This window comes from Schistocerca cancellata, chromosome 2 (assembly GCF_023864275.1).
Source record: "Schistocerca cancellata isolate TAMUIC-IGC-003103 chromosome 2, iqSchCanc2.1, whole genome shotgun sequence".
NCBI lineage: Eukaryota > Metazoa > Arthropoda > Insecta > Orthoptera > Acrididae > Schistocerca > Schistocerca cancellata.
The window spans coordinates 902,922,862-902,994,950 of NC_064627.1; positions in this window are offsets into that span (position 1 = coordinate 902,922,862).

The window sequence follows — 72,089 nt, forward strand, 5'->3', positions numbered from 1 at the left end:
AAACAAGTTATATTCAGCAGTTAGTGTGTGACATGGATTCAAAATTTTTAACTAACTAATGGCTTGTTAGGATTATACTTGTGGCAAGAGTTACATAGGTGGTACGCGTTGTTGCGCTCCCTTGTGCAATTGCGAGAGATTAGTGCATCGGATACAGAAGTTCTTAATTGGTCCCATTTCCATCGTTTATACCAGCTATAGGTCTAATCAAAGGTGAAGCTCTCCTGCTTGTCACACAGGTAGCGAAGAATTGTGTAATATTTTTGCCTAGTGCTGTGGGACATTTCTGAGCCATATTTACAGTAATACTTACTTAATTTATTATATTACTTGATTAGAAACGGAATTATTTCAAAATAATCAAATGTCTGGCTACATAATTTAAGGTTTAATAGAATTTATTGTATAATGATAACCTGAGATGCTAAAATCGTATGTATATGAGTTATGATATGCCAGCGAGTTGTGACGAAGATTTCAGAAGTACCTCAGAGCAAAGATGTACTGGTCAGTCACAAAACAATACATCAAACTTGCGTATCACTCAACACTTCTCACTGCATCTTATACTTACGTTGGTACATTATTACTAAAAGTGAAAGTAAACCATATCAGCTTGTAACACCATAGCTCTAATGCTCTACTCATTTATTTTGTTTTTTTTTCCATTTAATATTACATCGTTAAGAACCTGTAAATGTTTTTGATTGAATAGATAATACAAAATTGTATACTCTTTTCTTTGTTAAAACTTTGATGTCATAGTTTGGTTCAATGCAAAGTAGTGTATCTGTACTGTAAATGCTTTGTCCCATTTGGAGGGAACAAAACTTACAATATATAATTGTAATTTCTGTGTGAATAATTTTTTGTAGAAATGTCAATATGTGCAAATGTTCTGTCTTATTTAATGTATTTGGTTGCTGTTATGTAAATTGCTGATCCTCACTTAGGACTCTTAGTTAGTTTGTATGTAAATGGTGTAGTGGTTCCCCTCGGGAACGGAACTGTGTAGCGCACGGAAATTGTGGTTGGCTTAGGTGGAAAAGGTGGAACTGATAGTCAGTCGGGGACGAGCCAGCAGTCGGAGACGAGCTACCAGTCGGGGACTGCCAAGTAACCGATGCGTATTGTGATGATTCCGAGGGAGGCTTTTTCTGCTACTTTCCAATGCCTCGGATGGGTGGATAAATAGCTGGAACTAATCATTGCCACGAAGATATGATAGAGTCCGGCAATTCTACCTGCAATTCCACCTAACAACATGCAGTTGCCACCACATTGCGCAATCATTACATCGGAATACTATAATGATGTACAGTGAAGGATCAGCTTAATGGATGTGCTAATGTGCTGAAATATAAGGTAATTCATATCTGAATTTATGTACCTACCTTGATTTTACTCCTCATCATAACACCTCTCAGGGTCCTCTCCGTTTGAAGTAAAGTGATTACCGAGTGTCCTTACTGAAAGTACATTGAAACCCAGTTTTCTAATTGATGCCCTTTGAACATAGTAAAGAGAAAGTTAAAGTTAATGATGCTTGCTGAAATAAATTTCCTAGTAAAACTGCTTATTAAAGTGTTATTGCCAACTTCAAATTAAAATTTCTCAAGACAGTGGCTTATAGAGTTTTGCTTAGTAAATAATCACACTACTGCCTGTTGTTAATATCAGAAAGTGGGTCAGTATCTTACATTAATGTTAATTTTATGTTTCACGGTAGTAAAAGTAGAAAACTGCATAGTAGGAAATTATAAGTGTTTATCTCTCTTGTGTGCATATTAACAGTATAAAGACCACTCAGTTTGTGTAAACCCTGAAAGTGATATTGTTTTTCTGTACGTGTTATAATTTTGCAAATAGTTTTTGTGCTGCTCCAGTTGTTAGCTTCAAACTTAAAACATATCTGTGTCGGCGTTCATTGCACTCGCTTGTGGCCAAGTCTAGGTTGTGTTTTGTCTGTTATAGTTACTTATACCTATTTTCTTGAACGAGAATGTTAATCATTCTCTTGCCTAGTTAGGCTGGCGACCGTTTTCTTTATTAATTAAACAGTGCAGATAAACAAAATTTCGTTTGTTACTGCTCAAATATTAACGTAATTCTGACTTTCATTTCCGATAAGCCACCTCCATTAGGAACAACACAGTCAACATAACAAAATTCCTCTCAGAGGGTAACACAGATCTGTTGCTTTATACCATAATTGCTATAGCAAAATAATTCTGTTTTGCAAATTGCCTCCAGTTTTGTGGTTATGGTATAGCAGTAGCAGACAGGGAGTGTTATAAGCTTACCTCTTCTCTTGATGGGAATTCCTGCCTGTATGATTTGTTGAAATACCAATAAAAATTAATAGAAAACGTCAGCATTCCAAGCATTCGTCATAATGTCTCACGGCGGTTACAGTAATGTTCCGATAATAATAATATGGAACTGCTTCTCCATCTCTTAGTACATCTAGGAGAAAATCGGTGTATAGTCGTCTCATCTAGTCAAGTTAATGTACAGATCACTAATTGCAAGAAGGTTAATAACCTCTAAATAAATGAATTTCAACATAGCATAAGCTCAAAAATATTTTTTAATGGAAAACACGGCAAATATATCGACATTCATTAGTTACATAGTCCTCTCCAATATCCACTACCACACAAATTTTCCTTCAATTGAACCATGAATCTTTTTACTATATTCTACGAAATATATCTCTTAACCTCTTCAGTTAACAAATAATTATACTTATTACAAAAATTACTCTCCTTGCTTACACATCTTACCCTGTAGAAAGCACTTAAAAGGAGGGAACTGCTTAAATGTACGATTTTATAAAACTCCTTTCACAGATATTGTTAAACACAAGCTAGCAATTGATTAATGGCTGATACTGATGGTACCTCTGAATCTTTTCTGTCCTTTTACACGACGCGTTAGAAAAGATACCGCGTGGTTTCTTGTGGCTCTTCCAGAAAGGGCCGTCGTCTGTTAGCTTATTAGACATAAGTGAAACAAAATACAACAGCATCAATATATGCTCCTAGCATTTCATCCCCTACTTTCAAGGTTTTTAACCTAACTCCAATAACAAATCACTCATGTTCATGTTTTTCACAATCAAACAGCACACGTAAAAGATCAAGCAGCAAGATGAGCAAGCTCAAGATGAGCAAGCAGTAAATGAAACAAAAGAAACATTCGGAGTAGGTATTAAAATCCATGGAGAAGAAATAAAAACCTTGAGGCTCGCCGATAACATTGTAATTGTGTCAGAGACAGCAAAGAACTTGGAAAAGCAGTTAAACGGAATGGACAGTGTCTTGAAGGGAGGATATAAGATGAACATCAACAAAAGCAAAACAAGGATAATGGAATGTAGTCGAATTAAGTCGGGTGATGCTGAGGGAATTAGATTAGAAAATGAAACACTTAAAATAGTAAAGGAGTTTTGCTATTTGGGGAGCAAAATAACTGATGATGGTCGAGGTAGAGAGGATATAAAATGTAGACTGGCAATGGCAAGGAAAGCGTTTCTGAAGAAGAGAAATTTGTTAACATCGAGTATAGATTTATATGTCAGGAAATCGTTTCTGAAAGTATTTGTATGGAGTGTAGCCACGTATAGAAGTGAAACATGGACGATAAATAGTTTGGACAAGAAGAGAATAGAGGCCTTTGAAATGTGGTGCTACAGGAGAAATGAAGAGTGCAGTACCAATCTGAGCAAACTGCAGTCTTACAATAAATCACTTCGAAACAGAATCATGTAAATTATGGCGATTCAAAATTCCTATTACAGGCTTCTTGGGGTTGTAGAGGAAACTTATGAAATGAAGTACTCGTAAGGAACAGATGTACGGAAATATACCGTTTGAATATGAAATAAGCTCCAAGGTACACATACAGCGGTCACAATTAGCTCTGACCTGTCTACTGTAGGAGCACACGCAGTACGCAGTGTTTCGCCTACCTGATCTCGGCTTCTCTTCTACTCTTCAGAGTCGCGAATATAGAGCGTCTGTGGAGCAGCAGAGCCAACCCACCTACATTCGAACGTACATTTCCTCGCAGCCGATGTTTTTGTTGGACGAAGGTGTTACGTGATGTTATAGTTACAACAAGGACTGACAAAGGCGCCCTCTGCCCAGATTGTGTGCTTAACGTGAAGTGGAGGATTTTAAAGTGATCCAATCTTCAATTTCATTTCACATCCAAGACGTACGTTTCCGTTCATGGGTTCCTTATCAAAACTATATGTACTAAGTCTGCTCTACACTTATAGGCCTGTAATAGGAATTTTGAATCAACCTGTATGGCTGTATCTCCTTGCTCATGATGGCATGTATCTGTAAATTACACAGCATTAGTAACGTGACTTTTGCAAATAAATGTAACATTGGAACTGTTTATGCAATAAAAAAAGATAAAATAAGATGTTATTAAATAACAAATCACATTTCATAATAATTCTGAAAATCAATTGTAAAGTGTCATTCTGCCTGCGTTTGATAAAGGGGATTTTTAATATCCTCTCATAGCAAAGAAGGAAGCAGAATCTTCATTTACATAATATTCTGACGTTTTTCGTAGCAAGTACTGAGAGAAAATGGATCCATTATCTGTATCTCCGTCACTTCATAACATTCAGTGCCGTGGTCCGCATATAGCTCACGTTGCTTTCGATTTTTCATACAAGAGAGGTATGATTTAGGTACAATGAGATACAAATATTGCAATCTAAATGGAGTTAATGACGTGTATTTATTACTTTCCATGGATGAAACGTAAACATTGAATCGACTGCCAATATAAATTCACGGTCTGCGACGATATTTGCTGGTTTACGTCGCAGCAGTAATTTCATTTCGCCGGTCCGTTGGGTTCGTCGTTCAGGCACGAACGTGGCAGCTATTTAACGTGCCGTAATAGGCAAAGCCGAAGCTCCGGTACACAGATTTTATTCACAGGCCGAAGCATGGAGCACCCGATACATTTAATTCCAACGGCATCGGCCGTGTACCTATTACCGGATATGACCATCTTTCGCTGTTACACTACGGGAAGTTTTTTGTAGGTTTTCTTATACAGCGGTGGTATGGTTACTTTCCATTTATTTACAATGTAAGGGAAAAAAATAATGATACGACCTCGTCAGAAATGGCAACGTTAACAGAAAATTTAATGTTGAACGAGGTCTTTCCTTACCAGTCAACTCAGAGTGTGCCCTACGGCTGAAATTTCAGGGGGGTATTCCTAACGCACTTGACCTGAACCGTTCCCTAAATCAAAGGCCAGTAACAATTAAATGACTGTTAAAATATACAGTGTCATTTTTACACCTTGTACAAACTCTAGGGATTGATCGACATGAGGATAAGGAACGAAAAAATTCTAAAGAATTTATGCCCGGAAATGCATGGTTTCCATACTTAAACGCTGCAGTTTTACTATTTGAACAGTATCTGAAGTGAGTGATCGTTCGACACGAAAATTAGTCTACTTTGCTTATTTTCATACACTTATGTCGTATGGTATTATATTTTGGGATAACTCTTCCCATTCTAAAAGATATTTTTGGCTCAGAAACTGGTGGTTCGGGCAGTAAGTGGTGTAAGTTCACAAACCTCTTGTCGACTCCTGTTCACGAGGCTGGGTATTTTGACATTGGCCTCTCAATATATATATATATATATATATTTCTTACTCTTATTTCTTGTTAACAATGTTAGATTATTGCCAAGAATAAGCAGCTTTCACTCAGTTAACACTTGGCAGAAATCAAACCTGTATTTGAATCGGACTTCCTTAAAACTCGTGCAGAAAGGTCTGCATCCGTTTTCAGTAAGCAACCATTCGAATAAAAAAGTCTTACAAGGGAACATCCCCATCGCACCCCCCTCAGATTTAGTTATAAGTTGGCACAATGGATAGGCCTTGAAAAAATGAACACAGATCAATCGAGAAAACAGGAAGAAGTTGTGTGGAACTATGAAAAAAAAATAAGCAAAATATACATACTGGGTCATCCATGTGAAAGATAAGCAATTTTAAGGGCAATGTGAGGCAAGGAGCGCCGTGGTCCCGTGGTTAGCGTGAACAGCTGCGGCACGAGAGGTCCTTGGTTCAAATCTGCCCTCCACTGAAAATTTTGCTTTCTTTATTTCCGCAAAGTTATGATCTGTCCGTTCGTTCATTGACGTCTCTGTTCACTGTAATAAGTTTAGTGTCTGTGTTTTGCGACCGCACCGCAAAACCGTGTGATTAGTTGACGAAAGGACGTGCCTCTCCAATGGGAACCGAAAACATTTGATCGCAAGGTCATAGGTCAACCGATTCCTCCACAGGAAAACACGTCTGATATTTTGTATACGACACTGGTGACAGCATGTGCGTCACATGACAGGAATATGTTGTCGACATAAAGTGTAAAGTTTCTTCTACCTTGCCCGATTTAGGTTTTCTTGTAGATGTAATAATCACTCCAAAAAAAAAAGTGATGAAAACCTAAGTGTTTTTCACATAAACTGAAAATAAAAAGTTAAAATTTTCGACCGAGGGAAGATTTGAACCAAGGACCTCTCGTTCCGCAGCTGTTGACGCTAACCACGGGACAACACAGCTCCTCTCCTTGCATTGCCCTTAATATTGCGTATCTTACACATGGACGACCCAGTTTGTATATTTTGCTTATTTTTTCATAGTTTCACACAACTTCTTCCTGTTTTCTCGATCGATCTGTGTTCAGTTTTTCAAGGCCTATCCACTGTGCCAACTTATAACTAAATCTGAGGGGGGTGCGATGGGGATGTTCCCTTGTTAGCAGTAATCCACGTGCTTTCAAATCGAAACTGAAGAGTTTTCTCATGGGTCACTCCTTCTATTCTGTCGAGAATTTCCTTGAAAAATTAAGCTGATTCTTGTATTGGTGACTGCGTTTACTTAAACTTATGAGTTGACTTTTTTTGGGTTTATAAACATTTTATTTTTACCTCTTTTTACTTTTATGTTGTAATGACATGCCCTTGCAGATTTGTTCCTCAATGTGGTCTTACGGAATTTGACGTCTAAATAAAAAAAAATAGAGACCATTTATTCAGTCATACATTGTTACAGAGACTGCGGCCTAATATGTGCCGTACCATGCAGCCATAATTACAGTATGTGATGAAAATGGTTTCCACGTGCCTCAACGCATGTGTGTACGCGCCGTAGTACGTTCTGTCTCCCACGTTCGGCCAGGCTGCATCCGAACACTGTCAGAGGCAGCATGAATACTCTGTTCCTGTATCTCCACATCTGGGATGGGTACACGATACTTTTGAGATGGACCCATAACCAGAAATCGCACTGGATGAGATCCGATGAACGAGCAGTTCATGTGATTGGACCCCCTCGTCCGATCAGGGAAGACACGATTGAGATGCGTCCGGACGTCAAAGCGAAGTAGGCTGGAGTACCATCAAGTGTCAGCCACATAACCTTTGGAATCATCAATGGCACTCCTTCCAGCAGGGGAAGCAAAGTCACCCGAACGGAAACGCCGATGGTTCCGGCTTGTTAGGTGACGTGGAAAGAAGACTGGTCCCAAAATACGGTCTCCAATTATCCCGACCCACTCATTCCGGCTGCACCGATGTTGATGATTCGCTGTCACCATAACATGGAGTTACAAAGTACCCCACAGATGACTGTTATGAACTCTGAAGATACCACTCCGCGTAAAGGTCGCCTCATCTGTGAATAGGTTGGATAACACAAACCCCGGAATCGTAATTGCCTAGTGAAGAATCCAGTGACAAAAGTGCTCCCGATATGGGAAGTTTGTCGCTAGAAAGCCTTGCACACGCTGTAAGTGATATCGGTAGTAACAACTGTCATGGACGATGTTCCACATGGTTGTCTGTCTTACCCTGTACTGCCAGCCGGTGTGGCCGTGCGGTTCTAGGCGCTTCAGTCTGGAACCGAGCGACCGCTACGGGCGCAGGTTCGAATCCTGCCTCGGGCATGGTTGTGTGTGATGTCCTTAGGTTAGTTAGGTTTAAGTAGTTCTAAGTTCTAGGGGACTGATGACCTCAGATGTTAAGTCCCATAGTGCTCAGAGCCATTTGAACCATTTACCCTGTACTGGCGGGCCAACTGCCTGTTACTGACAAGGCGGTCACCTTCCACAGTGTTAATCACATTTTCCTCCAAGTCTAGTGTCCGAACATTTCGGGTATCTCTTTCATGATTTCCTGCTTCCTTGAACGACACTGTCTCAGACAAACGGCGAAAGACTGTTGCAAACATTGAATGTTGTGTGTGTTGTCGGCGGGGATAGATCTTCTGATACAACCTCGCTGCCAGCCGCCCGTTGTCATTTGCCTTTCCGTATGTAACATCGTGTTGGCAAGCTCTCGATTCGAATACGGAACCATTGTGTACAACACTGTACCACCTCCACTAGAAGGTGTGCCAGCAAGAGAAATGAATCGAAGACAACATCACCAGTTACTACGACAGGATAGGACGCTAGGTTCAAAATGGTTGAAATGGCTCTAAGTACCATGGGACTTCACATCTGAGGTCATCGGGCCCCTAGACTTAGAACTACTTAAACCGAACTAACCTAAAGACATCACACACGTCCACGCCCGAGGCAGGATTCGAACCTGCGAACGCAGCAGCTGCGCGGTTCCGGAAAGAGGCACCTAGAACCGCTCGGCCACAGTGACCGGCTAGGACGCTAGGGCATTACGTATGAGCAAAGGTACCACCCTCTTGGAGGAAACCACGTATACTGTATCTGTGGCTGCGTGGTACAGCGCGTATTAGACAGCAGGCTCTGTAACAAAGTACGATTGAAGAAATGGTCTCTAGCATGGACACCATGCGTTTCCGGACAAAAATTCAGTAGACCCCTTTTGTTCCGTATCCCCTTATCGATCAACCCCTAGAGTTTGTACAAGGTGGAAAAAATCACCCCGTATTTACTCTTGCAGGTACGAACATAAACATTTGAACCTGTATTCATTAAATTCGTAATCCAAATATTCAAATAACTGATTTAGAAGAGCTAACGCCTTTCAGTCAATGTTAGTGCATTAGGTGCTTTGTAATGTGCAGTTATAACAATCTTGACCTACGCAAATACAGCATTTTGCACCACTTTCAGACCTCGCGTTCCATATTTTGGGCACAGTTTCGTAAGCTTAGTTCAAAATAGAGGGAACTCGGTGCTGTAGCTCTTTTTATTTATTTATTTATTTTTATTTTATTTTATTTTTATTTTTTTATTTTTATTTTTTTTTTTTTTTGTGATGCAGATTGCTCTATGAAGCTACGGGAGATCTAACCAACATCAGCTCAGAGTCTCTTGCTGATCTTCAAGTGTATTTGTACTGGTGAAAGTATTCTTTCTGAGCGGCTCTATTTAAGAACATACCGGAGTTACGCATCTTGCACGGTGGATACACTGCAACACTGCTGCACGTCTGGCTTGAAGTGGAACGAGTGATGGCGTCGACATTGTATTTTCGATGGCTTTTCGATGTCGTGAAGATCACCGTACGAGAGACAAAAGCGGTTGACTCTGAAGATGAATGCTCTCGCATATGCTGGTCGACAGGATAAAGGTGACGGTTCGCCGTATTGGCGGCTACGCTCTTTCGATTATGCTTGCACCAAAAAACTAGTGTAACCTGTTCGCACAAGAGATCTGCTCCACAGCGTTCACCTCATCATATGCCACTGACTGTCAAATGCCCTGCCTTGTCAACCTCGTGTTTTCGTAGCATACAGGCGTATCCATTTAATCACTTCAGTCTGTCAAATATTTCCCCAATAACTGTCGCAGAATGGCATGAAAAACGTGTGTGCGTTTTTCAGATGCACTATTCGATCCAGTTCTGCTGGCACTTATTTGAATAAATGTTTAGTGGATATTGTATGCTATGCTACAGTGGACTGTTGAACCATCGTTGAAAAATTGTAGTGCACACTGCAACAGATTCATGCGTGGGCAGTCTCGGTGCTATACCTAACAAAGAAATCAGTTCAACTTATCTTTAGTGGCGGTGTATCCACAAGCAAAGTTTTGGATGTTGTTCATTAACATTTTCTGAGTATTTTGCTATGAACCATGGTCGCTGGAAGGTCGCTATAGAGTAACCGCATTTTCAAAAATGGTTCAAATGGCTCTAAGCACTATGAGACTTAACACGTGAGGTCATCAGTCTCCTAGACTTAGAACTACTTAAACCTAACTACCCTAAAGACATCACACACATCCAAGACCAAGGCAGGATTCGAACCTGCGACCGTAGCAGCTGCGCGGTTTCATACTGAAGCGCCTAGAACCACTCGACCACAGCGGCCTGCGTAACCGCATTTTGTTTGAGTCCTTATCTCAACTTATATTTGTATTGGTACTGCACTCCAACGCAAACGTCGGTCTCTTATGTTGCGTGATCTTTGTCTTTTCTTTGCTGATCAACTGACACTTTCTGTAACAACCTGATGTACACTGAACCGCCAAAGAAACTAGTATAGGCATGCGTACTGAAATACAGAGATGTGTAAACAGGCAGAATACGGCGCTGCGGTCGGCTACGCCTGTATAAGACAACAACTGTCTGGCGCAGTCGTTAGATCGGTTACTGCTGCTACAAAGGTAGGTTATCAAGATTTTTGTGAGTTTGAACGTGGTGTTATGGTCGGAGCAAGAGCGGTGGAGCACAGATTCACCGAGATAGAGATGAAGTGGGGACTTCCCCGAACGATCAATACATGAATGTACCGTGAATATTAGGAATGCGGTAAAACATCAAATCTCCGATATTGCTGCGGCCAGAAAAAGATCCTGCAAGAACGGAACGAACGACACTGAAGAGAATTCTTCAACGTGACAGATGTGCAACCCTTCCGAAAATTGCTACAGACTTCAATGCTGGGCCATCAGCAAGTGTCAGCGTTTGATCCATTCAACGAGACGTCATCGATATTGGCTTTCGGAGCCAAAGGCCCACTCTTGTGACGACACAGAGCTTTACGCGTCACCTGGGGCCGTCAACACCGACGTTGGACTTTGATAGCCGGGAACATGTTGCCTGGTCGGACAAGTCTCGTTTCAAATTGTATCGAGCAAAGAGACATCTATGGGTATGCAGATAACCTCATGAATTCATGGACCCTGCATGTCAGCATGGGTCTGTTCAAGCTGCTTGAGGCACTGTAATGTGTGGGGAGTGTGCTGTTTGAGTGGTATGGTCTCGGCGGAGGTTCGAGTCCTCCCTCGGGCATGAGTGTGTGTGTTTGTCCTTAGGATAATTTAGATTAAGTAGTGTGTAAGCTAAGGACTGATGACCTTAGCAGTTAAGTCCCAAAAGATTTCACACACATTTGAACATTTTTTTGGAATGGTATGGGACGCCTGATACGTTTAGATACGACTCTGACAGGTGACACGTACGTAAGCATCCTGTGAAATCACCTGCATGCATTCGTGTCCGTTGTACATTCCGACAGACTTGGGCAATTCCAGCACGACAATGCGACACCCAAGATATCCAGAAAAGCTACAAGTGGCTCCAGCATCACTCTTTTGAGTTTAAACACTTCCGCTGGCCATAAAACTCCCCAGACATGAGCATTATTGAGCATATAAGTGATCCTTTGCAACTTGCTGCTCAGAAGAGATCTACACCCTCTCCTACTCTTACGGATTTATGGCAGACGTGCAGGATTCATGGAGTCAACTCCCTCCAGCACTGCTTCAGACAATAGTCGAGTCCACTCCACGTCGTATTGCGAAACTTCTGGGTGCTCGAGGGGAACCTACACGATATTAAGCAGTTGTAACACTTTCTTTGGCTCTTCAGTGTATTTTCGCAAAGTTCAGGACCTTCTCAGAATTCAATATGATGTCGACAAAGTCAGATTACTCCTCTAAACACAGAAAGTTCACTACAATGGACATGTATTAGATGACCGACGCTTTGAGAAACTATTGATTCCACTTTTCACACATAGACTACACACACACGTGTACATGCTCGCATATTTTCAGCCATACCACAAGTTGACCAAATAATAATTTTAATTTTAATAATGAAGAACCCCAGTTGAACCGTTAACCTAGAATTTACCTAGGTTTCCGTCCGGATAACCCAACCTTCTTCAGAATAACAGTACCTATCGTTTGTCCACCGTGGACATCGTCAAGCTAAAACTACAAATCCAAAAATTATCGTCAGACTATAAAACTTATTTGGAACTGCCTCGGCCCCACTTCGCAACGCGTTGCGGCAGCTACGAGTGCTGTACTGGAACTGCTGAGTTTAACGTCTGACGATAATTTATGGATTTGTAGTTTTAGCTTGACGATGTCCACAATGGAGAAACGATAGATACTGTTATTCTGAAGAAGGTTGGGTTAGACCGACTGAAACCTAGGTAAATTCTAGTAAACGGTGCAACTGAGGCTCTTCTTTATTAAAATTAAAATTAATATTTACACAGTTGCTGACAGGGCCGCGAAATGTTGAAGATATTTGGCCAAATAAGCCTATCGTAAAGTTTAACGGTGTGGCGTAACAGGAATGCAAGTATAACACGTATACGAGATTGCAGTGCTTGTGTTGCTAAGGAATACGGTGTGTGTAGAATGTGCACGATGGGCATGAGTGCGAGTTGTGGGGATGTGGAGGTTGCAGTGAATGCAAGTATAACATCTATACAATAGTGCAGAGCCTGTATTGACAAGGAGAGTAGTGCGACTGGGATTTGCATGATGTGCACAAGAGCGGGTTGTAGGCTCGTGGGGTTGGTGTATGGGGGTCTCCACGTGACGGGTCTTGGATCTGGCCGTGAGACGTGGTTGGTTGGCAGTGACGGTTGGTGTGGCTGCTCGGTACGGGTGCCTGTGCAGGATTTGCGTGAGGTGTGCGAGTGCAGGCTGTGAGCGTGTGGGGTCGGTTGGGGTATCGACGTGTGATGTCTTGGGTTCGGCCATGGGGTGTGCTCGGAGGACACTCTGTGCGCGCAGGATCTTGTTTTCAGTTCGGATCCGGCATAAATTTTTTGTCGTTATTCCATTGTTGATGAATACTAGATCTGTTTCTATATAATAATTTAATGAACTTCGTTCTTTTCACTGTGTCAGGGCAAACATGTTCGCTTGGCTACAGTCACGATGATTTCCACTGTCAAACCTCTCATTCAGACAATAATTTATTTCACATACACACTTCCTATTGCATGAAATTTTACTGGTTTAAGGGGCATGAAAGGGATGCAGTGGTTGGGAAGGGAGTGAAACAGGGTTGTAGCCTCTCTCCGATGTTATTCAATTTGTATATTGAGCAAGCAGTAAAGGGAACAATAGAAAAATTCGGAGTAGGTATTAAAATCCATGGAGAAGAAATAAAAACTTAGAGGTTCGCCGGTGACATTGTAATTCTATCAGAGGCAGCAAAGGACTTGGATGAGCAGTTGAACGGAATGGACAGTGTCTTGAAAGGAGGATATAAGATGAACATCAACAAAAGCAAAACAAGGCTAATGGAATGTAGTCGAATTAAATCGGGTGGTGCTGAGGGAATTAGATTAGGAAATAAGACACTTAAAGTAGTAAAGGAGTTTTGCTATTTGGGGAGCAAAATAACTGATGAAGGTCGAAGTAGAGAAGATATAAAACGTAGACTGGCAATGGCAAGGAAAGCGTTTCTGAAGAAGAGAAGTTTTTTAACATCGAGTATAGATTTAAGTGTCAGGAAGTCGTTTCTGAAGGTATTTGTATAGAGTGTAGCCATGTATGGAAGTGAAACAAGGACGATAAATAGTTTGGAAATAAGAGAATAGAAGCTTTCGAAATGTGGTGCTACAGATGAATGCTGAAGATTAGATGGGTAGATCACATAACTAATGATGAATTATTGAACAGAATTGCGGAGAAGAGGAGTTTGTGGCACAACTTGACAAAAAGAACGGACCGGTTAGTAGGATATGTTCTGAGACATCAAGGGATCACAAATTTAGCATTGGAGGGCAGCGTAGAGGGTAAAAATCGTAGAGGGATACCAAGAGATGAATACACTAAGCAGATTCAGAAGGATGTAGGTTGCAGTAAGTACTGCGAGATGAAGAAGCTTGATCAGGAGAGCTGCATCAAACCAGTCTCAGGACTGAAGACCACAACAACAACAACAACAATAATGACATTCATGGGTGTCTGAAGAAATTTTTGCAAGAGGGATAAGATTCAAAAGTTGCAATTTTTTATATAGCTTATTCGGTGAATCTAGAAACATATCATTTCCAAAGTACTAAATCTGACTACAAGTACACTAAATTTATTGTGTCTCAAGAGATCGGTAGTTGTCTACTTTATATTTCTAAGGTAGATCAATTTGGTACCTAAACAATAACGATATTTATTCAGTTCAATTCAACTGGCTCTGAGCACTAAGCGACTTAACTTCTGAGGTCATCAGTCGTCTATAACTTAGAACTAATTAAACCTAACTAACCTAAGAACATCACACACATCCATGACCGAGGCAGGATTCGAACCTGTGACCGTAGCGGTCGCTCGGTTCCAGACTGTAGCGCCCAGAACCGCACGGCCGGCCATTTATTCAGTATATGAAATTTACATTTTTATGTGATTAATATTAATATGAATGCCACTTAATTAATTCAGTTTGAAGTTACATCCTCTTACGATTAAATCTGGCCCATGAACAAAAATGCAACATTAATCGACCTCGAAACCTTTCGAAGTGGAGGAACAGGGAATAACCTTTAAAAAAGATTTATTCAACTCTGAAGTGAATAGGGCTACCCGACAATTCTAAAAAAGAGAACCGATTTCTCTTGTTTATTACACACAAACTATAAAATATACACTCCTGGAAATTGAAATAAGAACACCGTGAATTCATTGTCCCAGGAAGGGGAAACTTTATTGACACATTCCTGGGGTCAGATACATCACATGATCACACTGACAGAACCACAGGCACATAGACACAGGCAACAGAGCATGCACAATGTCGGCACTAGTACAGTGTATATCCACCTTCCGCAGCAATGCAGGCTGCTATTCTCCCATGGAGACGATCGTAGAGATGCTGGATGTAGTCCTGTGGAACGGCTTGCCATGCCATTTCCACCTGGCGCCTCAGTTGGACCAGCGTTCGTGCTGGACGTGCAGACCGCGTGAGACGACGCTTCATCCAGTCCCAAACATGCTCAATGGGGGACAGATCCGGAGATCTTGCTGGCCAGGGTAGTTGACTTACACCTTCTAGAGCACGTTGGGTGGCACGGGATACATGCGGACGTGCATTGTCCTGTTGGAACAGCAAGTTCCCTTGCCGGTCTAGGAATGGTAGAACGATGGGTTCGATGACGGTTTGGATGTACCGTGCACTATTCAGTGTCCCCTCGACGTTCACCAGTGGTGTACGGCCAGTGTAGGAGATCGCTCCCCACACCATGATGCCGGGTGTTGGCCCTGTGTGCCTCGGTCGTATGCAGTCCTGATTGTGGCGCTCACCTGCACGGCGCCAAACACGCATACGACCATCATTGGCACCAAGGCAGAAGCGACTCTCATCGCTGAAGACGACACGTCTCCATTCGTCCCTCCATTCACGCCTGTCGCGACACCACTGGAGGCGGGCTGCACGATGTTGGGGCGTGAGCGGAAGACGGCCTAACGGTGTGCGGAACCGTAGCCCAGCTTCATGGAGACGGTTGCGAATGGTCCTCGTCGAAACCCCAGGAGCAACAGTGTCCCTAATTTTCTGGGAAGTGGCGGTGCGGTCCCCTATGGCACTGCGTAGGATCCTACGGTCTTGGCGTGCATCCGTGCGTCGCTGCGGTCCGGTCCCAGGTCGACGGGCACGTGCACCTTCCGCCGACCACTGGCGACAACATCGATGTACTGTGGAGACCTCACGCCCCACGTGTTGAGCAATTCGGCGGTACGTCCACCCGGCCTCCCGCATGCCCACTATACGCCCTCGCTCAAAGTCCGTCAACTGCACATACGGTTCACGTCCACGCTGTCGCGGCATGCTACCAGTGTTAAAGACTGCGATGGAGCTCCGTATGCCACGGCAAACTGGCTGACACTGACGGCGGCGGTGCACAAATGCTGCGCAGCTAGCACCATTCGACGGCCAACACCGCGGTTCCTGGTGTGTCCGCTGTGCCGTGCGTGTGATCATTGCTTGTACAGCCCTCTCGCAGTGTCCGGAGCAAGTATGGTGGGTCTGACACACCGGTGTCAATGTGTTCTTTTTTCCATTTCCAGGAGTGTAGAAACACAGCGCGCATGTCACTGGATAGAAGAAGGTCCAAAGTTTTGATACAGTTGCGCTGTTGTTCCTCTGTAGCAATTTGACGGCTACGCAGTGAAAGGAATCATTTTGTGTGTTCAAGTGCAACATGCATTCCGCCATGGACTGAAGAAGGAGAGGCCTCTGCACATTCGAATTTAACATCGGCATACAAAATTCTTGAAAGTTTGTTGTGCCGTCTATGGCCGTTCTGTTCGAGATCTACGAAATCGAATTGTTGATGCGAAATCGAATTGTTGAAGCTGTCGGCTCATTGAACAGGGACTTGTTGGTTCCTGTGTGGAGTAAAAGGGACCATCGTTTAGTTTCTCGAGTAACCTTTGGTGCTCATGTTGAGTGTATGGTGTAGTGTCTGTACGAACATAAAACTGTGAGTGTTCCCCTCTCGAGTGACATGTGCAACCTCTTTCTCCGTCTCACAATTCGTCTGTAATAAACAAACGAACTCAGTTCTTTTTACGTTTGAATTACCCTGTACTTCGTTTTCTTATACACTGATTAACAGATCCTTTGCCCATTTTTAGAACGAAATACATCACTGATTCTGCGTATCAGAAATCCGACAGTTGGTTGGTAGATTTTTGGTGGTTAGCGGCATTATATCTCTACGCACAGCTTATGTCATTCGAGTAAATAACGGACGGCTTATTCGCGTACTGGGTGATGGCGCCCTATAGCGACACAGATGGGTTACATAGGATTTACGTCGGGCGAATTTGGTTACCTAGACATCAACATGAGTTCTGTAGCAACGGTTCCGGCTCCGGGACACGGACAGTTATATTGCTGAAAGATAATATCGCCATCGGGGAAGACATCAAGCATGAAGGAATGTAGGTGGTTCACAGCTGTCAGTTTATCATTGATAAGGCGCAGGAGAATGTCTCCCACAGCATAAAACTGCTCCCATGCGGCTGCGTCCGCGGCGCGCTGCACGTTTCGAGCCGCCGCTCACCTCGATGACGCCGTTTGTGGAGACGACCATCGACCTAGTATAGCAAAAATGTGATTCACCCGAAGAGTCGACACGTTTACATTGATCGATGGTCAAATCCCGATGGTCCCGTCGCCACTCCAACCGTAACTGACGATGTTGGGTCAACATATGAGCACGTGGGCGTGGTCTGCTGCGGAGCCCTATGTTCAACAATAAACGACGAACGGTGAGCTCCGAAACACTTGTGCGTGCACCAGCACTGCGCTCTTTCGGCAGAGATGCCACACATCACCATTTATTTTACTTTACAAAGCCGATAAGCCTCCGAACCCCACGTTCTGTGAAGAGTAGTGGGTGTCCAACCATTAAGCGCCTAGTGGTAATTTCACTGCCCTGCTACCTCTTTCCGTAGACGCTCACGGCAGCAGCACGTGAATATTCGACCAGATTCGCCATTTTCGAATTACTCGTTAATAGGTGCTGCGTAATAATAATCTTCCCTTTGCCAGAGTCACTCATCTCAATGGATTTCCACTTTTTCAGCCCATATCTTCTCTTGGGTGATCCCGCGTCCGTGTCTGCTCCGCTTATAGTACTTCTGTTACAGCATCGCGTGCCAACCCCCGTCCCCCGCCCCCAACGCTCCAAGACGGAATTCAACGTTGTTGTGGCCATTGTCATGCTTTGTCTCATCAGTGTGAATTTATTGCACCATTTCCAGATTTCTATTATCTAGCGTCGACTGGCACAACTGAAACTGAACAAAATGCCTCCAGAAAGCAAAAAAATTAGCTTTTTTAGGTGAAGTGTACCTGGGGTCAATATATAACTAGATGAGTTTGGGAAACCACCAAAAACCAATCTTAAAAGGTGAGTAGAATCAACTTATTGCTTCCTAGGAATCCACAAAGATAATCTTAATCTCCCTCGTATATCAAGTAACTGTGCAGCTTGCCAACTGGGTTGCAGAATTCGTAGCTTTGTTAATGCACGTGGCACTGTGCTCCACTCATAAACTGTGAGAATGTTCCACTCCTGGAGAGCACTTTTCTTTTTGTCTCGAAATTTCACATATTTTTCTCTCTTCTAGAGCAGATCATGGTTATTTCATTTTTCGACTGATATGTTAGGGATAAAGTATAGATGCAGATACGTACATTACAGCATGTGTGTTCTTCCGAGTATAGTACAGTAACTTCGTCTTATAAAACTGAGTACAGAATCAGGAAACCAACATACCTTCTCCTTTTCCACAGAGAAATGTAAGATACAGTTCTGAATCCATTGTCAACTCGGATATGCCATTATTGGAAGTGAGGACGGATGTGTGGGGGGGAATGGGGGGGACGAGTACTGCTGCAATATTAACTGGCTGAGAATCGGTGACGGTATCTGTAACCAGGATGTTAAGCCGGCTCTCTTCTGCAACTCGATAAGGGCTGTACGAGTAAGAAACACAAAAAGACTGAAGAGATTATTTCGGAATCGTTAAGTGAATTTCGTATCGATCTTGGTTACACATCAGCGTCGAAATCGCAGCCGCACCAAAGAATAGGCGTAATTTATCGTCGAAAGAGTGACAACAAAGGAAACCCAAGATATATGGTGATTGCTGAGCCTGCAGTATTTCTCGTCGCGCTCGGCAATGTCAAATCAACAGTATAGTGTAGTCACAGACAATGATTGCTAGAAATTATAGACAATTATTTAATGAATAAAAAGTTGGTATACGAATTTCAGGAGGGTATAAGTGCCCTCTCTTGCCTCCGCATCCGCTTTCCACCTTGTGAACGCCTGGGATTAACTTCACTAGGCTAAATGACCGCAATGTTTGTGACAAAACTAACGCAGTATGCGTCTCGTACACGGGAGCTTCTTGTTTTTACTAGTCCTTGAACAGTGATGTGTTTTTCGCAGTCTCGTACCTCTTTGACGTCACTGGCTTTTGCTGTACGCTGCCGGACGTCTGGTGTTCTCCCGTCGTAGCCACTTGTCTATTAGTGACGGCGGCTCTTCGCACCCCTTTTGACTAATTACGTCGAATGTATTGTGCCACCGAAGTGTTGCTCTTGAGCGTGCTCCATTCACAAAGATAAAGGAAATAAATTTCTTAAGCAACTCAAGGGAAACTACAGGGTGGGATATGAGGTGCTGTTTCTGGAAAACGCAATACAGCTGTATCAAACAGTAAAAGCCAGATTAGATATATTTATTTTGATGCGTGCTGCCATATTAAACATTTCAATTCACATAAAACTTAGCGCTATGTCCTTTCAGCTATCAAAGGACCTAGTTTGGTTTTCAAAATTCTGATGTCTGCATAATATTTTACTCCACCACAAACATAGTTCATCCACTTGCCGAAGTCCCTATATACGAGGGAGGTTCAGTATGTATTTTAACACTTTTTGTGAAAGCAGGGTGGTTTTATTCAGGGTTCGAATACAACATATCATTCCTCAGTCTTTTGATTACAAAACCCTGTTTTTTCCATAGGCTGTTCATTGCGAAAGCTTTACACCACCTTACTGGGAGGGCCCGTTTACCCGCATGATACTACTCTGCTGGTCAATGTCGAAGCCAACGTATCGATGCCTCAATAACCACCCGTTCTTCCACATACTATTTCCCAAAGAGTGCATCCTTCTCACTTGTGAATCTTACCTTTAAGTACTTTTGTCCTCGCTTCAATCTTCTAATCCAATTTACAGCTCCATACACTCTGAACATTTTAGATAAGCTGTGGTTAGTACTAGTATTAAGTTCATCAAACAGCTCTAAGACAAGCCATTATGTGCAACTATACCTCGATGAATTTCAAAACTCAAGACCCTCAAATCCGACATCACTGTTTACTACACAGCTAAGCACTTCTCTTAGTACTCCTTTTTGCAAGTCCAATCTACTACTTTTCTTTTGCACCGAAATCCGTAAACCACACATACTACAGTATTTCCACTCAAACCTACTCCCAACTGTCCACTATCGACGGCCTCCTACTTAGTTTAAAAGCAAAGATGACATTTATCCTGTTCCAAACTCAGCGCATCACTGTACTCAGTTTCACTAATTTTTATATGATACATATTTAACATACAATAAAAGCACTCATTAACTAGTTGTATCTGTGTAAAAGTACATGTGCCAACTAGCATAAAGAGAATATATATTAGAAACCAGACAAACAGAGAAAAAGAAATAGCATTCAACATGAACGTGTAAGTGCATAACCACTTTATTCTTCGCCCTCGAGCTACCATTAAGCGCCGCTCGTTTTCTCGGGTTTGTTTGTTCCACCGTATGAGTAGTTAATTAAATCTTCACTTCTGTTGTACATTTTGGTGCTTGCGTTCTACAGGCTTCTCACTAGTGTGAAAATATTTTCGCAGAAACAAAGGTAAATGGTTTAACAACCATAAAAAATTACAAGTAAATCCTAAATAAGTTGTTACTGTGTAGCGAATTACCGCCGACTTCGTCTCCCATGATAAAAAGGACTCAGAAAATATGTCTGAACAGCCTCTGACCATTTTTCGATGAAGCTGTGGCCCATAATGCATTTTTAGCTGAACGGATATTTAAGTAATAACGAGTGAAGGTAGCTATTTACGTTCCCAAACGGGTTCCCTAATGTTTGTGCGGGTGTGTGTGTGCGTGTGTGTGTGGGAGAGAGAGAGAGAGAGAGAGAGAGAGAGAGAGTGGAAGGAGGGAGTTCGGGGCTAGTGAGAGACGTAGGTATGGATGGAGGGAGGGAATTGAAGGGAGACACCGCCTGGTAGCTGAGGAACGCCAGCTCATTGATCTGTACACCCGTAATTGCTCATCTGAAGTGTTATTGGCAGCTGTCAACGTATTTCCAATACGTCAGGATGCTAATCCATCGAGGAAGGAGAGCTTTTGTGAGTAATGAACTGTGCTCATAAGAGGGCAGGAATTTTCAGACAAAAGTTAACATGCACAAGCGTGAAAAACAGTGAGACCAACCAATCAACCTTTTCGGTAGCTACGGCTCGTCCTTGAGCTTGAATTCCTTCAGTGTATCTGTGTGAGGTCACCGAAGTATGAAAGAAAGTTGACCGCTGACTGGAATTTGTGTAAAACAATCTTTCATTTCCTTCCGAACTCAAAACGCGAGACTTTGTGACCAATAGTCAGCTCAGTGATTTTTTCATGTTAATAGAAATATCCGGTGGAGATCAGTACTGCAATTGTGTTAATCCTCCCCAGGCCCTTCCAGAGTTGAAGTAGTTTAAAATGCATCCGCAAATTTCGAATACGTAGGATTATTTACAATGTCAATCGTGTTTGTTACATGTTTCTTCTGTGAGCCATTTACGAGATATCGATTTCAGAAAAATTTCCATACCGACACTTGTATGTGATATTCAATCTCTAGTTGCTAAGTACCATGGTGTAATGTTTGCTTACAGTGTGTTGTTCTTTGAGTACATTCTTCGTGTCAAGATCTTCAGGAAACATTACCAGACGTAAAATCGAAAGCGCATCAGACACTCGAGCTGCCCTCTGATATATAGAGCTCTATAGACGGGAATAGTTTTATATGTCGACCCCAGGCTCTCTGGCAGGATTTTTTAGACGAAGACGGTGAAATAGTTCGTTGGTCTCTTAAAATAATTCGAATATTGTGCATGAAGTTGGAAACTCGTGGTTAGGTGCACTGCAGTAATAAAAATGTAATCCAAAATTATAATTACGAATGATTTCTACTTTAAACATGTGTATTTGCATGGCCGAGTGCTCACTACATTACTTCAGACGTTTTTGTTTGATTTATATATTAGGTAAACATTATTGAAGAATTTCTTTTGTTAATACTTTATGTGATTCATTTTTTCGTAACCACATATCAACTATTACAATTATATTTCGTGTTGATGTGTCATAGCACCTAGTAGGGGTGCTTGCTGAGAACGGGAGTGAGATGTTCTGAACACTCAAAGATGGGAAGCAGACAAAAATATTCATCTGTTGTTAAAATTTTTGTCATATAATATACCTGGAAATGTAAGGTATGTAGTAACAGTTTTTAAAACCGTACTGCTGTGCTAGTAAGCTATCTAGTGCGTGTGTTTATTACAGCACAGCTCGGGACTGCATGGAGAAATTTCACTAAACTATGTGGAAAAATGGCTTATAGCTAGAAGACAGTTGCCATGGTTGTAGAAGCTCCGAGAGGCCTTATTTGTTGGACCTGGGAAGGGACAGTCGTGATGCGTATTATCCAGGAACAACTAAAGAAACTTACACCAAAATAGAACATATGAGTCTTGCTTCCAGGAAAAGTTTGCCATAGCACTGTTATGAGTGGGAAGGGTGTTCCTAGCATGGAGAGCTGCCTGTATTGTAGAATAGAGTCTACAGTTGTCAGGATGCCGGGGCTGATTGACGATAGGATCAATCACATTCAACCATAAAGCGTGAAGTGTTGTGATAGCGAGAGGTTACATGTCTACCGTAACTCTGGAATGCATGGACAAATTTCAAACAAACTTAATACGCATATTGCTTACCGTTTAAAGAAAAGTTCCTTGGGGGTAAAAACCACACCAATGTGTTCGTACGCTGTGTTTATGTTTTCAAACATGTAATAAAAACAATTATCTACAGCTATAGATGTACGAGGGGGAGTTGGAAAATAAGTTTCCCCTGTCGACTGTGGGCAGAGTTGTGTGATATGGGCGAAAGACAACACGGCAGGTGAATGCGCACGTGCAAGACACCGATACACCATTAGGTAGAGGTCGATCGCGATCAAGCAGATGGCGCTGTCTCAGTGCCTGCGCAAAGTGGAGACCAGCCGCTCAGTCTTTTCCCGCAGCTATGGAGAGAAGGTGCGTTTTGGAGTAGTGGTCACAGGCGTAAGTGACAGCTGTTATCCGCTATGAAAGGGCACGTGGAATATCAGGCACAGAAATTCATAACCGCCTTGTTGAGATGTATGGGTCTGGTGAAATGTCGAGGCAAATGGTGCGGAGATGGTGCCAGCAATTCAGTGATGGACGTCAGCAAGTGCGGGACATATCGAGACTTGGACGGATGCGCACGGCCACTACAGATGCAAATGTCAGGAAGGTGGATGACATGATTAAAGCGAACCGGCGTATCACCATCGATAGAGTAGCGGCAGAACTTTGAATAGGACATGAGTGAGCTCACAAGATCATCCACGACATTCTTCGCTACAGGAAGCTGTCAGCACGATAGGTGCCCCGCCAGCTGATCCCGACACACATGGAACAACGCATGGCGTTCAGCCTGGAACAGCTCGTGCGTTACCATGAATCTGGCAATGACCTTCTGTTTCGGACGGGGGTGAAACGTGGGTCCACCATTACCATTACCATTACACGCCCGAATCGAAGGCCGCATCCATGGAGTAGAAACATCCGTCATCACATGTCCGAAAAAAGTTCAAAAGTACTCCGTGTGCAGGTAAAGTGCTACTCACCGATTTCTAGGACGCCACAGGAATTTTGCTGTTGGACTTTTTGGAGGATGCAACCATCAATGCTGCTCGGTACTGCGCCACTCTGTCGACACTGAAAGAGGTGATTCGGAAAAAGCGGCCTGGCCTTCTCAGATCTGGCGTTCTGCTATTGGATGACAATGCGAGACCACACGCGGCGACGGCAGCGCAAAATCATATTGCAACTCTTGGTTGAGACCTCCTACACCATCCGCCTTACAGTCCGGATCATGCGCCAAGTGACTTCCATCTGTTTCCTGCTTTGAAGAAGACTCTCGACGGAAGGGCTGTGGCAGCAATGCTGACTTCAAACAAGCCGTTCAACGCTTCTTCCATATGAAACGCCCTGACTTTTTTCCTGGAAGGCTTCTTGACGCTTACAAAGCGGTACGACTAATGTCTCAATGTGCTTGGAAATTATGTAGAAAAATAAAGATGTGCCTTATCGTTAATGTCTCATTCTTTTTTTCCCCTTTCACACACAACTCTGACCACAGTCGACAGGAGAAACATATTTTCCCCCACCTCTTTCTTTCCCATTTCTAATATAAGAATTTTTTAACTAAGTAGCAACAGAACGATCTGTAATCAGCTAATAAATTACTAGAAAATATTGTAACCAGCTGTAAGACAATAAGGATACTCATACCCCTGTATCTATGGAATATGAGCAATTACGGTAAGAATTCCATGTGAGCATTCACAGGTAGCTCATCAACGAAATTCTCGTAGAGAACTGAGTGAAGTTAGCGAGAATGGTCATTAAACAGAGCCAGCTATTGTATTGTATCGTAGTGCATATGGAACAAATAATCTTGTGGATACTCAGGATGCCACGAATCTCAAAGTAAAAAACCACATGTTCTGCAAGAATCGTCGCCTTTCCATTAAGACAGGACAAAAGCACTTATTATTACGTAACGAGGACATCTGATCGAGATACAAGTTCCAGTACATACGGCACAATTTAAACGAAAGAAGTTATGGACTAATGTGATACATGCAAGGGCATCACGAAATACAAGGTGTACATAAAGTCCGGGAACACATCCAATTATTTATTGCACAAGAACTAAACAGTGTAGAGATGTCATACATATTGCATTTTGAAGAGGAACTCTGGAAGATTTTTTTGGAAACATTCGATATGCGAACCATGAGTGAACCGGCAGACGTCAATAAAGTAATCTAATTCTTGCTATACCCGTCCCTGCATAACATCGTCGACTGGGTACCCACGAACTTCACAATGAAAATGGGGTGGAACACTATTCTTCTGAAAGATGAACGGAGAGTCCAATTGTATTTGAGGCATGTCCAAATAGGAATATCTAGCGACAGTGCCCTCGGCGAAGAAGAATGGCCCGTACAGTTTTCGACGTGACAAGGCGCAAAAAACATTTAGCTTTGGGGAATCACGCTCAAATTCAGTGCACACGTGTTGATGCTTTGTACCCCAGATTCGACAGTAATGGCTGTTCATTTTCCCATTAGTGTGAAAAGTGGCTTCGCCGCTAAAAATTAAGCGATCAACAATGCCACCCCCATCCTCATTCAGTTGTTGCAACTGCGAAGAAAACCCAAAACACTTTTCATTGTCGTCGTCATTGAGCTTCTGCACTAGCTCCAATTTGAATGATTTCATAGACAACTTCTGTCGCAGGACTTACCATACTGTCATTAGAGCCCTTTCGAGTTCACGGGATGCACGACGCACTGATTTCTTTGGACACCTTATGAATGTCCCTCACATTCACACAGTCATGTCACTTACTTTGGGAAGGCCGCTTCTCTTTGCCAGGCACTAGCAACACATAGTTACGAATTTGTTGTGACAGTTGTAAATGGTCTTCCTTGTTGGTGGCTTCTTACCGTACTTCATTCTAAACATCCATTGAACAGCTGCAACACACTTGTTTTTGTCGAATTCCAACAGACAAAGATCGCTCCGCACCTGAACTCTCCATGTTTGCGACTAGCGCTAACTATCGGCAAATTACCAAACTATGCTGTGGCGGTATACATGAAAAAAAGTTTCAGAGTTTCTCTTCAAACTGACATATGTCAGATATCTGTACAATTCTGGTTCTTGTCCAATAAATAATTGAAAGTGTTCCTTGACTTTATGTATATCCTGTATTTAATTTTGCAGTGGAGGCGAGTATGGAGGTGAAAAAGTGTAGAAAGAGATCAAGGCTTGATAAAAGTAAGGATATTGAAATGGATATAGGCAGTTTGGATTCCGTAGGAATGTTGGAACACGTGAGGCAATACTGACCCTACGAATTATCTTAGAAGAAAGATTAAGAAAATGCAAACCTACGTTTCTAGCATTTGTAGACTTAGAGAAAGCTTTTGACACTGTTGACTGGAATACTCTCTTTCAAATTCTGAAGGTGGCAGGGGTAAAATACAGGGAGCGAAAGGCTATTTACAATTTGTACAGAAAGCAGATGGCAGTCATAAGAGTCGAGGGGCATGAAAGGGAAGCAGTGGTTGGGAAGGGAGTGAGACAGGGTTGTAGCCTCTCCCCGATGTTATTCAATCTGTATATTGAGCAAGCAGTAAAGGAAACGAAAGAAAAGTTCGGAGTAGGTATTAAAATCCATGGATAAGAAATGAAAACTTTGAGGTTCGCCGATGACATTGTAATTCTGCCAGAGACAGTAAAGGACTTGGAAGAGCAGTTGAACGGAATGGACAGTGTCTTGAAAGGAGGGTATAAGATGAACGTAAACAAAAGCAAAACGAGGATAATGGAATGTAGTCGAATTAAGTCGGGTGATGCTGCGGGAATTAGATTAGGAAATGAGACACTTAAAATAGTAAAGGAGTTTTGCTATTTGGGGAGCAAAATAACTGATGATGGTCGAAGTAGGGAGGATATAAAATGTAGACTGTCAATGGCAAGGAAAGCATTTCTGAAGAAGAGAAATTTGTTAACATCGAGTATTGATTTAAGTGTCAGGAAGTCGTTTCTAAAAGTATTTGTATGGAGTGTAGCCATTTATGGAAGTGAAACATGGACAATAAATAGTTTAGACAAGAAGAGAATAGAAGCTTTCGAAATGTGGTGCTACAGAAGAATGCTGAAGATTAGATGGGTAGATCACATAACTAATGAGGAGGTATTGAATAGAATTGGAGAGAAGAGGAGTATGTGGCACAACTTGACAAAAAGAAGGGACCGGTTGCTAAGACATGTTCTGAGACATCAAGGGATCACCAATTTAGTATTGGAGGGCAGTGTGGAGTTTAAAAATCGTAGAGGGAGACCAAGAGATGATTACACTAAGCAGATTCAGAAGGACGTAGGTTGCAGTTAAGTACTGGGAGATGAAGAAGCTTGCACAGGATAGAGTAGCACGGAGAGCTGCATCAAACCAGTCTCAGGACTGAAGATCACAACAACAACATCATAGGGTATGATAGATATGAGGAGATACAGACTCGAGTGGATACTTGTATCAAGCAAATTTTCTGGCAGACGACCACTACAACTAAGACAGTTACTTTAAAGATCCAGCACTCCCTACAGCAAAATCTTTAGCAGACAGAATTTCAAGTTTAGTTTTTGTGCGCTTCTACAGAATGACTTCTGTAACAATTAAACGAATCAGGGGAAAGGTGAACAGACATGATACACCTATTTCCGTTTTAGAGCTACTAAAGAAGCGGAAATTGAGACTGGCCAGCTCAGAGGTGGATCGACAGAGGGCGACACCAGCAGCGGGGCCAGCAGCGGCTCCAAGGGGCGCGAGCAGCCCCGATCAGCGCTCGAAGGCCGTTCTATTTCCTACTTTCGCCGAAACTGAGTTTGAGCGAATCGAACAGAAGTGTCACTCCGCCAGACGACTATAAATGACCTGTGCCGCGATGGCAACTGCCATTTCCAGCGAAGTCAGACGCATCGGGAAGTCCTCTCCTGGATGGCGCGCTTCCTCGATCAATTCCCCCTCTCTTCGTCGAGACTGTGAAGTGGAACTCTGCCAACAGGACACCGCCGAGTGCAGAGGACTTAGTATTCTGTTTACACTCTAAGAAAGTACTGGTCATGATGCCGTCACAAAAAAAACTTCATTCATACAGACTCTAAAGGATTCAACCTGTGAACTTCGGAACTTAATTATCTGAACATCCACTCAGTAAGAAAGTTTTTTTTGTGTTTCATTTTTCTTCAAGAGTTAAATTGCTGTGCTAATACCACATCTGTGAAGTTGTTTCACGTTTGATGGTATACATGGTGAACGTTTCGTGTGATATAACCTAGGCAAGGAAGATATCAGAGGTACTGTGTTATTGCATTACTGTACAAATTTACTCTTCGTTCTTTAAGATATTTACTTATTACAGTCCTCATTAATACGAAATGCTGGCCAACACGAGAATGACGCTAGCTTTTATATGCAGATGAAGGACAGTGCAGAGTCGTGAAAACAAGATGCAATGCGCTTTCACTCGTGATATAGCGTTACCTTAATTTTCTTGTTAACATTATCAGACAGATTCTACAACCTCGTTTGCAAGACAATAAGGTAGCATCATATGGGGTAGCTAAACAAACCCTCGCAAAACCTGAACGACCAAAATGTGTGCAAAACTTGACCAAAAGAACTGAAAGACTTAGTATCCTAATAAAGTCATCAGAAAATCTGTATGAGATACAAAATGATTTTAATAAGACATGATATGAAAAACGAAAAATTTTAGGTCCTGGACATAAGCACTAAAAATATTGTGTTAAATATTGTTCAGACGATAAATCGTCCAAAATTAAAGATTGTCGATTCAACTAAATACCTAAGGACAGGAATTAGGAACAACTTCAATTGATTCCACCACACAGAAAATGGTATTGGATAGCCGAACAAAAACTGCGTTTTGTTGGCAGAATACTTAGAAGAAGCAACAAATATACTGAAGAGACGGCCTACACTACACTTCTCCAGTCTCTTCTGGAGTATTGCACAGTAAACGACTGTTTACCAGACACGATTAACGGAGGACATGGCAAAATGTCAAAGACGAGCAACCCTTTTCGTATTACCGCAAAGTAGTTCGGAGCATGTCACGGATATGATACATTAGATGTTCCAAGGGTTGAATCATGGGTCCCCTTCTGTTCTTGATATACGTGAACGACCTCCCTTTCTATCTGAAACAGGAAGCTGAACTGACAGTGTTTGATGATGATACAAGCATTATTATTAATCCAGTAAAAGAAACTCCAATTGAAAGTGATACAAATAAGGTCTTTGGAAAAGTCATTAACTGGTTTTCTGCACATGGGCTTGCTCTAAACTTTGAAAAAACACATTACATCCAGTTTTCTGCTGCAAAAAGTACAGATCCTCCAATAAATATAACACATCAACAGAAGTCAGTAGAATGAGTAGAGCATATTAAGCTTTTGGGTGTACATATAGATGAGAATCTTAATTGGAAAACTTATATTTTGGATCTTCTAAACGACTAGGTTCAGCAACTTTTGCAATCAGAAAAATTGCCAATTTTGAGGATACAGAAATTAGTAAGCTAACATACTTTGTATACCTTCACTCTCTGATGTCATACGGAATAATATTTTGGGGTAACTCAACGTTTAGACAAAAAGTATTCACTCCTCGAAAGAAAATGGTTAGAATAATGTGTGGGGTTCATAGTCGCACATCTTGTAAGCATCTTTTTAAAAGATTGGAAATTCTTACAACAGCCTCACAGTACATTTACTCACTTAATGAAATTTGTTCTCAGCACCATGGACCAGTTTGAAAAAAACAGTGACATTCATGATTATAATGTCAGAAAAAAGAAAGACTTTGACTATCCTTTACTCAACCTATCTTTGGCACAGATAGGAGTACAATGTGCTGCTATAAAAATTTTCGACAAATTACCAGATAAAATGAAATGTCTGACAGACAGTAGTAATTGCTTCAAAAATAAATTGAAATCATATCTCCTTGAAAATTCCTTCTATACTATAGATGAATTCTTGAATAGCAATAAATAAATCTATAAATATAGTATATGCATTTTGTGCCATTTATGGGAACGCGGTAAATAATAGAAATATTAATCTTTAACTCTGTATTGTAATATATATATATATATATATATATATGTGTGTGTGTGTGTGTGTGTGTGTGTGTGTGTGTGTGCGTGTGTGTGTGTGTATTAAAAAAATCTTGTTTCATGTGTACATTTCTTATGCACTTGACACTTTCCACATCATAACAGCTACCGTACCGTGCGACTGATCAATGGAACACGCAACTAACTAACTAACTAACAAATACTAGGGTGGAAACCATTAAAACAAACGGGTTTTTCGTTGCTTCGAGAACTGCACACAATATTTGAACCACCAGCTTTCTCCTCCGAATGCGAAGGGAGAAATAAGAAAATAATAAGTCGAACGAAAAGGTTTCATTCATTCCACGTACTGTTCGCGAGTTCGAAGTTCGAGAAATAGTCTGAAAATGGTTCTATGAACTCTCTGACAAGCACTTAAATTTAAAGTATACAGTGGTGACAGATTTAGATACAGGTTAATCTCGACTGGTGCTTGAGTTCTCTCCTTTGTGTATAGGGGGGGGGGGGATGATTCGGCTGATTCAGGACCAGCTCAAGGCCGTAAAAAACCTAATTAACCAATGCCAGCCGTCCGGAGTGGCCGAGCGTTTCTAGGCGCTACAGCCTGGAACCGCGCGACCGCTACGATCGCAGGTTTGAGCCCTGCCTCGGGCATGGATGTGTGTGATGTCCTTACGATAGTTAGTTTAAAGTAGTTCTAAGTTCTAGGGGACTTATGACCTCAGAAGTTGAGTCCCTTAGTGCTCAGAGCCATTTGAACCATTTTTAACCATTGTCACAAAAGGCATTACACAGTCCAAGGTTGTCAACAGCTCAACCGCCGTATGACTCCCGTAGGGCATATGATGTGTTCACTGTTTCACAACAATACGTAAGTCCTGAAGTCTCAAGGTTCTGGGGTCTACTCCAGCACGTGTAAATAGCTTAATTTCCTTGTAACTGAATCAAAATTTCATAACAGCATCTAGTGTAGAGCTCTAAGCATTTGCACTCTCTAAGCTTCACAGCCTCGAGGCCTTTGATTTAAAACCGCTACATGTAATTTCACGGCCGGCCGGAGTGGCCGTGCGGTTCTAGGCCCTTCAGTCTGGCACCGCGTGACCGCTACGGTCGCAGGTTCTAATCCCGCCTCGGGCATGGATGTGTGTGATGTCCTTAGGTTAGTTAGGTTTAACTAGTTCTAAGTTCTAGGGGACTGATGAGCATAGATGTTAAGTCCCATAGTGCTCAGAGCCATTTGAACCATTTGATAAGTCCCACAGTGCTCAGAGCCATTTGAACCATTCTAATTTCACAACAACACTTAAGCTCTGGAGGTCAACGGCAGTGAGTTTAACTACCTGCGTGTGTAAATAGCTTCATCAATGGCCTATACTTGCTAATGGAAGACTTAAGTACCATCATACAGACACTTTCGGGGTGGCTCATGAGTCCAAGGTGAGAGCCCCCGTGGCACCCATAGGTGTAGCAAGTGTACACCACACCTAAAGAGTAGTTCGTCGGAAGCGCTCATTTAGACGGTCGTTTTGCAGATAATTTGTTGAGCCAGGCGGCATTGGGGGACTGGCTGACTTCCTTGATGAGTTTCGTCCATTTGTTGTGGTCTTCAGAGAACTCCTCTCATTCGTCTCAGTTAACATTAAAAGCATTCATATCACGCTTGACGTAACCTTCCAAACGCAAAGCAGGTCTTCCAGGGAGTCTCTTGGCAAGTGCTGTCTGACGAATCAATTAGCTGTCCCAAACTTTTGTCTCTTCTTAAGCGTATCTTTTTACCCTTGTCAGATAAAATACGACATTCAGTTATGTCTTTAGTTACAGCGTATGAGATGTCTTGAATTCAACAGGTTTTATCTAATTGGTTAATACCTCTTTTAACATGAGGTATATTTATTTTGTATTATTTAGCTTTTAGTGGTTCATGGTGTGGGTTCCTGTAGTCATGTCCTAGTTCATGAACCACGGGCAACATATGAGTGGCCAAGTAAGTGGTCCCGACAGTCGGGATACCAGTTACTTTGGAATAAGGCAGGGCGTCTCGGACATATTCTGAGTCGTGGTCACCTTTGTGCTCATACGGCAAAGACTACCAAATCCACCGGTTAGTCCCTCAACCGTTAGGGGTAATACCCAATGGGACTCGCGGCAAGTAAGGCTAGCAACCTGTTTCCCTGGTACTTTAAATATGATGCTGGCAACAATCAGAGCAAAATGCCTCAGACCTTTGGAGGTGACGGAGCCCACCTCTAACTGACAAACCAGGGACTCCTAAGATACGACTTGGCAAACAAATGGTAATGAGATGGGGAGCTATTAATATCAATGGGGGCTACTCTGGGAAGAAGGTAGAGCTGGCAGAGGCTGCAAGTAAGATGGGGCTGGACGTTTTAGCTGTTAGTGACATTCGGGTAAGGGGTGAGAAAGAAGAGGAAGTGGGAGAATACAAGGTCTGCCTGTCAGGAGTCAAAGCAGGAATAGCACAATGGGGTGTAGGGCTTTACATCAGGAAAGAAATGGAACCCAGCGTAGTTGCAATAAGGTATGTAAAATAACGACTGATGTGGATAGACTTGACAGTGTCTAGCAAGAAAATTAGGATTGTGTCAGTATATTCGTATTGTGAAGGGACAGATCAAGATAAGATGGATAGTTTTTATGAGGCAATCAGTGATGTAGCTGTTAGAGTAAAGGACAAGGACAGTGTTCTGCTCATGGGTGATTTTAGCGCCAGGACTGGAAATCGAACAGAAGGGTACGAAAAGGTTATGAGTAAATTAGGAGAGGATACGGAGGCCAACAGGAACGGGAAACAACTCTTGGGTTTCTGTGCCAGTATGGGCCTAGTAATCACAAACTCCTTTTTTAAACATAAGAACATTCACTGGTATACTTGGGAAGGCAGGGGAACCAGATCTGTCATTGACTATATAATAACAGATCAGGAATTCAGGAAGGCTGTGAGGGACACACGTGTATTCAGGGGATTCTTTGATGACACTGATCATTATTAAATCTGCAGTGAAATTGGGATTGTGAGGCTGAAAGTGGAGGTGGTCAGGTCCATGTGTAGGAGGATAAGAGTGGAGAAACTTCAGGATAAGGAAATCAGGCACAAGTACATAACAGCGATCTCAGAAAGGTACCAGTTAGTTGAATGTAGTCAATTACAGACATTGGAAAAGGAATGGACAAGGTACAGGGACACAGTACTAGAAGTGGCTAAAGAATGTCTTGGAACAGTAGTGTGTAAAAGTAGAATGAAACAAACAGCTTGGTGGAATGACACAGTCAAGGCAGCCAGTAAAAGGAAAAGAAGGCGTATCAAAAATGTCTACACACTAGAACTCAGGTAGACAGAGAAAGTTATGTTGAAGAAAGAAACAAAGCCAAACAGATAATTGCAGCATCCAAGAAGAAATCTTGGGAAGACTTTGGAAACAGGTTGGAGACTATGGGTCAAGTTGCTGGAAAACCATTCTGGAGTGTAATAAGCAGTTTTCGAAAGGGAGGTAAGAAGGAAATGACAAGTATTTTGGACAGGTCAGGAAAACTGCTGGTGAATCCTGTGGGTGCCTTGGGCAGATGGAGGGAATATTTTGAACAGTTGCTCAATAATGTAGGTGAAAATACGATCAGTAATTCGAGGTAGAATGGGATAGGAATGATGATGGAAATAGGATCACATTTGAGGAAGTGGAGAAAATGGTCAATAGATTGCAGTGCAATAAAGCAGCTGGGGTGGATGAAATTAAGTCAGAACTCATCAAATACAATGGAATGTCAGGTCTTAAATGGCTACACAGGATAACTGAAATGGCCTGGGAGACGGGACAGGTTCCATCAGACTGGAAAAAAGCAGTAATCACACCAATCTTTAAACATGTAAACAGAAAAGATTGTAACAACTACAGAGGTATCTCTTTAATCAGCGTTGTGAGTAAAATCTTCTCAGGTATTGTTGAAAGGAATGTGCGAGTATTAGTTGAGGACCAATTGGATGAAAATTAGTTTGGGTTTAGGCCTCTTAGAGGTTGTGAGGACCAGATCTTTAGCTTACGGCAAATGATGGAGAAGTGTTATGAGTGGAACAGGGAATTGTATCTATGTTTTATACATCTAGAAAAGGCATATGACCGGGTTCTTAGGAGGAAGTTATTGTCTGTTCTACGAGATTATGGAATAGGAGGCAAACTTTTGCAAGCAATTAAAGGTCTTTACATGGATAGTCAGGCAGCAGTTAGAGTTGACGGTAAATTGAGTTCATGGTTCAGAGTAGTTTCAGGGGTAAGACGAGGCTGCAACCTGTCTCCACTGTTGTTCATATTATTTATGGATCATATGTTGAAAACAATAGACTGGCTGGGTGAGATTAAGATATGTGAACACAAAATAAGCAGTCTTGCATATGCGGATTCAATTGAAAGTTTGCAAAGTAATATTTTAGAGCTAGATCAGAAAGGTAAGGACTATGGTATGTAGATTAGCATCTCCAAAACGAAAGTAATGTCAGTGGGAAAGAGATATAAACGGATTGAGTGCCAAATAGGAGGAACAAAGTTAGAACAGGTGGACGGTTTCAAGTACTTAGGATGCATATTCTCACAGGATGGAAACAACTGTCAAGCAAGAACTGGAAGCGAGGTGTAGCAAAGCTAATGCAGTGAGCGCTCAGCTACGATCTACTCTCTTCTGCAAGAAGGAAGTCAGTACCAAGACTAAGTTATCTGTACACCGTTCAATCTTTCGACCAACTTTGTTGTATGGGAGAGAAAGCTAGGTGGATTCGGGTTACCTTATCAACAAGGTTGAGGTTACGGATATGAAAGTAGCTAGGATGATTGCAGGTAGTAGTAGATGGGAACAATGGCAGGAGGGTGTCCACAATGAGGAATTCAAAGAAAAACTGGGAATGAACTCTATAGATGTAGCAGTCAGGGCGAACAGGCTTAAATGGTGGGGTCATGTTACACGCATGGGAGAAGCAAGGTTACCCAAGAGACTCAAGGGTTCAGCAGTAGAGGGTAGGAGGAGTCGGGGCAGACCAAGGAGAAGGTATCTGGATTCGGTTAAGAATGATTTTGAAGTAATAGGTTTAACATCAGAAGAGGCACCAATGTTAGCACTGAATAGGGGATCGTGGAGGAATTTTATAAGGGGGCTATGCTCCAGACTGAACGCAGAAAGGCATAATCAGTCTTAAATGATGATGATGATGATGCTTTAGCTTTTATTATTTAGCTTTCTTCCAGTAGTTGTAAGTCGATATATGTAGTTCAACTGATACATGATAGCACCCATGCTAAGCAATTAAGTAGTTCGAACATTTTGCTTTGTTATTTATCAGGTCATTAGCATCTGTCTAGCTACTATGTGATGACCGTATTCTCAGCCACGAACTCAGTATTCTGTTTCGTACTCATCTAATGACGCATCATGCGAGGAAGGCGTGTGGTTCGATCGGTTTCTGTATTTATTCTGTTCAGAAATATTCTGGTACGTTATCACCTTCCCTGTACTTCGGAATATATGTTCTAGGGTTTGTTGGCTGGGCTTTACAAACAATAAATATTTCCGTCGACCAGTTTGGTAAGCATGATTTCTCCAAGGATGGCTTAAATTTGGAGGTACGGTCGAAATCACGTACGTTCAGTCTCTGTTTGCGTGTATCTGCAATTTTAATATGGTTGTATATAGTATTTAGTAGTTCATTATGACGAATATCAAGTTGTTTCATGCGTACCGTACATGAATGTGTGCCGTGCGGAGTACACTTTCCTTGTCGCACAATATCGATAGATGCATCTGGTTGGCAGAATCGCTGGAGGTAGTTGGGCAACGAATGGCTGTCTGCCACCAGAGGAAAGACCGAGTCTCGTGAAAGACAATTTAAGCGTGGACACAGTGGCCAGTGCTGTCTGTCAGTTCGGGGCAGGCAGTGAGCAGCGAGGAGAGGCAGTGACTTAGTGGCCGGCGGTATACTTGGACAATATTTACGTTTAAAACAGTAGTCTGCGCTGGTCCGAGGTGCCGGTGCTCTGCTTGACAAGTGAATATTGACCGGCGTGGAACTTGTTCCGATGTGACGGTTGGACATTTACTTGTGCTCGGCATTTAAGTGTCTGAAAGAAACCTGTGTCAACTATTGTGACAAGTTTGCTACCTATGAGACCGTTCCAATCATTTCCGGCAAGGACGGTTTGTGCATTACGTGCTATTGGTTCCTGATCGACAGCTGCATTCTGGAAGGGCTCAGTTGCTGGCAGTCTCTGTTAATCTGGGCCGCCACTGATCTATACTCAGATATTATTATGAGCATTTATTTTTTCTTAACAGCTGTTACATCGTTAAAAGATTTTGCCAAATTTTGTCAAAAATACAGTAGAATCAGTGAACTTGTTACGTGAGGTTGGTTGTTAAGCGATTTCCTAGTAGTTGTCTCTAATTGATCTTGCGGTATTAAGGCGAAACGACAGGGTGACGATCGAAAAACTTCGGAATTTTTTCATTGCGGAATTCGAATGTATATTCATTGAAGAATTATTCCCCAAAATATTACGCGCGAACACTGAAAAGTAACGACTCTGAGCGTTTAAAGCCGAGCGCGCACGGCCCGCCTCGGCGTTAGAGAACCTCTTCCGCGCTCACACTCCCTTCGTTGCCATTGCCACTAGTCGTCATCGATGCCATCACCCCTATTTACACCGATTTGAGTAAACCTGATTTGTTGGAGCGTTGGTTGGACTGTTTTATCAAAACGTGAACTAAAGTTTCGATAATCTTATTTTGAGATATGCTCCAAAAATAACATCCAGCCAAAGCGAAATTGTCAACATTGCTTCAAATGTAGCCTTAAGTCTATTCAATGTAGGCTATATTGTATCGGCTATGAAATGCGCCGATTCTGTGAAGATTGAGGCGCCAGCGGTGGGTGACTCGCTGAGCGACGAAAAGGGATTTGAGGACGAAATTGACGGGTTTTTAGGTCAAAGTAGCAGAAATCGGCCACCCAGTAGCCGGGGCGATAGTTATTATGGACCAGGCATCGATGTATCCGGTAAGCTGTAAGCTTCGTTCCTTTTTTTACGACAAATACTCGTCAAACTTAAAACGCGTTTTTCTCAAAACCATGTTTTCCGGCATGGTTGTTGTCGCCCACGCTACGGTTTTCATCCGATTTTAATGACTTTTGGTTTCCCTCGAAGCAAACTGAATTGTCTTCACTTCATCGTAGCTGATTTTTTTTTTAATGTTACAGTGGCAACCGTCCTTCTACATCCTTTCTGAAATTCCTCGGGAAAATCCAAATTATACAGTAAAGATACGAATATTTTTCAATAAAAAACACCAATAAAAATTTCAATGGATCTTTTATTCAGTGCAGCAAACCTCAGTTGTCTACTACGTTTCTGTATGGATAAAAAATCCTGAATTTGAGGAATACTTTTGTTAGTCATCCAGTCGCTCCCCCTGAATGGAGCCACTTGGCCAGTTCAGGTCACGTTGATTGAGGGTTGTGTTCAAAACTGTAAAGTCTCGTTTGATTTAAGTCACTCCTGCATTGTAGTCGCTAAAGCTTCCCTTACAGATATTTCTTGAATCTTATGAGAACGAGCTGTCCCCCAAACTGAAGGAAGTCTGTTTTGTTTATGTATAGTTTGTAATTTTTAAGACTGTTCATCTGAGTGTCGTCTGTCACAGGAAGGGGAACTTGTAATTTTCTCAGTTGATTTTTCATTTACGTATTCCTGCGTTCCGGATACGGAGCAACATATTACAGGTAACGGCTCTACTGAAAGAGGCAGCTGACGTGCAACGAAAGAGCTGTATGTTATGCATAAGCTGCGCTATTTTGATAAGGCTAATAATATCATAAACAGATTTGTTTTACCGCCACAGCTAACTCTCAGGTCCACACAGTTCTGAATGGCGTGACGACAGTTCATCAGATTTATAAATGTATCTTCCTCCAAGAGAATACTTTCACTATTATTACACAGTTTTATACAGTGTGGAAAGTCCGCACTGCACACTGTGTTATTTTCTAAATTCAGTGCATGAGTTTAAATCTTTCGAGTAAACATTTCATATTATTGGATTTTGTGTATAAGTGTTCCCACTCATAACTCGTTGATTTCTCTTCGCTTTTAATGTATTGTGGGTTTTCAAATGCAAGCTTAGAATTACAGTTTCAACAATCCCTATAACCGCACGATTGGAATCACTGCTGTTTAAACTAGATGTATTGTTGTAAAGTGCAAGTCATTACTGTTTTAACGACGTGTAGCGGTGTGGAGTAGAATTGGTATTCCAGCACATTGCGTACAGGAGTAATAATGTTACTTATAAAATCATTGTCACAGTCATATTATTAGACTGTGATACCACTTAGAAGGGTGACGGAAAGGCCTTTCCGTGTTGTTTAACGCAAGAACTTGTGATGACTATATTCTTTTCTCTGTCATGGCGGTAGATGCGTCATAATAATTTTATCAAAAGACATCTAACGAGCGTTATTTAAAGCATTTGCGTAGAGTTACTACGTGGAAACACTTATGTGTGGCCGAACAAGGTGGCCGAGCGGTTCTGGGCGCTTCAGTCTGGAACCGCGCGACCGCTACGGTCGCAGGTTCGAATCCTGCCTCAGGCATGGATGTGTGTGATGTCCTTAGATTAGTTAGATTTAAGTAGTTCTAAGTTCTAGGGGACTGATGACCTCAGATGTTAAGTCCCATAGTGCTCAGAGCCATTTTTGAACTTCTGTGTGGAGAACCTACAGCTTTCACTTTTCATACGAACGTTATTCAAGGAACATTAATTTCACTTTGCATTAGACAAGGGGAAATATTGTAAACGTGAGCCAAGGACAACTGGTTCACTTTCTCATCACGTACATATTTCCACATGATGTTGAAAGCTTACCGTGTGCGTTAAACAGCTGCTCAGTGCTACAATTTGTTAACATTGCGTGCTTGTTTTTACGTGTATTTCACAATGCACTTCGAAGGAAGTGCGGTTAACATTGAATAGTTGTTCAGAAATTAAGTGAAAGTATAGATACCTTCCTACACATATCGATCCATGGGAACAACCGGCACATGATAGGGTTCGATTTAATTGATTTATTGAAAACGTAGGGAAAATCTTAACAACCATATTAGAAACGTCTCATGGCGATAATTTATGGATGAATTTTGAGATCCTGGAGCCTTGGAGCCCCTGAGCTTAATGAAAAATGAAGCTTAGGGATTCAAACTAGACATTGTTGTAAATTTTGATTCAGTTTCGCGAAAATTAAGACATTTGCACATGGAGGGTTAAACCCAATGCTTTGCGGCTCCAGAGCTTAAACGTTTTGTGAAATTACGTGAAAATTAAACTATTTACATATGCAATGGGTTGAACGTAAGGATTTAGCACAACTGCATGGGCTACTACAGCAGAAGTTGTCGTGAAACTCTGAATAAATTATATGAAAATTAACGGGAGCAGGACGTCATGAGGGCCCAGAGAACTGAATTTCTTAAAATAAAGTTCTGTGATTCTTGCTGATGCTCGAAATACATGCTTTATATATAGTACGTCATCATTCGTTTTCATGCTTAAATTCCATTCTAAAACAGATGTGACGCATGAATACATAGCTGTCACGCTACTGTCAAACATAAAACCTTGCCTACGATGTCTCTTTATTTAATTTTGACGCCGCTATTTCCGTAGTAACTTGTTTGTGTAATATTCTTGAAGAACGTATCGACTGTACAACGAGCAGATATTCATTGCGGTCGAGCTTCCTGTCGATAAGCGTATGTTACGTGAGTTTACCTATCTTTCTCGCGTGCGTTCGTGTTGAAAACTTGTTATGAGTGCTTCCTTCAGCCATTTTACATCGCAAAATGCCAAAAACGAAGAACATTCATACTAGTCGTAAATTTTACGGTCCACAACACAAGCTTGTTATTGGAAAGCGTAAAACTGAAAAAATGGTTAAGATGCAGCGAAGTGAGATTAGGCGCGAAAGTTCGCCATTTAGTGATTCAAAAGGCAAGTTGAAACAGCTTACCGAAAATGAACAATATTTTGGTGTTGTACGTAGTGAAAATAACTGTTACATTTTAACTAGCCAGTGCAAGCTTTCAGAATTGCTTTTATCTGTTGCTAAGCGAAAACTCCCTTATGTTTGGTAAGAACATAAGAGAAGAGACCTATCGAGATAAAATTTAGAGGACTGTCGTCTAAAGTAACCAAATGTACAATGACATCTCCTGTATCATGCACAAAATAAAGTAAAGTAAATATTCGCCTTGTTTATGCCATGGGCTGTAATGGGAAAGGAAGGAAAACAGCACAGATATTCATTTCGTGCTATGATGGATTTCTGACCGCTATCGGGCGAATTTGAGAGGTTTTATAAACGCTTGCATAACGCTCTAACAGAAGTGACTGAAGCATCTGTGCAGAGGAAGGTGAGACTGCAGATATCCGTCAATATACTCATTTTATTCCTGCTTTGGACGGTTCCTGGCACAAGAGAGACCATACATCGCAGAATGGAGTTGTCACAGTTGACCTCTGCCGAAAAGGAGACAGTTCATGATATAACAGGTGTGAAGCAAATGGACAAAAACATACACATACACACCCCATGCCAGAAACAGTTATGGTGGAACTAAAGCCACTTTAAAGCGATCGTTCAGATCCTAAACTCTTTAAAAATGTTCACATGGAAATACACAGAATCTGGATGAAAGCTACAATAGTTGAATTTGGGAACGCTTGCCGAAAACTTTTCTTTTTGTGTCATCTCTCATTAGTGTGATGGACGTTATAAAATGTTTTAATGACGGAGTAACAAGCAGGTTAAAAGCCATGAGCTGACTAGGCATCATAACCGGGACAACATGAGAAGTGGATGCTACGAGTGGACAGGCAACTTGCCAGGGAAGTTGAAAAAGCTGCCGAAAGCATGACAGAGGTGCCCAGAATAATAAAGAAATCAAAGAAAAGTAAAGAAGGTGAAAAGGACACTCAGAATCAACAAGATTATGGAACTCGAATGTTTTGATATGTTGTCATTTTAAAAAATGACATGAATATCTATAGTTCCAATATCCAGTAATCAACCTTTTTTCATACGTAGATATCACTACCTCATCCAATATTAATACTACAAAAACAAAATTTTGCATGAATAATAATATAACGCTTGCCTACACAGTGAATGACATTATTCAGTAATATATCACGTGTTTAATGCGGGAGCATATCATACGCGTATTAAGTTATAAAGAGGAAAATGGACTTCTCAAAATAATGTTCTTAAAATTCATAACACAACAAATTGGTAAATATTCCTAGTTTTTCGTCAGTATAGTACATTTAAGTAACATGTTCCAATGGTGCTTCATTTTCACTAACCCTACTTACGGAATTATGTGATTGCCAAAATCTTCGTTGAGGAAGTTTCAGAAATGAGAGGGAAGGGGGGGGGGAGGTGATAGCATAGCTGTTCTGCTAGAGGCGCAGGATTATCTCGTTATGGTTCTGCATCATAGTCGCTATAACCCCCCCCCTCCCCTAAGGTCTGACTCTCATATAAAGTTTTCTCGACTACTTTGAAGTTTTAATTGTGTGATGAGAGAGCTCACTGATTAAATGGTCAATAAACTGCTCCATTGTTCCAGACCTGAAAATCAGAAACGTTGTTAAGATAATACTTGTTATTGATGGCACATGAACCGTAGGTCGAAATTAAGTGCATGGCAGTGCGTACCTTGTAGCACTGCTACTCATTTCCCTTCCTGTTCCATTCACAAATGGAGACATGTAAAGCTATTGACTACATGTTTTTGTACGAAGCCTTATTTATTTCGCGGCCCTTACGCGGGATGTATGTTCGTTGCAACAGGTTCGTTCTGAAGTCTGTCGCAAATTCCGGTTCTGCAAATTCTCTCATTCGTGTTTCGTGGAAAGAACATCATCTTCTCATCAGGCATTCTAGTTTCGGTTCGTGGAGAATTTTCGTAGTAGCCAAGTGTTGACCAAATCTACATGCAACAAATCTAGCAGCAAAAGCGTACCAGTATTCCACGACGAATAGACCTTTTGTAATGACAGCAAGAGACGTGAAATTTACACTGTTTCAACAGTCACCAAGAGCAATCACAAGAAAACGCAAACACAGACTTGCAGTTCACAAAGATTTATTACACATATCCCCAAAAGAGTTTTGCAAAATCTTTTACAAAACCGGCTTTCCAAGGGGCACCAATAACAATGATAATCAAAGCCATTATACAATGTCTACATGATTACTTACAATGAAACAAGTTAAGTAAAGATCATTCCTTTCTAATTAAACAAATAAACGGACCCCAATGAATATGAATGACAATCATAATTCCCCACAAAGGTAACAGGAATTTACCGGGACAAAATCTCCACAGGTGCATTACGCAACAGTATAGAAAATTTAATAACAACTTGTTAAAGAGCAGTTTCAGCAATAGGAAGCTTAGTCCATTAAACAGATCAACGTAATTCCACTAATAATGTAATGACTACTCCACAGAACTCCTTCGAAGTATAACAGCAAATATGTGCAAAACAGTCATTTTAATAGTCACTTTAAATTCCATGCAACAGCGGGCACACCTCGTCGGATGAACCACACAGATGCTAGAGAAACCAATTACTAGGAACAGCGGACGCACCTTGGTGCAACTCGAACACCCTAACGGGAGTAATCCCCAAATAATAGCGAGAGAAAAATACTGAACTTCTGTTAACTACTGGGGCGAGCAGCGACATTGATACGATACGGTCAAGTAGCGTGGAGCGTCTCCAAACCATAGCTCGGCGAGCTAACGGCGTCCGAACTAATTTCGCGCAAGCCGCCGTATCGGTCAATCCGGAAGCGGTTGTGCCCGCCGCAGGTAGTACAATGGAAAGATTTTAAAACAAAACAAGTACGGACAACCAAACCAAAAGAGGCAACACAAAACACTCTAATTTCAAGATTAGCCCCCTGTTAAATTTAACACCCTAGACAGAAAGAAAACCTCAAATAAATGACATGGAAAATTATTCACTTCTTACAGTTGATAATTCAAGATTTTACAGGCAGCCCCCCTCCCATTATCGAAAATAAGGTCATGAGAAGTTAAAAACCTGCCAAACCAAGAATATTAAAACTATAATACATGACACGATGACACAGCCCCTTCAAAAGGAGACCGCAGTATAAATCACAATATACTTAGGTACATCAGAAACCTACTGTCTTAATACAAAACATGGCCTCCACACTGTGCTAGAATGACTCACACAGGTTTCACACTACTCGCGCTTAGTGCTCTCGTCACTGAGCAGTGTTTCATACTCTCACAACTACTATTCAACATATATCTACCGGAACCAAGAGTGAATTCCTTATTCCCGCCAAGGCGTGGATAATCACATACAAATCACTGTTTACGGCTGTAAGCACAAATTAAGATCAGATTGATCACAAAACCCAACTACAAGGAAACAGCTGAGATCCACCTTTAGTAGCAGCAAACGACGAGAAGCCCCATAGCATACGTAGGCACCACCATCAGGTAGTACAACATACGCACTTGCTAGTGCATTAGAGGCCATCACCATCAGCCCGCCGCCGACACACTCCTCAAATCATAATACAACGCCGCGAGCAACCAACGCAACGCCGTAACGGTCCCTCCAAGACTAGCCAACACAACGTATGCTCAAGCAACAGGCATGCACGACCACTAGGGGCCCGGAGCGGAGAAACAAGAAAACCATAGCCGGGAGCGCCGCTCTCAAATAGAGGCCAGAACGAGCGGGATTACTGCCCCTACTAGATAAGAAAATCACTGGCGCCAGCGACTCCCCAACGGCTCAGAGCAGTCTCACTGTTTTATGTCAAACACTGTAGTTTTGTGAAATTATAGATTAACGTGGCATGACACGAAATTCAACATTTACGTGTGTTTTTCAAAATCAAGTTCACCTCATAAATAATTCAGATATTTTCGTAAATGAATGTCGTTACAGCTAGGAAAAAAATGGTTCAAGTGGCTCTGAGCACTATGGGACTTAACTTCAGAGGTCATCAGTCCCCTAGAACTTAGAACTACTTAAACCTAACTAACCTAAGGACATCACACACACCCAGGCTCGATGCAGGATTCGAACCTGCGACCGTAGCGGTCTCGCGATTCCAGACTGTAGCGCCTAGAACCGCTCGGCCACCCCGGCCGGTTACAGCTAGGAGGTCTCTTCGCAAACTAGATACTGAGTTTAGTCTGTAGCGGCTCCTTTATGAGTATTTAGTTACGTTTTTAAGAAAGCGTACGAAACACATGGAAAAATATATATTGCGTTAACTCTTACCCCCAGCCGCACTTCGACTAATCCGACTTGTGTTAACAAATGTAGATCTGACGTAATCATCACGAGTTACTTTCTTTTGTCGTTGTCTGGTACGAACATTATAAAAAAAAAACAGAGAATGAAAAAATGTTGATTACCGAATAAATATAGCAGAGGTAAAGTTAAAAATATGTCCAACTGCTGGACTACGAGAATCATGGTAAACCTAGTAGGTCAAACACCTCTTCCCAAAACATATCGAACCGACGCCCAAACCATACCAACAAGGATGTGCAAGGTTTGCAGATTCACAAAGTACGAAGCAAAACGGTGTGTAAAGTTTCGAAACTGTTGCGACACGCAGGACTACTAATTTTTAGAGTCGTAAGTGTTCTCCTATTAGAAATTCGTTATAGTTGAGTATTTGTTCTTGGAAGTACATTTTTCGTTGAGAATATCTGAGTTTATATGTCGTGTTTTTACAGTCTCCTGAAGAAGTCGCACCTGAATATGCAGGCAGAATACAGTGCTGCTGTCGGCAACGGCTATATAAGACAAGTGTCCGCTGCTACAGTGGCAGGTTATCAAGGTAGTAAGTGAGTTTCAGTGTGATGTTATAGTTAGCGCATGAGCGATGGGATACAGCATCTGCGAGGTAGCGATGAAGTGGGGATTTTCCAGTACGACAGTTTTACAAGTGTAGCGTGAATATCAGGAATTCGGTAAAACATCACTGCGGCCGGAAAAAGATCCAGCGAGAAGGGGACCAACGACAACTGAAGACAATATGCGAACCATTCACGGAAACATCATCGATATGGGCTTTCGGAGCCGGAGATCTACTCGCGTAATCTAGCTGACTGCACGACACAAAGCTTTACGCCTCGCCTGGGCCCTTCAGCATCGAAAGTGGACTGTTGATGACTGGAAACATGTTGCCTGGTCGGACGAGTATCGTTTCAAATAATATCGAGTGGATGGACATGTACGGGTATGGAGACAACCTTATGAATCCATGGAAGCTGCATGTCAGCTGGGGCCTGTTCAACCTGGTGGACGCTCTGTAATGGTGTGGGGCGTGTGCAGTTGGAGTGATATGGGATCCCTGATAAGTCTAGATACGACTCTGACAGAAGACACGTACATAAGCACCCTGTCTAATCACCTGCATCCATTCCTGCCCATTGTGCATTCCGACGGACTTGGGCAATTCCAGCAGGACAATGCGACACCCCACACGTCCAGAAACGCTACAGAGTGGTTCCAAGAACACACTTCTGAATTTAAACACTTCCGCTCTCCAACAAACTCCCCAGAAATGTACGTTATTGAGTATATCTGGGATGCCTTGCAACGCGTTGTTCGGAAGCGATCTTCACCCCGTCGTGTTCTTACTGATTTGTGGACGACCCTGTCGGATTCATGGTGTCAGTTCCCTCCAGCACTACTTTAGCCATTAGTCGAGTCCATGCTACGTCGTGTTGCGGCAGTTCTACGTGCTGGCGTGTGGCTTACATTATGTTAGGCAGGGGCACCGCTTTCTTTGGTTCTTCAATGTATACATAAATAAGAATCAAGAATTAAATTAGTGTTAAGGCCAGCAAGAGCCAAACAAACGTGTAGCTACATAACAGATATCCGGACGTCGGCTTGTACGGTGATCATCCGTGCATCACACTGGTTCTTCTCGCACCCGTCGTTTTCAACCGCTTTGGTACTGATTTCGTCGAACGAATGGTACAGGAAGCGGTTAACGGATGCGCTGAGATGCTGGAGGGTGGCCGAGGATGTATTCCGGAGAACATAAGAGAGACAGAGAAGAAGAGAGGGAAAGAGAAACAGGGGGAGAGAGATGTAGGGAAAGAAAGAGAAAGATTTGATAGATAGTGGAAGAGAAACGGTTTTTAAACGGGTCAGAGACTGCAGTTCCGTTTCTAGTGAAATCAACTGCGATAGCTTGCCAGTGCGTCTGCCGTAATTGGAATGTAGATCCGGCCACTCATATTGCTGTCGCCTGACCCTGCCTAGAGCAGCAAGCTGCAGTGAATTAGTCGGGCTTCGGGTGGCCTCCCCGGCTAAGTACGAGGATTCTGTTGCCGGCGTCACCTCCAGTGCAGCTGACGCCACGGCATTCAGGCGCAGCTTCCGGCGCAGATGTCCAGTAGCATAGTCCCAACAACTGTGCATAGTCCTAGTCAGTATCAGGCATCGAGGAGATGAGTTTATAACTGGGAAGGGTCCTAAAACAGACCATGTGCGTCCGTTTAACTTACTCATTGAAAGGATGAGAGGGGAAAGCTGGCACGGCAAGTTGCCACGCCACTTCACCGAAACAATAAAATCTGCACAAGATTATTGTGGCGACTCTTTAACAATAATTACAAGGAATTAAACAAGTACAATACCAGAATTTAAAGAATTTATAAGAAAGTGAGTTAATGCGGAAGCACCAAAAGATGCAGGCCAAATTTAAAAAAAATTCAAAGTCCTCAAACTAGCGAAGTTTTACAAGAGATCTTAATGTAGCACAAATTTCTGTCTCTTAATGTGGCAGGAAATCCAGAGAGTTTTTAGTCGTACGCGAAATACACCTTTGGGAATGTTACCCATGACAGTGCCACTGAAGCAAAGTTACTAAACACGGTTTTTCGAAATTTGTTCACCACAGAAGACGAAGTAAATATTCTAAAATTCATTTTAAGAACTCCTGCCAATTTTAGTAACTTGGAAGTAGATATCCTCGGTGTAGGAAAGCAACTGACATCATTCAATTAAGGCAAACTTCCAATCTTTATTGTATACCAGTTACAGTCCTTTCAGAGTATGTTGATAAAATAGTTCCATAAATAGCAATCCGATGCAACCTCCAGCTCGACGAAGGACCGTACCTAAAGAATGTCAAGTTGGACAGGTCACACCAGTACTCAAGAAAGAAATATTAATATTCCGCTGATTTGTAGACCCGTGACATTGTCGTCTATTTGTAGTAGTGTTCTTTGTTCGGACATTATGAATTGCCTTGAAGAAATCGCCACAGTGACACACAGTCAGCACGGATTCAGGAATATCATTCCTGTGCAACACAATTAGCTCTTTATTCTATCAAGTAATAAGTACTATCGACAGGGAATCTGAAATTCATTCCATATTTCTGGATTTCAACAAGATTTTTGCTGCAGTTCCTCACAATCGGTTTTTGTTGAAACTGCGTGCATATGGAGCAGCGTCTCAGTCTTGCGACTGGATTCGTGAGTTCGCATCAGAAAGGTCACATTTCGTTGTAACTGATGAAAGGTCATCGAGTAAAGCAGAAGTAATATCTGGTGTTCCGCAAAGAAATATTATAGATCCTCTGCTGTTCCTATTCGATGTAAAGGATTTAGGAGGCAACCTGAGTCGCCCTTGTAGTTTGTTTGCAAATGATGCTGCTATTTACCGTCTTATAAAGTCGTCAAATAATTGCAAAATGTCTTCCGTATTTTGCGAAAAGTGACAAAAGAATTTAAAAGTATTCGTTAATTTTCGGTTACTCGATAAATCACACAGAACTAAAGGCGGTCAATGGGACCAAACGCCTAGTGATTACCATTACGAACAACTTGAACTGGAACGCAGGACTCTTTAGAAGATTCAACAAATCCACTAAAGAGGCTGACTACGCTACGCTCTTCTTGCTCTGCTAGAGTACCGATATGCGGTATGCGATCGCTGCCAATGAGGATTGACGAAGGACATCGACAAATTTCAAAGGCAGCTCGTTTTGTACCATAGCGAAATAGGGGAGAGAGTGCCACGGGCATAATAATTGAATTGGGCATTTTTCGTTGCAGCGAGATCTCTTCACGAAATTTCAGTCTACAACGTTATCCTCCGAATGCGAAGTTAGACAAACCAGACGTCACATGGAGAGATTTAAGTGTTCGGTTTTCCCGTGCGCGGTTCGGGAGTGGAAAAGTAGAGAAATAGTATGAAAGCTGCTTCAATGAGCCGTCTGCGAGGACTTAACTGTGAATTGCAGAATAGTCATGTACACTGCTGGCCATTAAAATTGCTACACCAAGAAGAAATGCAGGTGATAAACGGGTATTCATTGGATAAATATATTATACTAGAACTGACATGTGATTTCATTTTCACGCTATTTGGGTACACAGATCCTGAGAAATCAGTACCTAGAATAACCATCTCTGCCCGTAATAACGGTCTTGATACGCCTGGACATTGAGTCAAACAGAGCTTGGATGGAGTGTACAGGTACAGCTGCCCATGCAGCTTCAACACGATACCACAGTTCATCAAGAGTAGTGACTGGCGTATTGTGACGAGCCAGTTGCTCGGCCATCATTGACCAGAAGTTTTCAGTTGGTGAGAGATCCAGAGAATGTTCTGGCCAGGGAAGCAGTCGAACATATTGTGTACAGGACATGCTGCATGCGGTCGTGCATTTTACTGCTGCCAAACACGGATGTGACCATCATGATGCTGTAAACAGAACGTGGATTCATCCGAAAAAATAACGTTTTGCCATTCGTGCACCCAGGTTCGTCGTTGAGTACACCATCGCAGCCGCTCATGTCTGTGATGCAGCGTCAAGGGTAACCGCAGCCATTGTCTCCGAACTGATAGTCCATGCTGCTGCAAACGTCGTCGAACTATTCGTGCAGATGGTTGTTGTCTTGCAAACGTCCCCATCTGTTGACTCAGTGATCGAGACGTGACTGCACGATCCGTTACAGCCATGCGGATAAGATGCCTGTCATCTCGACTGCTAGTGATACGAGGCCGATGGGATCCAGCAGGGCGTTCCGTATTACCCTCTTGAACCCACCGATTCCATATTCTGCTAACAGTCATTGGATCTCGACTAACGCGAGCAGCGATGTCGAGATACGATAAACGAAATCGCGATAGGCTACAATCCGACCTTTATCAAAGTCGTAAACGTGATGGTACGCATTTCTCCTCCTTACATGAGGCATCACAGCAACGTTTCACCAGGCAACGCCGGTCAACTGCTCTTTGTGTATGAGAAATCGTTTGGAAACTTTCCTCGTGTCAGCACGTTGTAGGTGTCGCCACCGGCGCCAACCTTGTGTGAATGCTCTGAAAAGCTAATCATTTGCATATCACAGCATCTTTTTCCTGTCGGTTAAATTTCGCATCTGTAGCACGTCATCTTCGTGGTGTAGCAATTTTAATGGGCAGTATTGTAGTTGTAGATGTATATGCAGATGAAGATGTAGATGCGGGCAATTTGCAATTGGTATCTAGTTTCTGTCACTGTGGCTGGACGCAGTAACTAAATAAAAATAAATGTTATTTTAAAAATTTTCTACTACGCTTTGCGAGGTTTGTCCAGAAAGTAAGTTCCGATACGGTCGCGAAATGGACACCACAGTGAAAACCCGATGAATCTTTGCACAGATGTGTTGGGTAGGGTCTCTAGTATGATCGTCGATCGCATCAAGACGAGCGCACTGTGAGCGAGTAAAGGTGCCTAGAACAACGATGTCTCCCGCCAAGTAGGAGGGCCCGCTGAGAGGCTCCGCCTTAATGAATGCAGCCCACCCAACACAACTGCCACGCACTTCCTTCTTCATGGCGATTCTCAGCCGCACTCTGCAGTGAAGACGCTCCTGCAGCCTTTTCTATGGGAAGTGTTCGATCACACACAACACAGCACTAATTGGCTCGTTCTGAGTATCATCTCTGTTCAAATGAAACGCTGGATACGAAGACAACATTTGTGCGCAGGCAACGCGTTATAGACCAGCGTAGAGAACTATCGGAAAGCACAGGCGCCTGCCTTGTATGACGATGGAGTTAGAAATTTGGTATAACTGCCCGACAAATGTAAGTCGGAGCGGCGACTATGTACGGAAGTATGTGTAAAGGGTAGCTAACTCTTGCAAATAAAATGTTTCTGATTTTCACTATGGTTTCCATTTAGCGACCGATCGGAACTTACTTTCTGGACAACCCTTGTATATTGTACGTGGAGGGAAATTGTGATACCTTTTATTTAGATATAACAATGAAATCCTACACAAAGCTGTAATGCATTCGTGATATAACGTTTGTTTAATATTTCTGTCATATGAAATCTAATGAGATAAAACATTGTAATATATCATAATTTGTGTAAATAAATGTCTTTCATAAAGTAGGTCCACTCCAAGCCAAAGTTCTCTGTCGTTTCGGCTTGTGGGATTTGAATAAAACCACTGAAAATATTTGACTGTGCCGCCTATCACGAAAATCATCGAACTTCTTTAGCGTTATGTCGGAAATTGTAGACTCCTTTTTCAGCTATATAGTATGGTTAAATCTCGTAGAAGTTCGCTCAGAACTCTTCCACAATAATGGTCTTTAGCATATGTGACTCGTCTCACGGTATTTTTGAAATTAAGTTGTGACTGGGATTGCATAAGTAAGACACAGTACTTAGAATAACACTGTGTTTTCAAACTACGTATCCAATATACACTCACATTAACTCGGAAATGAATAGCAATCAGAGATCAAATCATCAAAAAACGCGATGAGAATACGAATGAGAATACGAATGCTATAGAAAGAGTCTACATTGTTTCGTCAGTTACATATCAACTTTGATAAAACATTCTTGTCAGTTTATGACGTTGTTTGTATTATGACTCCTTGCTCTTATATAATCTTATCCACAGCCCTTGAACATCAACTATTATTATTTACACGTAACTAAGAAACTATGAAAACTACGTAAGAACATATAAACTTTAGAAAACTATGCGCACTCTGCCCAACAGAACTGATGTAACTTCTGAATCTGACACAGTAAAATAGCCGTACATGGTATCTAAAACTTTTAGAAAAAACTCACATAAACTATCGAATGATAAAACACAGTCGATAATGCACAATAATATGCATTTTAAAATATACAGCTGGAATACATATAGTAAACTTGAAAAATTTCAAATTACACATAAAGCATCCAAACCCTAAAATTTTCAACTTACACATACAACATGCAAAACAAAATAGCCTTCAGAGCTATGAACAAACGCTAGTGAAAATCCGATAGTACGAAGTAAAAGAACTATTAACCATTAAAAACCGTCAGACAGGCAATAACTGATGCCGATACAAGGACACAATCGCATACACCTTTATAAACAGCTTCTTAAACGCTTTGGCAGTGATTTACAAACCTTTTAACGTTATGGCAGGGGAGTAACAATCTGAGAACACATTCAGAGCCAGGCTACACTACCAATACACTGCAAGGCAAACAAAGTTGCGCAAGTTAAATGAAGTTACTTAGAAGTTCCTCTTGTAAGAACAATGCCCACAAGTGTCTTGCTGAGGCGCAGCGGCAGACTGAAAGAGTGTGTTCTAAAGGGATTCTCACCAGATTAATTATCTTGAGAGCCGCGCTGGAGGTCCCGTGAAGCAGGTAGACGATTGCTAGGTCCTTAGGTATAGGCGGAATCGGTCTGTCACAGGCCAGACCCTTGATACTACCGCATGTGCAGGGCGAGATCTCTTCCAATGCTGTTCACAGACTGTATCTTCTCGGTCGATGCTAGTGGGAGCTGCGTACAGCACAGTAGCGGTTCGGTGTAGCCAGACTAACAGCGGTACGAAGCCTCCAAAGGATCCAGTGATGAACACATATTGGCAAGGGAACCTTCAGACCTATTAATAACGGATTTTGATGAGTCCTGGCTATGGTTCCAAACAGTGGTTTGCGGACCATCAGCGGTCCGCTAGGGCTAAACTATGGAGCGAGAAACATTTAAAATTTCAAACTTTTATTCCTTTTTAAATTATTAATAACTGCTTACGAGGGCGGTGCAGCGCTGAGCGCACGTTGACTATGGCGACCGCAGGGGGCCGGTAGAAGGATAGGTGATAACGAAGCAGCAAGGCTTGATCCGGTCAATCAGTAGCACTTCTTAGCACGCTTTTTTTTATCTTGCTCGGTTTTGTCAGTGATTATAAGTAGCTGTTCAGTGGTTCGACGATATCAGTAGTTTAACTGACCGTTAGTCCTCAACACTTTTGTCTGTTACTGACTTATGTGAAAGAGATAAGCGCGCATTATTCTATGTTAAGCTCTTTTAATCAAAACTAGATTTTACAAAAGGGAACGTAGGCATGTATGTGTGTATGTATCTGCATTACAGTACGTTCACAACAGTTAGGTGCATTTCGTTGACTAATTAGGTCATATTATACAACGATATGTAATTAAATATAAAGTTACTAAAACTATATTTACTTATTTACTATTACATTATTTATTTACACTATTATTGACAATTACATTATTTTTACGGTTTCGCTTGTTACGCTTGTATTCAATTGCGATTCTGTATTATTTATCGAAAATGGCGAATAAGAGAAAATACGAAAGTATTTGCATTACATTCGGATTTACTTCATTAGAACATAATGGAGAAATAAAACCACAGTGCGTTATATGAGCAACCGTTTTCTCAAAAGATTCCTTGAAGCCTGTGAACTTAAAACGCCATTTAGAAACGGTATATCATAATTTCTCTGAGCAAACGCCAGAATTCTCTGAAAAAAAATCAGAGAATCTGAAAAAACGAAACGCGGGCCTAGTTAGAAGCTTCTTTTGAGGTATCGAAATTTATAGCGAAATCAAAAATACCTTATTCAGTACAAGAAGCACTAGTGAAACCTTGTTTGATAAAAGCTGTCAAAGACGTTTTAGGGTTAGAAGAAAAATAAAACTCTATCGAACAACAGCATAAAAGATCGAACTAAGCTATTGTCAAATGATATCGAGGAGCAACTTGTTTCAAGAATTCAAACGTCGTCATGCTTCCCTTTGTAGTGTGATGAATCGACAGATATTTCTAATTGCTGTCAATTACTCGTGTTTGTCCGCTTGTTAGATGGAGACAATATAACCAAAGAAGAATATTGATTTCGTGGACACTGGAAACGACACCGAAACATATGGAGGTCGTGAAATTAATAATTAAATATTTTCAGAAACATATCGTTATGTGGAAAAGCTGATCGGTTTCTGTACGGAAGGCGCTGTGTTAGAATCATACACCGGTCTAGTGACGTTAATAAAACAGGTGAGTCTAATAAAACAGATCAGTCCTTCGGAGTTAACAACGCATTGTATCATACTTCGCCGGCGTTAAACTTCCAAGATTCTTCCTGAGAACCTTAGAAATACAAAGCACGTAGCCACAAATACGGTAAATATGATCAGAAGTGGGCCGTAAATACAAGCCCTTTCAACAAACTTTGCACTGATATGGTCTCCGGCCATGAGACCATTCTCGTTCACACAGAAGTTCATCGGACGTCGAAAGGTAATATACTGCAAAGATTATACGACCTAAGAGCCGATGTCGCGTTGTTTTTAGGTGAGAAAGGAATGAAAGACTTAGTAGAGCAGTTTTCTGACGTGACATCTCGGATGCTTTTGGCTTATCTTGTGAATATTTTCACAGACTTGAATAAGTTGGACTTGCAGTTGCAAGGTTACGGAGATAGACATTTAGAAATCGTTGTTGATATACTTAAATCTGAAGATAAACTTCGTGCTTTTGTTTGTAATCTTCAATTGTGGATACGTAAAACTGGCGATACCAGTTATTTTGTGTTCGCTGATGATAAAAAGTATGGCTCAACGGTCAGATATACAAGAAAACATCAAGAATCATCTGCAACACTCGCTCATCAATTTAATCATTACCTGTCAATGACCAAAAACTGATTTGCAACCCTGCAAGAAACTACAAGGACCAATTTCAAAACGATTCTCTCCAGCAGTTTTAGTATAAATCAGGTTCATACTGTAAAATTTGAGAAATCGCATTGCGCAATGACATGCTTTTCTACAGAACTTATTTACCCAAAAAGGGTTTCTTGCTCTGGTGGTGATAAAAACAAGTCCAGAAATCTATTGGAAGTAAGTGATGATATAGGCGTAGATTTGAGCAACAACATTAACTCCAGGATTACGGAACGAATATAGAAGATGTAATCTCAAAAATCCCGTTGATGCAAACCAAATTTAATTGTGTATCAAATTTGTTGTGATTTATACTATAATAGTAGTGTTAATGCATGTTACTTTTGAGTTTAATGAATGAGTTAAAAGTTTTAATTAAAGTTTATTTTTTGATCGACATAGTTCAAGAAATCAAAGTGGCCCCTGGTATAAAATGGTTGTAATCACTGTTTTAGAGGGACCTGTCTGAAGTGCCGGGCTAACGGGTTTCATGCGATGGACCCTAGTTTCCAAGGAACTCGATATTGAAGCATTATGCGTACCTGCTATATCGGTAGCGAGCATAGAGCAGTGCAGGGGAGTACAGTTGATGGAAACCACGCTAGTGGGTCGGGTTCAAACCCTGCCCGTGCACTTCTTTTTCAGGGGCATCGTGCAGAAAGTCATGAAATAGAATATGGCATCCAAAATTATTCAAAAATTGTTATTTTCGCAGTATCAATTTCAATAATAAATCAATCATAACATCAAACTTTTTTCAAATGTGTGTTTCACTTCTTACAGACTAGGTTATTGAAACGCCTTAGACACTATCGCTTGCATCGGTTGCTGCACTAGAACATAACTCCGAGTGGTATTTATCACAGATGTAAGCGAAACGCCACGCACATTTGCAGGCGCGCGGATTTTTTAGAAGAGATGCCAAAAAACACAGTTCGTTAGACTTCAAGAGCATTGTTCTTTCATCGATGAGTTTCGATGCACGTTTACTTTATCATTCTTGTGAAAGTATGTTCAATAAACTGAAGCACAGTTAAAGAGCGTGTTTTTCAGCTGTTTTCCCTCGAAGTGATTTCTCTATTAGTCTTAAGCAAGTCGGTAGAATTTTCAGTTTTTTCGGTACAATTTTACCCGCCTGTAAAAATAAACATCTCAGACCACATAAAATGGAATGCATTCGGGTGGTTAATGTTTACGGTGCAGATGCACACTTATCTTTCATCTACAACGGTTTGATCGAAGAATGACTGATCGATCTCGCCTTCATCGCTAATCAATAATGTAAAAAAATTATCTTTTCCTACATTCGGAACAATGACAGATTTTAAAAACTCTCTTTGTAGCGTTTTCGTGAAATTCCCAGATTTTGTTCAGGTCGCAGTTACATTCTTTTTTGTGTCATGAGTCAAGTAGTCAAGTCTTAAGTCTTGTTTGCACAAATCGATTTCCCAGATGTTTTTTTTGGATAAGTAAGAAAACGGAATATTTTTCCTGACGTAGTTACAGCATCGTGTGCTGTGGAGGAATGACTAATCTTGTTCAAATCGACTTTCGCTCCTTGTTCCGCAAAAGAGCTATTGTACGTCGAGTGGTACTAGTAGTCGGTTTCATCACTATTAATTATATAATCGAGATCAAAATTAGGGATGAGTACCTTCATCTGTATCTGGAACCCATCGTCAGCTTCTAACATTTCGTCCATCGTTGAGAACTCTTTGGAGCTCTCCAAATATTTGGAATTTTAACTACGAACCATGATCAAAATATATATTTGACGAAAATTTTTTATAATGATTTGCTTATTAATGAAATTACTACATCGGGAATGGTTACTTCTGGATAAATTTTGCAATACGTATTCTGTTTCATGACATTCTGCACGACGAAATTAAAACCATTTTCTAGAGACTAATAGAGAAATCGCTTCGAGGGAAGATTCCAAAAAAGTACGCAGACAGGGTTTGAAGCTGAACCTCGATCGTGGGAGCCGAGAACCTTCGTCCCTGCACAACGCTTGCTCGGCTTAAACATGATAAACATTACGATTATAGGCGGTGTGCATAAAACTTCGACATCGATTTTCTCGGAAGCTAGAGGCTATCACATGAAAAGCTTCTAGCCAAGTACGCAGGACAGGTCTCTCAATAAAGTATCTAAGACTCATCAAAATCCGTGATAAACAGGTTTGATGGCCCTATTGTGACAGGAAGACTATCGCACAAGACTCCTAAATCGGCCGAGGGAGAGTGGCGCATCCTCTGATGGGACGCTGCAATACCCACTACCAGGCAACAACCTCAAAGATATGACACCGGGAAAGCCTCGATCGATAAGAGCCTACACAGGACTTACTCATCACATCATACTGAGCACTCCGCAGCGCATTCTCATCCAATTTCAATTTATGTCTGAAGCAAACAGCTCTTTGATTGGGGTTCACCACAAACACGTGTAATATGTCCTTGATGTTAAAGCAATAAGATTTACAGAAGCTGAAATTCTGTAAAGCGCTTTGAAGCAAGTTATATATCGTGAATAACTTCACCAACAGATGTTCTAATCTGAAAACTGTACAGCATAAACCAATTTGTATCTAACAACACCGAGCGAGATGGCGCAGTGGTCAGCACAATACACTCTTATTCTGGAGGACGACGATTCAAATCCGCGTCCAGCCTTCCTGATTTAGGTTTTCCGTGATTTTCTTAAATCGTTACAGACGAATTCCGGCATGGTTCCTTTAAAAGGGCACGGCTGACTTCCTTCCCCATCATTCACGCATACCTCAGTCCGATGGAGCCGACGACCTCGCTGTTTGGTCCCCTCCCCCGAATCAACCAACCAACCATGTAACGAGACCGCCTCAGTTTACTAAAGGTCTGCCTAATCTCTAACAGGAAAGTATGGTATCAGTTTCTTAGAAATAGCTATTAATTCTTCATAAAAGAAAGCCCATCAAATGTTCACTACTGTCTGAAAAAACTAGAAACCAATAGTTACTGTAAAATATAAATCTGAAGTGTTCCTACACCTCGTCACGAGCAAACTTCGCTGCATACAGAACGTAGGTACTTATCTAATGAACTAGTCGTATTGTAGTCTGACACTCCAATCGATTGGTATATCGATTACAATGTTACCTAATGGGCGAGAAGCTTCCTGCTGGAGGAGGCTAGAGATGGAGACGATGCAGGCAATCACTTTGTTAATAAAAACCTTTATTAACGGTCATAAGTAAATATAGTGAAGCGTGTCTGCAGCAGGCAGCGGCATGCGGCAGGCAGTTGTTACCTTTGGTCTCGGGCACGTTGGTACGCACACAACGATGCAGGCGTTTCTTGAAGACATTTGCTGTCTCTGCATTGCGGTGGACGGCTGCTGCTAACACAAGCTGACGGGGCAGCGACCGACGACCTTTAGCCAAGGACAGACAGGCTCGCCCAGCCAGTCTGCTCAGGGTGTTGAACATGTAACTACAGAACTGAGGGGGGAGTACGTGGCCTCGGCAGAGAGCGGGATGCCGGGTAATTGTTGGTTCGCATCCAGGAGACGGCCAGGGTGGCAGCATCCAAAGTACTGCGTCGACTGACACAGACTGAGCGTCTTAGTACGGTCCAGCGGTCTCGGTGTTGACAGGCTGTCTCCGGCGGTTTAAATACAGCCGTATGGCACTGAAAAGGCTGAACAAACCGTGTTTCCATGTCGTGTGCTTCTGTGTCGCGTGGAAAAGTCTCATACGGTGCTCTGTGCTCTAGGTGACCCGTGGAAGGTGGTCAGCGTGAAAGTGGTCCAACAGTGGTCCAACTGCGTCGATAGGTCGTTATCTGCTTGGAGCCGCTGGCGGTGACTACGACTTGGTTACTACTGTGGACTGTGGCTGAATTTTACGCTGCTGCGTTTCCTTCCGCCTTACGTAAATCTGGCCCTTGGACTGCTGTTTAGTCCGTAGCTCGTGGTCGTGTGGTAGCGTTCTCGCTTCCCACGCCCGGGTTCCCGGGTTCGATTCCCGGCGGCGTCAGGGATTTTCTCTGCCTCGTGATGACTGGGTGTTGTGTGCTGTCCTTAGGTTAGTTAGGTTTACGTAGTTCTAAGTTCTAGGGGACTGATGACCATAGATGTTAAGTCCCATAGTGCTCAGAGCCATTTTTTGACTGCTGTTTAAAGAGTCTAGCGTCAGCATAGACACTCACATAGTCCTATTACGGTAGTATTCATTCCACTCCATCGTTGGCAGATTAATACAGCAATCGGTTTTCATGATTAATGATTATATTAAAACAACGAATTCACGGTTGCAAAGTTATTTCTATTTAAAAATAAAGCGTTTCACCGTGGTTAGGTATCATCGGATTATCTAAAAGGTAAAGGGAGGCGAATTAAATAACTATCTTATGAAGATTATAAAGCATGGTTCTAAGCTGCGCAAAATTTTTTATTAAAACCGCAAATAACTACTCACGTACGACCATCAAAGAAAGTTCATTACGTCGGCTACCAAACCTCGACGTTAGCCACATACACATAAGACCGTCGGGATGAACTTGTGACGTCAGCACACGGTATTTGTATTTCGGTCATCAGTCTTCTGACTGATTTCATGCGGCCCGCCACGAATTCCTGTCCTGTGCCAACCTCTTCGTATCAGAGTAGCCCTTTCAACCTGCATCCCGAATTATTTGCTGGATCTATTCCAGTCTCTGTCTTCCTCTACAGTTTTTGCCCTCTACAGCTCTCTCTAGTAGCATGGAAATCATTCTCTCATGCCTTAACAGATGTCCTGTCATCCTGTCCCTTTACCTTGTCAGTGTTTCCCACATATACCTTTTCCTCTGCGATTCTGTGTAGAACCTCCTCATTCCTTACCTTACCAGTTCACCTAATTTTCAACATTTGTCTGTAGCACCACATCTCAAATGCTTAAATTCTCTTGTGTTCCGGTTTTTCCACAGCCCATGTTTCACTACCATACTCAAATGGTTCAAATAGCTCTGAGCACTATGGGACTTAACATCTATGGTCATCAGTCCCCTAGAACTTAGAACTACTTAAACCTAACTAACCTAAGGACATCACACAACACCCAGTCAACACGAGGCAGACAAAATCCCTGACCTCGCCGGGAATCGAACCCGGGAACGCGGGCGCGGGAAGCGAGAACGCTACCGCACTACCATACTCCAGACGTACATTCTCAAAAATTTATTTCTGAAATTAGGGCCTACATTTGGTACTAGTAGACTTCTCTTGGCCAGGAATGCCCTTTATGCTACTGACAGTCTGTGTTTGATGTCCTCCTTGCTCCGTCCGTCAGTACATTATCCGTCTCACCCTATAGCTTACTGCTACTTTTCTCAGAATTTCGAACATCTTGCAGAATTTTACATTATCGAACGGTTTTTCCAGGTCGACAATCCTATGAACGGGTCTTGATTTTTCGTTAGGCTTCCTTCCATTATCGACCGAAACGTCGGAATTGCCTCTCCCATCTCTTTAGCTTTTCTAAAGTCAAACTGATCGTCATGTAACACACTCTAAATTTTCTTTCCCATTCTTCTGTATATTATTGTTGTCAGCGACTTGGATACATGAGCTGTTAAGCTCACTGTGGGATAATTCTCGCACTTGTCAGCTCTCTCAGTGTGGGTGATATTTTTCCGAGAATCAGATGCTATGTCGCCACACTCATATAGTCTATACACCAATGTCAGCAGACGTTTTGTTGCCACTTCCCCCCATTATTTTATAAATTCTGATGGAATGTTATCAATACCTTCTTCCTTATCTTATCTTAAGTTCTATAAAGCTCTTTTAAATGCTGATTCTAATACTGGGTACTCTATGTCTTCTAAATCGACTCCTGTTTCTTCTTCTATCACATCAGACAAATCTTCCCCCTCATAGAGGCTTTTAATGTATTCCATCTACATATCCGCTCTCTCCTCTTCAAGCCGGCCGCGGTGGTCTAGCGGTTCTAGGCGCTCAGTCCGGAGCCGCGCGACTGCTAAGGTCGCAGGTTCGAATCCTGCCTCGGGCATGGATGTGTGTGATGTCCTTAGGTTAGTTAGGTTTAAGTAGTTCTAAGTTCTAGGGGACTGATGACAATAGATGTTAAGTCCCATAGTGCTCAGAGCCATATGAACCTTTTTTTTTTTCACCTCTTCATTTAACAGTAGAATTCCCGTTGCACTCTTAATGTTACCACCCTTGCCTTTAATGTCACCAAACGTTGTTTTAACTTTTTTGTGCTCTGAGTCTGTCCTTCCAACAATCATTTCCTTTTCGATTTCTTCACATTTTTCATTCAGCCATTTAGTCGTAGCTTCCCTGCACATCCTAATTATTTCATTTCTCAGCGAGTTGCATTTCTACACTCCTGGAAATGGAAAAAAGAACACATTGACACCGGTGTGTCAGACCCACCATACTTCCTCCGGACACTGCGAGAGAGCTGTACAAGCAATGATCACACGCACGGCACAGCGGACACACCAGGAACCGCGGTGTTGGCCGTCGAATGGCGCTAGCTGCGTAGCATTTGTGCACCGCCACCGTCAGTGTCAGGCAGTTTGCCGTGGCATACGGAGCTCCATCGCAGTCTTTAACACTGGTAGCATGCCGCGACAGCGTGGACGTGAACCGTATGTGCAGTTGACGGACTTTGAGCGAGGGCGTATAGTGGGCATGCGGGAGGCCGGGTGGACGTACCGCCGAATTGCTCAACACGTGGGGCGTGAGGTCTCCACAGTACATCGATGTTGTCGCCAGTGGTCGGCGGAAGGTGCACGTGCCCGTCGACCTGGGACCGGACCGCAGCGACGCACGGATGCACGCCAAGGCCGTAGGATCCTACGCAGTGCCGTAGGGGACCGCACCGCCACTTCCCAGCAAATTAGGGACACTGTTGCTCATGGTGTATCGGCGAGGACCATTCGCAACCGTCTCCATGAAGCTGGGCTACGGTCCCGCACACCGTGAGGCCGTCTTCCGCTCACGCCCCAACATCGTGCAGCCCGCCTCCAGTGGTGTCGCGACAGGCGTGAATGGAGGGACGAATGGAGACGTGTCGTCTTCAGCGATGAGAGTCGCTTCTGCCTTGGTGCCAATGATGGTCGTATGCGTGTTTGGCGCCGTGCAGGTGAGCGCCACAATCAGGACTGCATACGACCGAGGCACACAGGGCCAACACCCGGCATCATGGTGTGGGGAGCGACCTCCTACACTGGCCGTACACCACTGGTGATCGTCGAGGGGACACTGAATAGTGCACGGTACATCCAAACCGTCATCGAACCCATCGTTCTACCATTCCTAGACCGGCAAGGGAACTTGCTGTTCCAACAGGACAATGCACGTCCGCATGTATCCCGTGCCACCCAACGTGCTCTAGAAGGTGTAAGTCAACTACCCTGGCCAGCAAGATCTCCGGATCTGTCCCCCATTGAGCATGTTTGGGACTGGATGAAGCGTCGTCTCACGCGGTCTGCACGTCCAGCACGAACGCTGGTCCAACTGAGGCGCCAGGTGGAAATGGCATGGCAAGCCGTTCCACAGGACTACATCCAGCATCTCTACGATCGTCTCCATGGGAGAATAGCAGCCTGCATTGCTGCGAAAGGTGGATATACACTGTACCAGTGCCGACATTGTGCATGCTCTGTTGCCTGTGTCTATGTGCCTGTGGTTCTGTCAGTGTGATCATGTGATGTATCTGACCCCAGGAATGTGTCAATAAAGTTTCCCCTTCCTGGGACAATGAATTCACGGTGTTCTTATTTCAATTTCCAGGAGTGTGTATTCCTGTGTTTCCCGGAAAATTTTTGTAGTTCCTCCTTTCATCGGTCAACTTAAATATTTCTTCTGTTACCCATCGTTTCTTCGCAGTTACCTTCTTTGTATCTATGATTTTCTTTCCAACTTCTGTGATTGCCCTTTCTAGAGATGTCCATTCATCTTCAACTATGCTGCCTACTGAGCTATTCGTTATTTCTGTATCTATAGTTTTAGAGAATATCAAGTGTATCTCGTCATTCGTTAGTACTTCCATATCCCACTGCTTTGCTTATTGATTGTTCCTGAGGAATGTCTTAAACTTCAGCCTTCTCTCCATCTCTACCATATGTGTATAAGTGATCTGAGTCTACATCTGTTCCTGTGTACGCCTTACAATTCAGTATCTGATTTCGGAATCTCTGTCCGACCATGATGTAAACTAACTGAAATCGTACCGTATCACCCGGCCTTTCCCAAGTATACCTCCGCCTCTTGTGATTCTCCAACAGACTATTCGCTATTATTAGCTATAATTTATTACAGAACTCAATTAGTCTTTCTCCTCTCTCATTTCTCGTCCGAGGCCCACATTCTCCTGTAACCTTTCCTTATATTCCTTACCCCTACAACTGCATTCCCATCTCCCATGACTATCAGATATTCATCCCGCTTTGTGTATTGTGTTACGCTTTCAATATCCTCATATACTTTCTCTATCTCTTATTCTTCAGCTTGCGACTTCAGCCTGTGTACCTGAACTATCGTTGTCGGTGACGGTTTGCTGTCGATTCGGATAAGAACTGTTCACAGTAACACACTCACTGCCCTACCTTCCTGTTCATAACGAATCCTGCTCCCGTTGTACCATTTTCTGCTGCTGTTGATATTAACCTATACTCATCTGACCAGAAATTCCTGTCTTCTTTCCATTTCACTTCACTTACCTCTCCTACTATATCTAGATTGACTTTTTGCATTTCCCTTTTCAGGCTAATGTGGGGATGATTAGCCTGTAGTTAATAAACTCCTTGCGAACAGATCTTGAAGGCCCAATGGTACCGACCGACCGCCGTGCCATCCTCAGACCACAGGCATCACTGGACGCGGATAATAGAGGAGCACGAGGTCAGCACACCGCTCTCCCAGCCGTTGTCAGTTTTCGAGAACGGAGCTCTTACTTCCACATCAAGTAGCTCCTCAATTGCCTTACAAGGGCTGAGTGCACCCTGCTTGCCAACAACGTTCGTTCGGCAGACCGGACAGTCGCTCATATTTAGTTGTAGGTCGTGCATATTAACAGACACTACTATCTGTCTACATTTATCCTCGACTGTTTCTTTATTTTCCCACAGTAAATCCTCGTCTAAATCCAGGTCATTCCAGAAAAAACCATCCGGCTTTGATCCTAAAACCGGCTTATCTGGCGGCTCTTTCAGCCTCTGTTCACATACAGTTTTAATTTCAACACGTTTGTCCTGAGGCTTAGTCTGTAGCTTCGCCTCCAATACCGAAATCTTTTCCTGTAACTCGTCAACTAGTGAGTGTTGCTTTGCTATGAATTCGCTAATTGTCACCTTCGTTGATTCCACTTTGGTCAGATTGATCTCATCTGCCAATCTACCTGGAGGAATGTGCCCAGTAGTATCTGCAATTACTTCCTCTGGATCTGCGCAACCCACACTGCTATCGTCTGACCGTATAATGTCAGCTCTAACCTCATACACGCTGTAACCTATGTGCTTTTCTACCAATCGTGTCCGGCTATCACTAAAATTTTCGTAATCTTTCTCCTTAATACTCTCGCAATGTTTAAACTGGAGGTTTGCGTCGGATGGGACGGCTACTTCTACCACTACGACTTTCGGTAAGGTCTGCCGGTTAGGGCCAGAACTTTCCGTTACTGCTTCAACATCTAACTCCTGCGGGACGAAACACGACGAATCTTGCTCGTGATCCCCATTAACATCAACTGTTTCTGGTAAAGTCTGCCGGTTAGGGCCAGAACTTTCTATCATTTCACAAACACTATCTTCCTGCGGGACGAGACGCTGAAAATCTTGCACGCGCTCCCCATAAACACTTCTCCCATACAGGCCCCTATAATCTCTTAGTTCGTCGTATAAGCGACCGAACTGCCTTAACCAGACCTCATCCCTCTCTGCATCCCCTCGCTCGATGACGGACGTTTTATCCGACATCTGATCTTCTCTCAACACTTGCGAATCATTCTTAAACTCCATCTCCAGTTCCGCTGTGGGTATTACAGCTGCCACTTTATAATCGATTTCCGGAACACTACTTAAATTGTTCTCACTGACAGTGAATTTACTTCCTACTGCCGTGTATACAGCTGATCTACTACTTGTGGGCGCACTCCTTTCTCCTAACACTGGCACACTCTCCCGCCGTTGATTATTCCATACGGAATTTTCATAATGACGACACCTGGGTTTTCTCTGGTTATTGGGCCTCCAAAATTTCTCCACGCCCGGTCGGCCCCTCACCGGCGCGGCTAACGGTTTCCCTGTCTCGTCCCAGCAGATACGCTCCCCGGATGATGCTGAGGCGACTGACCACACCCTCTGGCGTTATTACTATTCTGCGAAGCCCGTATCACGCTAGTATGATACTAGTTGCCCTCAATCCTGTTATTATTTGCATTGTACCGATTGTCATTACGGCCCGAACCACTAGTGTTATTGCTGCCATGGTTGCGGTATGCATTATTCCCATGGTTATCGTTGTTGTGGTTCCCGTTGTTACCATGGCCTCTACCCCTGTCGCAATTATTGCGCCAATTGTCCTCGTCCTCAATTCTTTCATTGATTGTCCTGTAATTGCTTCCTACGTAGCGTTTTGTATCATCTGGAAGCTTCTTGTAGAGTTCCCAGACTATTTCGGATTCCGTGCGGCGATCACGCAAATATTCCAACTTGCGGATCCAGTCCCTACAAAACTCCTTCATCGAGCCGCGCGAATTCGCATCGAAAGGCCTCGATACGACAAATTCGCGCCAGACACTTTGCTGTTTTTGCTCTGACCAGTACTCAGCCAGAAACAAATTTTTAAACTCGTGAAAAGTCAGGTTCGTAATGTTGAGGTTTAAGCCCCAACGCTTGGCATCACCAGCCAACACGTCAATAACCGCATTAATTTATCTCTCATTAGTCCATGATCTGGGTAAAACTCTTTCACAATTTTTAATGAAACCCGTCGCATGTATACCGCCTTTTTTCAAGGGGTCGAACCGCTCCTCTTTCGTCAACAATTCCGAACTATGTGCACAGAATTGCACATAGCTCTGTTTTTCGTCAAGTTTCTTTTCTAATTCCGACACTCTCGTAATTACTTGGCAAGTGTTTGTCGCAAGCGTTTCCACTTCCCTCTTTTTCTCTTCGCAGGTATTAGCCTGCTCCCTCACTTTAGTATCTACTTCGGACACTAAAGCCTTTAAAGTTTCCACCTTCTTTAGATCCTCTTTTTTCACTAATTGAATTTGTTCCGTCACCTTATTCTTGATGATCGGAGGAACTGATTCTCCTACACTTTTCTCGATTCTGTTAATTTCGGAATCAAAACTAGTATTTATGCTCGCAATTTCGGCTGAACGCCTATCATTTCCTGTTTAAGATTACCGATGTCGGTATTAATTACAACAATATCTTCTTTGATTCTATCAACTTTTGTGTTAACAACTCCAACATTGTTGTTAACAACATTACTAGCTTTGTTCTGATTGTCTAGCTTTCATTCAATTTTTTCAGACTGAGCTTCTTGCTTGGCAGCCTGAGCTTCTTGCTTGGCAGACAGAGCTTTAATTTCTGCCGATTGACTCTTGATTTCGTTAATCAAAACATTCAATAAATCAGTTAAATTCCCGGAAACTACCGGTTTTACTTCCGTAGCGGCTTCCTCTTTAATTGTCCCCCCGTATGTTCATCAAGGGATTCAGATTTGATTTTCACTTCCGATTACGAAACATTTTCTAAAGTTTGGAATTCCATTTCTGCTCTTTGTTGCGTTTCGGCGGTCGCGTCTTTCATGCTAGCCGCCTGCCCCTGAACAATGGGTACCGCGGTGCGCGTTTCCCACTGTTCGACCGATTGTTCCGTATCCAAGTCTACCAATTTTTGGCAATTGTTGCCTTCACTCATTTTAATAATTTTCAATATAAATGCCAAATCTCAACTCTAATTAGGATTCCTCACACTAATATTCTCGCTGACGTATCGACCATTTCGTAACCTGTACTTTGTTACGAGATTTGCACAATGCAAAATTCGTGTCCAGAACGACCTCAAATTTGAAGATTGTCCTGTCACCAGGTCGCCACGTGTAACCTCCCCCTCACTTATCGACGTTAATGACAGTGAAAAATTAAACCGCGTGTACCTAATGGAAATTTGGGAAAAGCAATCGTCACCGAAGTTAATCTGTTGGTAAAGAGGGAGGAAAGGGTTACATCTAAATGAAAGGAAAAATGCTAATGAAACAGGTGGAAATTAATTTTGAAAAGGTGTAAAGTGAATAAAGAAAGTATATGTGCGGCCGTTACGTTAACAAATAACTAGCGGTAATTAGATATTTGAGATTTGGGGGAAATTACGGTCGCCAGTCCTAAGGACAATTATTATAGTAACTGAAAAAGAAAGGTTATTACACATATAATTAGCACTAGAAGCGTGGCAACTGAAGGTTGACACGTGCAGTGTGAAAACTGCAAGTTTGTCAGAAGTAATAAATTTCGCTACACTCTGACTTAATTTAGCAAAAGAATTAATAAAACAGGAAAATCGAAAGTTAATTTAGTGACTGAAGTTAATAGTGAGCTTTCTTTCTGAAGCACATCGAAATTCAGTAAAATACGGTTAGTCTTTGACTAGCTCAACAATCATTTCAAATGCTACTTGAATCTACGCAATTTAGAAATAAGTGATTTAACTTTGAACTTGAATTAAATGGTTCTGAACAATTAACAGTAGTACGTACCAAGCTGAGCTGCAGTCACAGGTAAGCTAAAATACGGTAACAAAACTCGCACTCTTAATTTGTGCTTGTGTAATCTAAACATTGTAGCCAGCTATGAATACTTTGAGTGAACTTTGAAATTAAAGCAGTGAAATCGAATTGTATTACTTTAATGCTGGCGTTTAAATTTCAACGACACTCGGGTTCATTTCTGAAAAGGAAGGGACCCTACTAGGCAATGCAATTGGGACAATGAGCAACAAAGGTTCATGCTAAGTTGCTGTAATTTTGTGATGCAACAATTTTAAAAGTTTGAAAAGCTGAGGTCTGCCATACAGTTCTAAAAATTTACGTGCTTCCAGTCCTCCTTGTTGGTTGATTGTATGTTTGAAGCCGTCGATCGAGGAGGTGGCGACAGTCACTCATTGTCGGCCGTCGCTGTTGCAGAAGCTGGATATTGGCGCGCCTTCTTCTCGACACGGTCACCAGACGAAACGGGCTCTTGATGTGCGCCAGCTAATGCTTCCCATCCGCAACACCGTGTCAGAAACTATCATCGCAAGTCGAGCGCAATTACATGCTGCCAAACCCCGAAAGCGCGGCAACTCGCGGGAGCTTCACACAACACACCTGCTCCACTGCACCACCCCAGCCAGACCCTCTCTGCCCGCGCTCCACGCGACAGAGTTAACACTACCAAAGATCCTAAACACTCTGGTTCTCCACACGACCTATCGACGTATTCGTTCGATAGCATAGTTTACCTAGGCAAGACCAAGCGTAAAAATACAAATAATATTTACGAAACAAACCAATTATACATCGACATAAATGCATAAATATATATATACAAATAGTAAAACAATTACAATATGTAAAGACACAGAAGTGTCATATATTCAGGTAACAAAAATAAGGAAGACAAATTTATAGTACGATAGATGGAAATAGGAGGATATGCATTTCCAGCGTTACACAGTGGCGCCTGTACCTAATAAGAAAGAATAAATTAAATTAAAATTTAATTTAAAATATAATGGAAATTCAGATTGTTGAACAGGTAATACGGGCCATCCAAATCACGTGCAATACAGTGACGCTTACTGTACACACAAGGTAAGCAGTGTTGTGGTTAATGACAATAACATTACAAGCTAGCCCCAAGCACGGCATGAGTAAAGCATAGAAAATCAGCGCCCATGAACAGTTAAGTAAATAAACCAACTGTAAAGCAGCAATAAAACTTTTACAAATTTTAAAAATGTTAAAAAATTACATGTCCTTGTGAAGGGCAGAATGCTATGAAAGACCACTATTAAATGCCCGCTCAAAAACTAATCAATTATAGTGCCTGTTCATACCGTGAAATAGAAACATAAACATTTAATTAGCTATGTGGTGGTAATAGGATTAAAACACATTATATACCATAGAAAAATACAAGAAATACAAAGTCTAGAACCAGTGCTACACACTAACTTGGTGTTAGGTTAGGAAACAAGAATGCAACGATAGAACAAATTAGTAGAATAACAGTACTAACCCCCCGAGACCCATAGACCTTGCCGTTGGTAGGGAGGCAAGCGTGCCTCAGCGATACAGATAGCCGTACCGTAGGTGCAACCACAACAGAGTGGTATCTGTTGAGAGGCCAGACAAACGTATGGTTCCTGAAGAGGGGCAGCAGTCTTTTCAGTAGTTGCAGGGGCAACAGTCTGGATGATTGATTGATCTGGCCTTGTAACACTAACTAAAGCGGCCTTGCTGTGGTGGTACTGCGAACGGCTGGAATCAAGGGGAAACAACGACCGTAATTTTTTCCCGAGGGCATGCGGCTTTACTGTATGGATAAATGATGATGGCGTCCTCTTGGGTAAAATATTCCGGAGGTAAAGTTGTCCCCCATACGGATCTCCGGGCGGGTACTACTCAGGACGACGTCGTTATCAGGAGAATGAAAACTGGCGTTCTACGGATCGGACCGTGGAATGTCAGATCCCTTAATCGGGCAGGTAGGTTAGAAAATTTAAAAAGAGAAATGGATAGGTTAAAGTTGGATATAGTGGGAATTAGTGAAGTTCGGTGGCAGGAGGAACAAGACTTTTGGTCAGGTGAATACAGGATTATAAATACAAAATCAAATAGGAGTAATGCAGGTGTAGGTTTAATAATGAATAAAGCAATAGGAATGCGGGTAAGCTACTACAAACAGCACCACGAACGCATTGTTGAGGCCAATATAGACACCAAGCCCACGACTACGACAGTAATACAAGTCTATATGCCTACTAGCTCTGCAGATGACGAAGAAATTGAAGGAATGTACGATGAGATAAAGGAAATTATTCAGATAGTGAAGGGAGATGAAAATTTAATAGTCATGGGTGACTGGAATTCGATAGTAGGAAAAGGAAGAGAAGGAAACGTAGTAGGTGAATATGGATAGGGGTTAAGAAATGAAAGAGGAAGCCCCCTGGTGGAATTTTTGCACAGAGCACAACTTAAAAATTGCTAAGACCTGGTTCAAGAATCATAAAAGAAGGTTGTATACAAGGAAGAAGCCTGGAAGACTTGGGAACCAGGTTTTAAATTGTAAGACATTTCTAGGGGCAGATGTGAACTCTGACCACAATCAATTGGCTATGAACTGCAAATTAAAACTGAAGAAACTGCAAGAAGGTGGGAATCTAAGGAGATGGGACCCGGATAAACTGACTAAACCAGGGGTTGTACAGAGTTTCAGGGAGAGCATAAGGGAACAATTGACAATAATGGGGGAAAGAAATACAGTAGAAGAAGAATAGGTAGCTTTGATGGATGAAGTAGTGAAGACAGCAGAGGATCAAGTAGGTAAAAAGACGAGGGCTAGTAGAAATCCTTGGGTGACAGAAGGAATATTGAATTTAATTGACAAAAAGAGAAAATATAAAAATGCAGTAAATGAAGCAGGCGAAAAGGAATACAAACGTCTCAAAAATGAGATTGACAGGAAGTGCAAAATGGCTAAGCAGGCATGGCTATAGGACAAATGTAATGATGTAGAGGCTTACCTCACGAGGGGTTAGATAGATTCTGCCTACAGTAAAATTAAAAAGACCTTTGGAGAAAAGAGAACCACTTGTATGAATATCAAGAGCTCAGACGGACACCCAGTTCTAAGCAAAGAAGGGAGAGCAGAAAGGTGGAAGGAGAATATAGAGGGTCCATACAAGGGCGATGTACTTGAGGGCAATGTTATAGAAATGGAAGAAGATGTAGATGAAGATGAAATTGGAGATATCATACTGCGTGAAGAGTTTGATGGAGCACTGATTGACCTAAGTCGAAACAAGGCCCCGGGAGTAGACAACATTCCATTAAAACTACTGACAGCCTTAGGAGAGCCAGACCTGACAAAACTCTACCATCTGGTAAGCAAAATGTATGAGACAGGCGAAATACCCTCAGACTTCAACAAGAATATAATAATTCCAATCCCAAAGAAAGCAGGCGTTGACAGATGTGAAAATTACCGAACTATCAGTTTAATAAGTCACGGCTGCAAAATACTAACGCGAATTCTTTACAGACGAATGGAAAACCTGGAAGAAGCCGACCTTGGGCCAGATCAGTTTGGATTCCGTAGAAATATGGGAACACGTGAGGCAATACTGACCCTACGACTTATTTTAGAAGCTAGATTAAGAAAAGGCAAACCTACGTTTCTAGCATTTGTAGATTTAGAGAAAGCTTTTGATAATGTTGACTGGAATACTCTCCTTCAAATTCTGAAGGTGGCAGGGGTAAATACAGGGAGCGAAAGGCTATTTACTATTTGTACAGAAAGCAGATGGCAGTTATAAGAGTCGAGGGGCACGAAAGGGAAGCAGTGGTTGGGAAGGGAGTAAGACAGGGTTGTAGCCTCTCCTCGATGTTGTTCAATCTGTATATTGAGCAAACAGTAAAAGAAACAAAAGAAAAATTCGGAGTAGGTATTAAAATCCATGGAGAAGATATAAAAAAATTAAGGTCCGCCGATGACATTGTAATTCTGTCAGAGGACCTGGAAGTGCAGTTGAACGGAATGGACAGTGTCTTGAAAGGAGGATATAAGATGAACATCAACAAAAGCAAAACGAGGATAATGGAAAGTAGTCGAAATAAGTCGGGAGATGCTGAGGGAATTAGATTGGGAAATGAGAAACTTCAAGTAGTAAAGGAGTTTTGCTTTTTGGGGAGCAAAATAACTGATGATGGTCGAAGTAGAGAGGATATAAAATTCAGACTGGCAATGGCAAGGAAAGCGTTTCTGAAGAAGAGAAATTTGTTAACATCAAGTATAGATTTAAATGTCAGGAAGTCGTTTCTGAAAGTATTTGTGTGGAGTGTAGCCATGTTTGGAAGTGAAACATGGACGATAAATAGTTTGGATAAGAAGAGAATGGAAGCTTTCGAAATGTGGTGCTACAGAGGAATGCTGAAGATTAGATGGATAGATCACATAACTAATGAGGAGGTATTGAATAGGACTGGGGAGACGAGAAGTTTGCGGCTCAACTTGACGAGAAGAAGGGATCGGTTTTTAGGACATGTTCTGAGGCATCAAGGGATCACCAATTTAGTATTGGAGGGAAGTGTGGAGGGTAAAAATCGTAGAGGGAGACCAAGAGATGAATACACTAAACAGATTCAGAAGGATGTAGGCTGCAGTACGTACTGGGAGATGAAGAAGCTTGCACGGGATAGAGTAGCATGGAGAGCTGCATCAAACCAGTCTCAGGACTGAAGACCACAACAACAACAACGAAAACAGCTCTAAGTCAAAAGAAGGACCTTATGACAGGTATCATTCAGTCATAAAATGTCTGACTCTGGCTAACGAACAACTCAAGAAGCGTACCACTATGTTCACAAGAGTGTATAGCAATTTACGTCTCTTCTAATAAGGTCTGATTTTTTCCCTTTTCGACCGAATGGAGTACTTTAAATTGCTTAGCGTCGGCAGGTGATGGCCACTAGCTTTTATGTGCTCCGAAAACGCTACATGGTGCTTAACGTGCCCTTTTCTATTCAGTAAATGCTCATGAAATCTGGATTTAAACATCCAACCCGTTTTTCCTAAATGTGAAGCAGCACACTGACTGCAATTGATCGTGTAAACGCTTAAGCCAGCAAATTTATCTCTACACGCGTTTTCACTGTGGATCCAACGATTCTGTAGGCTGTTGGCCGAGGCAGAAACAAGTTCTTCCTCGCGTTTGTTAAAATGTTTGGCTATGTCGTACGAAACATTTCCTACTAAGGGGATTCTCACGAAATTAGGATTAGTAGCCGATGAAGCGAATGGGATGTTGTATTCAT